Here is a 70,607-nt window from a genome sequence, read left to right on the forward strand (position 1 = left end):
CCTTTCGATTTCCAATCGAATGAGCCCTTTTGGAAACGACAACGCCTTCTATAAACACCTTATATGCCCCCAGGGCATAAATTACCCTTACCCTAAGGTCTGTTAGGGTGGTTGTCATCCTCCAAGACCGAATTTCCAGAACTTTCAACTACGTTAAACAAAATGACTATCTCAAAATTTTGATTGGATGTGTTTTGGGAATGGTGGGCGTGAGAGGGGCAGTAGTCGCTCTCCAATCACTTTCAACTATTAAAAATGGCCCTAGCCCTTTCAATTTCCAATCAAATGACCCCTTTTAAAGTTTCTACGACAAAACTTTCAATAAAAATCTTATATGCCCCCAGGCATAACTTGCAACCCTTGCCCTGAGTGCTGGGGGGGGGGGGTCATTCTCAAAGACCTAATTTCCAGAACTTTCTACTACGCTGAACAAAATGGCTATCTGAAAATTTTGATTGGATGTGTTTGGAGGAATGGTGGGCGTGAGAGGGGGGGGGGGTAGTTACCCTCCAATCACTTTCGACTATTAAAAAAGGCACTAGCCCTCTCAATTTTCAATTGAATGAGCCCCTTTTGAAGTTTTACGACAACTCTATCTATAAACCCTTATATACCCCCAGTGCATAACTTACAACCTTTGTTCTTGGGGCTCTGGGGGGTTTGTCATCCTTAAATACATAATTTCCAGAACTTTCAACTACGTTGAACAAAATGGCTATCTCTAAACTTTGATTGAATGTTTTTGGGGAAATGCTGGGCGTAAGAAGGGGTTTAATTACTCTCCACTCGCTTTCGGCTATTAAAAAGGGCAATTTCATTTTCCAATCAAATGAGCCCTTTTTGAAATTTCTATTACAACTTTCTATATAAACTTTATATGCTCCCCAGGGCATAACTTACAATCCTTGCACTGAGGGCTCTGGGGGGGTTATCATCCTAAAAGACCTAATTTAATGAACTTTCAACTACGTTGAACAAAATAGATATCTCAAAATTTTGACTGGATGTGTTTGGGAAAATAATGGGCGTCAGAGGGGCGTTAGTCGCTCTCTAATCACTTTCAACTATTAAACAAGGCACTATTCCTTTCAATTTCCAATTGAATGAGCTCTTTTGAAGTTTGTACGCTTTCAATAAAAACCTTATATGCCCCCAGGGAATAACAACCCTTGCCCTGAGGGCTGTGGGGTTGTCATCCTTAAAGACCTAATTTCCAAAACTTTCAACTACGTTGAATAAAATGACCATCTAAAATATTTATGGGATGTGTTTGGGGAAAAGATGGGCGTTAGAAGGGGGTTAGTTGCCCTCAAATCACTTTTGACTCTTAAAAAGGGCATTAGCCCTTTGAATTTCCACTTGAATGAACCTCTTTTCATGTTTATACTACAAAGATTTAAGTATGAACCTTATGTGCTCCCACGGCATAACTTGTATCTCTTGCCCCGGAGATAGTGGGGAGAGTGTCCTGCCCTGAAGGTATAATTTCTAGAGTTTTGAACTGGTTGGAACAAAATGCCAGTCGCAAATTTTTTTTTGGATGTGTCTGGGGAAAGAGTGGGCGTGGAAGGGATGTTAGTGGCTTTCCAATCACTTTCGACTATTTAAAAGGGCGCTAGCCATTTCAATTTCCAATCGAATTAGCCCTTTTTGAAGTTTCTACGACAACTCCTTCGATATGAAGTGCCCGGGTATGGAGAAAAAATAATACATTGTGCCCACATCGTTCTTTAGCCCTTTTCGAAGTTTCTACGACAACTTCTTCGATATGAAGTGCCCTGCTCTAAAGAAAAAAAAAATAATTCATACATTGTGCCAACATCGTTCTTATATGCCCTCAGGGCATAACTTAAAACCCTTGCCCCGAGGGTAATGGGGGAGTATCAGTAGAGATGCCTCATGAGCTCCTGTTGCTCACCCCTGCTGCCAACTACAACTTTTTTACATAGTTTAATGAGGACAGAGTCAATGACCTCTTTCTCCTTCTCCTCTTTCTCCAGGTGTGTTTTTGGGACGCCCTCAGTGAATGTTATGATCCGGAAATAGTATTTGTTATTGTTTCCGAGGCAAAATGCCAAGGTCAATGTTGTTGTTGTTCGAAGCAAAGTTAATGACACTTCCTTCCTGTTCGAGGCAGATGTCAAGGTTAATGTTGTTATTGTTTCCGAGCCAAATGTTACGAGTTCCCGGGAAACAGCTAGATCCCCCTTCTCAGCCAATCAGAGGGCTTTGTTTACATAACAATTTGACCTAGATATTTCGCATATATCGGGCATGCAATGCGATTCAATTATCAGAAACTATTGTGACACAATTGATATAACAATGGATAAATTTGATGAGCTTGAGGCCTTGGCAACCGCAATTTCCAATGTAAGTACATTTTTATTTTCAAAAGAATTTTCCTTGGTCACCCTCTAGTATATTCAGCTAAAACGTTAATACATTCCTCTACCCTCACCCCCCCCCCCCAAAAAAAAAACCATGCAATCTTTATAGTCAATGTAAATATATTCCTTTACCCTCAAACCCCCCCCCCCCAAAAAAAACCATGCAATCTTTATAGTCAATGTAAATATATTCCTTTACCCTCAAACCCCCCCCCAAAAACCATGCAATCTTTATAGTCAATGTAAATATATTCCTTTACCCTCAACCCCCCCCCCCCCACCAAAACCATGCAATCTTTATAGTCAATGTAAATATATTCCTTTACCCTCAACCCCCCCCCCAAAACCATGCAATCTTTATAGTCAATGTAAATATATTCCTTTACCCTCAGACCCCCCCCCCCCAAAACCATGCAATCTTTATAGTCAATGTAAATATATTCCTTTACCCTCAAACCCCCTCCCACACTGTTTTTACAAGTATAATTCCTGCCAATAGAAATACTTTTTCGTTAAATTCCACTTTTTATTTTCCTTGGTCACCCTCTAGTATATTCAGCTAAAACGTAAATATATTCCTTTACCCTCAACCCCCCCCCCCAAACCATGCAATCTTTATAGTCACTAGAAAACGTGAATATATTCCTTTACCCTCAAAACCTAACCCCCCCCCCCCATTGTCCTACAATCCCAAATTCTCGCAAAAAGAAATACCATTTCGATAAATTCCTTCCCTCTATATTTCCAGCTAAATCCCCCTCCCCCACCAAATTCTCGCAAAAAGAAATACCATTTCGTTAAATTCCTTCCCTCTATATTTCCAGCTCAACCCCCCCCCCCAAATTCTCACAAAAAGAAATAACATTTCAATAAATTTCTTCCTTATATATTTCCAGCTAAAGTGACCGCTGACTTCTGTCAATTTTTAGTGAAAATGCCATTCTGTTTTGACACAAGACTCCAGTGCGTGGTTAAAATTAGCAGTCACCCTCTTTCCGGTTTTGTTTACAAACACGGTCAAGTCAAAAGGAACTGTTCTTCCGTCAAAATTAAAACGGTTTTAAGCAATAATTAGAATTGTAGTTTCGTAACCTGTATGGAAGTAGAGAAAGAGATTATTTTCAAATTAAGTTTAACAATATATTTTGAACATTATATGAGAGGGGGGAGGGGGCCAATACATTGCTTCTAACAGCTTCGTTGTAAAGCGCCTTACGTAAAAGTAAGGGGGATCCTGTGTGTAGACATATACGCCCATTGACAAGAAAACTAATGTGTAAATATATAATTTTTTCAAGCTTTCGATAAAGTTTCTTTTATATTCCCGGGAGTGAATCCAGGATTTTTGTTGGGGTTTAGCTCTTTTATTATAAATAGAAAAGATTATTGCTTCTTCATAATTTAGTTATTTTAGATATAAAATTTGAATAAAAGATAGTAAGATATGCCTTTCGCTTGAATAAAACGAATGATTAACTCTATGAGAGGGGTGGGTTAATTTTCCTAAATTTAGGGGGAGAGAATATGGGTTTTGTGCTTTACTAAAATGAGATACTTTTCTAAACAAAATAATGTTTAATAACTTTCTTTCTTTAAAAAGGGGCAAATTATTTTGATTTGATTTTTCTTCTCTTCTTTAAGGCAAATTATGAAGAATTTGCGGGCACTACATTGATGAGACCTATGTCTGACGCAAATAGCGAAGAATGCGTGCCCCCTCCTTCCAAGAAAGCGAGGGCCAATAATGTGCCCCCTGTCATGCAATATGATCGCTGGCCAAAACCCTCTAGCTCCACGCTGCCTGCTCAAGTGCAGCCACCTACGCAAGCCACTCTTAATCGAGCCACAATGCTGTCTGACCAAACACTAAAAAGAGAGTGGGTGAATAGCTTCAATGCCGAAGCCCCACCTACACAAGCTTTTTCAAGGGGCTCAGAAGCTACCCCGGCCGCACAAGTCACAGCTCCTGTACAAGAAATTAACGTCACCAGTCCCTTCGCCCTCCAAAATGCACTACCTGGGCCTTCAAGAGCTGACCCAGCTGCAAAAAATCATGAGGTTACCATCCAACATGCACTACCTGGTCCTTCGGGCACACAAGCCCAGACGGATTATGCAAATGTGAGTATTATTTCCTCAACCTATCTTATAGATTCTATAAAAACAAAACATTGTTTTCAATCCCAATATAAACTTATCTCTGTGTGATATATCTAAATGTAATTTTTTGCTAAGAAACCACTCTTTTCTCTGTTGCTATCGCTTCACATATAGTTTAGATACCATTGAAACTCAAAATGCTATTATTTCTAATCTTTACTGTTTTCTCTGTTATTATCATATATATTTTAGATACCTTTGAAACTGAATGCTCTTTTTCACGTAATTTTAGAGAGAGATTATCCCATCTGTCACATATTGACGTTCTAATTTACACTGAATATTTCTATCGTGCCAAAGATTTTAGCGAGGGCAAACCGAGTTAACGGTTCTCGACATTTTGAAGTTCAAACTCGTTCATCTAACCTCCAATAATTGAGAACTCATGTAGTTTACTGAACCTGTAGTGGAATTAGAGAGAAATTTTGGACGGTGGGTCTGGGAAGAGTTCAGCTGGGAGGCGCTGCATGAAGCACCACGGGTCTGGGAAGCGCTAGGGGGAAAGGTTAGGGACGCGCGGGGGGAAGTACCACGGGTCCAAGAAGCGCCACGGGTCCAAGAAGCACCGAGGGTCCAAGAAGTACCGCGAGCCATAGAAGCACCACGGGTCAAGGAAATACCACAGGGGTCCGCTGTGGGCCAGGAAATTGACACAGGATGCGCTTCTATGTCGTATCTTAGATTATCTTCAGTTGAATTAACCATATGTCATTATGCAATAATAATCCAAAATTTTAACAGTAGGGGTGATTTGAATACTGAAAATAAGCTATTTTTTTTAACAAAATCAAATTGCAGCCTTCCATGTAAAGCGGCATTTTAGATTGTATTTATCTTATATTAAGTTGGATTTTCTTTCAGTTGAATTAACAAAATGCTACTATGCTCATTCTGCTACTACTACTAAGCGCTGACTTTAAATAATAATTCAAATTTTAAAAGCAGTAGGGGTGATTTGAACACTTTGAAATAAGCTATTTTTTCATTTATAGGTTGTCCTGGTCCCCTACTCGCCGTCTAGTGAAGAAGGGGAAGAACCACCAGCGGACTTTCAGAACAATGAGACATGGGACAACTCTATTGAAGTACCTGACAATATTTATGAGTTTTTAGATGATTTTTTTAATTTAGATAATAGCACAGTTGAGCTGGTAGACTTGAGCCAAAATACCTTGCAACTTTTAGATGATTTTACAGGGAACCCTCCTCCCACTGATTACCCACTTCAAACAACTGAAGTGGAACAGAGTCCAAATATTGTTGAACAAGTAGGGGGAGGGGATACATCTTTCCCCGATTTTCTTTTGTCCAATACAATATTGAATAATATAGTTGTTTTCACTGCAACATTTGGTGATCCATTTACTACACTTATGGAGGGAAATTTTGCTTTGGACCCTTTATAAATAGTGCATGCAGATGTTGACAAAATTCGGGCACGTCTGGAGCAACAGCTTCAGTTGTGGGGGGGGTAGGGATTCAATTAAGGGGTCTATTGTTTTAAAGGTTTTTTATTTGAATGAAGGGGAAAGCGAAGTTTACTATCATTTTGTACATTCCGAGATGCGCTTAATTTATCCAAATTTGGAAAATTTTGAGGGAGTTTTTAGTGAGTGGGTAGGGCAAATTATTGCGCCTCTCGAGAACTATAACGAAAATGGAAGTGAGTCTGTAGTTTTATTCTTTGAGAATTTAAGCGTTAATATATGTAAAATAAAGAAAGATTTTATTTTAAGAGGGGGGCATGGGGATGCGGGCGCAATTTTAAAATATAATCCAGATCTAGAGGGTTGTAAAGGTGTCCAGAAGATCTGTTTTGAAACAGATCAAAAGTGTTTCAAGTATGCTTTCATCATCTCAGCCTACGAGCCTCTAGCAGATGACGCTACCAAGAAGAATTTAGATCGCTGGGCTGTACATGGGAAGGAAGGGTCCGATTTCCCAGTTGTAGATTTCTCTTGCCTAGAAGGAAAATATCCCGTAACGCTTAGATCCATTAACGTGTACGAAAAGGCCAATGCCCATTTAAATATTGGCGTTACTGTGGCACAATACGAGACAGAATTTGAAGACGGAGTTCGCTCAAAAAGGAAGGGGGTGGTCTTCCCCGTACGGGGCCCGTCAGCTGAGTTGGTTAAACACTGGGTTTGGTTGCTATACACGCCACCTAATCAACCGAACACAATCGAGCATTCTAACCCAATCATTGACATTAGTAGAGTTCTGGGGGAGGGTAAGACTAGGGGGACACGTTTCTACTGTCCAACATGCCTCTCTACGATTCCGTAGTGATATGAAACTATGGGGTCATATGAAGCACTGTAGACGGCATGGATATCAGACAGTGGAAACGGTTTCAGGGGATAGGGCCATTCTACGTTTTAAAAATTTTCAAATACCCTTCTCCAATGCAACAAAATATCTTTAGACTGCGAGGATAAGCTGGTGGAGGTGAATGATCCCCATGATCCAAACCATATCAAAGAACACCAGGCCATTGCAGTCTCCTACGCCCCCGTGCACAGAGACAGTTCTAACACCATGCAGTTGTTAGAAGTAGTGGAAACATTGGAGGAGGGAGATGAGTTCATGGTCAAGGCATTGACTAAACTGATTGGCACGGCTAATGGTGCTATTTCTCGTTTGAGAAATACGCATTATCCAATGGTGCTGTCTGCAGAGGATCGTCTCGTGATTAAAAATCAAAAAATTTGTTGGGTATGTTAGGGAGAGTTTGTAGAGGAGGATAAGGGGAAAAGTGGGGGGAGAGGAAAAGTCAGAGACCATGACCATATGTGGCAAGAAATATCATCTGGGGGTAGTAATTTTAGAGGAGTAGCGCATCAATCGTGTAACTTAAACGTTAGCCAACATTTTTTTATCCCATTTTTTATCTATAATTCTAACTATGACTTAAAATTTATTTGACCGGCACTGGCACGGATGCACAGGGAGGGAGGGGGAGTAGATAGACAATGGGTGAATAGTTCTTTTATCTACAACATCAGTTCCAAATCAGCCAAGAAGCTATTGCTTCTCGAACTGAAATGGCAAGTAGTGGATAATGAGCGTACGTGCTGGAATAAAATTAGGTTTTTAGATTCTTTTTGTTTTTTCCCCAAATTCTTAAGTCAACTAATTCAAGTGCAGAAAAGCGACAATTTTGATAGCTTTCCCTTGGTTAAACAGCACTTTCCAGACAGTGAAATGTATGACTTATCAACCAACAAAGGTGTCCATGCATATGATTATTACTGTTCTGATGGTCGCTTAAGCGAGGAGAAACTACCTCCAATTGAAGCTTTTCACAATTCACTGACCAACAGTGAATGCACAGCCGAGGATTACGAGTTTGCCTAGAAGGGGTGGTCCAAGGGGGATTGTAAAAATGGGTGGGATTATTGTAGACTGTACTTGGCCAGTGACGTTCTAACTCTGTTGGATATAGTCTGTAAGAATACAGACCAGATCTATTCAGAGTTCGGGCTAGATATAGGCTATTATTTTTCCACACCACATTTAGTGATGGATTTAATTTTAAAAATTAGCAGGGAGGAAATAGGCCTAATCACCGATGTAGATCAACACCTTTTTGTAGAGCGTTCAATGAGGGGAGGGTATGTTTTTCACGGGGACCACGTCTTATCAACCGATTCGAGTGGACAAAGCACCGCTGTAAAGTCAAATGCAGTGTTCTTGGACATGAACTCGTTGTACCCCTCGGCAATGTCCCACTACTCTTTGCCGTGTGGGAACTATCAATGGCTTGAGAATCCTTGTAAGTTCCCTGACATTAATACCCTCTAGGAAACTGGGCCATAAGAATGGTTCTTTGAAATTGATGGTCACATTCTACTGGCGATTCATGACGCACTCAAAGATTTTGTTTTTCCCGGTATCAATCGAGCCGTGACCAGTGACTGACTGAGCCTATACACCTGATCTAAGGGTGAAGATATGGGGATAAATTGGACTCCCCCTCAACAAAATCTGATTGCTGATTTGAACCCTAAGGAGACTATCGTTGTTCACCATGGGCGTTTGCACTGGATGGTGAACAATGGTTTCAAAATCACCAAAATACATAGGGTCCTTCAGTTCAATCAGAAACCTTATTTGAAAACGTTTATCGATAATTTTGTCGATAAACGTTCTAGGGCAAATTCAAAGGTGGAGAAGGAATTGTACAAGATCATTCTAAATTCAGCGTTTGGCAAAATGTGTGAAAGTGTAAGTAATAGATCTCGCTGCGACGTCGTGACTGACCCTCCAGAGTGTTCATAATTCAGTGCCCACCCTAATTCTACATCATTCACGAGCTGGAGGCCGGCATGGTTCTTCTACACAGAAATAAGCGAAATGTAGTACTGAACAAGAATATTGCAGGCGGTAGTTCAGTACTAGAAATTTCAAAAAAACTCATGTTTTCCTTCTATTACAATGTTTCCAAGGTGCAATGGCCACGGGAGGGGGAGGTTCAAGTTTACTATGGGGACACAGATTCTCTGCTGCTAAAAGTAAAAACTGAAGATTTATTGGGTGATTTGCAAAATGGGGTGCACATCAGCTCGCGGATGGATTTCACCAACTGGAATCCATCCCTCTACCCCAAGCTGGTGAAACATAAAGCCCCAAACCAAATATTAAAATTAAAATCTGAAATGGGAAGTGACTTGATCTCCAGGGGGGTGTTCCCGGGCCCCAAACTTTAGTGTGTGGACACACAGAGTGGGGATGAAAAGAAGACATGTACGGTGTTGCCGACACATTTTGTAAAGAACAATTTTAACATGAGCGTGTACAGAGACTGTTTAGAAAGTAGCTTAGTGCCTAGAGCACAAGTGCTAGCAATTCGCTCTCTACAGTATAGAAATTATACTGTGAGAGTGGAGAAAAATGTAATGTCGTGTACATCCCACAAGGTCTATGTGCTAGAGAACGGCGTGACTGTCCTACCTCACGGCCACTACCGTATTTCAGATCGAGTTGAATGCATTGACTATCGCAATCAACTCGGTCTGGATAAACTAATCTTACTAACCACCACTCAACCTCATCTAGCCCAAGCACTAACCACCACCACTACCCTGTAGCAGTGACGACAACTATTGTTTTTCCATCGCGACTCCCGGGGGGGGGACCCGTCCCCAGGCCGGCCCCCGGGGGTGGGGGGCCACCAATCGCTCCACTGTTCAACTGTGCTAATTCCATGTGTATTTTTCAAGTTTTGTGCAGAAAAGTGTCGCACAAAAGTGTTGTACAAAAAGTGTTGATGTACAAAAAGTTTTGTAGATGGAGAAAGGTGTTGTACAAAAGTGTTATAATTTTTCATGTTGAACAAGTAGAGTTTTCATGTTGACCAAGTGTCATGTTGAACAATTGTTTTCATATTGCTGTAATAAATGTTGTCATGAAATATTATTTTTGTTGTTCTTGAATAGATAGGTCTACGGGAAAATTATATCTTATTCATTAGACACGTATGATTTACTGTTATTTATAGTCCGACTGTTGTCAAAAGCATGTATCAATTTAAAACGCCCTTTCAGATCGTGTCCGTGTGGACCCTCAATGTCAAGGAAAACAACACTGATAGCTAGATTAATTCAAAATTGCAATAAAATGTTTTTGGAAAAACCAAAAAAAATATACTATTGCTATAGTGTTTGGCAAGAATCCTATGATAAAATAAAAGCTAGTTCCACAACCATGCCAATACAATTCATAAGAGGACTTAATGTTTTCAATAGTATTGAACCGAACTAGTGGTTGATTATTGATGATTTGGCTGAATCTATTGAACAGTTCTCACAGGAAATGCTACAATTGTTCACTGTCCGATCTCATCATGAAAACATTTCCATAACCCTACTTCTACACAATCTGTTTCATCAGAACAAATGTATGCGAACCCTTGCGTTGAATTGCACAATCCATATTATCTATCGAGTTGTTAGTGATTCTATCTCACTAATAAATCACAAAAAACAGATAAAACCCCGCACTCCAAAAATTATGTTGTCAGCGTACACTAAGGCGACTAGCAAGCCAAACGGTTACATTTTATTGGATCTCGATCAGAGCACGCCCGAGGATCTTCGTGTAGGCACCGACATTTTCGACAATGAAATTACAGTATATCTTCCGGTGAACAGTAGAAAAGGCTATTAGTCGCTATCATGACACTGAAGAAACTACACGAAAAACGGCATCTGTTTTCTGTTTTAAGCACTTCAAAACCCTTGCATAGGAAGGCCATACTCAAACATGGTGTTGGCAATGATTTCATTAATCTAATATCTGAACTGTTTTTAAATTTGACCGAGGGCAATGTTCAACTACCAGATGTCATTAAACAACAGACAAAGCACCATCGATCCACTGTACGTGCGTTGGCTTTTAAAAACACTGTAAAAAATTTTAAAAGAACGCGACTCCTTCAAGCAGGCGGTAGCTTTTTCACACTTTTGCTACCGATAATTGCAGGACTTGTAAACAGTTTTCTCTAGAGAAGGGCAAAACCCTATACATTAACGCCATTTGAACTTGTTCTCTCGCCTGTCGAGCATTTTGAAGACAATCTAAGCAAATTCATTAATGATGAGAATATTGCCGATGATAAAAAACTGCTTTTACTTCAAGATGCATTGCGACGTATGGATAAACATAAACCATAACGCGAGAGACCCGTCGCCGGTCCCTCTAAACAAGAAACATCTCAAGATTCTGTACAATCAAAGGAGAAGGACTTGAATTCAATTGTATTGAAAATTGGAAACCAACTGCCACTGTCGTATCGAGAACAGAGTAAAAGAGCATTATCTTATCTCATGCTGGAGTCTGGTAATCAAGTTCAAGTCGAGAGCATAGGGAAACGAATTATAATTCGAGGAAAAAGTTATAATCTAGTTGATTTAATTTTTGATATGGTGACGAATCGTAAAGGACTCTTATCCTTTGACGATAATCTATACTCCTTTCTATGTGTATCAAACTTACCCAAAATCCTTATTGGCTATAAGAAAATTCTTAAGAAATTAAATGTATATGCATCAACACAAATTAAAAAAGAGGAAGATTCTGTGTTTGAAGATACTAGCACCACTAATTCTACAACACCTTTGGCTGCTAGTCAAAAGAAAAGACGAATTGGTGCGCCCTCCAGTGTGCAAAAGGTGAGTGGACATTACGCTATGTGTTTGCGTTCAAATTTGATGAAGTTCCCAAAGGTATTTATAAAAATGTTGGTAAAGTGGGTAGTTTAAGTTCTCCCAAAACGCTTTCCAGAGTTGTCTCCGGCACCACATTGAAAAAGCAAAAGAGTATATAGAAAATGAACCAAGTTACACACTACATCGGAATCATAGACTTCACAGTAAACAATATCGTCAAACTAAAGCCTTTTCCCCTCTGCATATAATGCGAATGGACCTTTTAACTTTAGACGCAGTTCAACGGCGTTAAAATACACCCTACAAATATATTCTAGTGGCAATCAGTATTTTTAGTTGCTATGCCTATGCCATACCGCTGCGATCAAAGAGAGGTGTTGAAGTTACTCGGGCCATTGAAAGTATTCTTGAACGGGATTCCTATAGAAAAATTCAATCGGATTGTGGCAGTGAATTTGCTAACCCTCATGTGCGAAAGTTTCTTTTGAAATATAATACAACACTCTATCACAGTCATAGTCCGATAAAGGCTGCATTGGCTGAACGATTAATAAGAACGATTCGTTTATTAATTTCAAGATATTGTACACTGAAAAATACATCAGCTTTTATTCACGATTTAGATAAAATCATGCAGATATACAACCACCGGCCACATCAATCTCTGTCCAACTCTAGCCCTCGGGATGTTCACCACAGTGAGAATACATTTGATGCTTTTCTAAAGTAATACTCCAATGACAATGAGAAGAAAAAGAAGAAGAAATTCAATGTTGGTGATACTGTTCGAATTAATAGAACCACCAATATTTTTGAAAAGGGGAATTATTTATGGAGCACCGAACTTTTTAAAGTGTCCAAAATCCTAGACACCATACCCATAGCTTATCGGCTGCGTGATACCAAAGATGATGAAATTCTCGGTGGTTTTTATGAATATGAACTGCAAAAAGTTAGAAACACTAGTGAAATTTATCTAATTGAAAAGATATTAGAGAGTCGTACTCGTAGGGACAAGAAAGAGTTACTTGTTCGTTGGCTAAGATACAACTCGAATTTTGATTCTTGGGTCAGTGCTGAAGACATTAACAATACCCAATGATTTCTATGTGACTTTCATGTCCAATGTTTCTGATCCTCTCTACAATGACTTGAATAAAACAAGTGATTTTTTGACAAAACTCTCCCCCACCCTTAAATTTGACGGAGAGTATGAAGTGGCTCTTGTCGACTGTATTCTCAAAAATACTTATGACATCCTGAGAAAGGATCGTAAATATGAAATAAAAATTAGGCCGTATGATTGGCCGCCCCCACCAGGTAATCAAGAACAAATTCAAAAAATCAATTGGATGGATTATCCATACATTGAATTACCCTATGAAGAACTCACCTGTATGAATGATTTATGTCGTTCTATCAATAAAAGAATTTCCGACCGTAAGAAATGAGCTTTTTATTTCAGTTATTCAAGGGAGGAGGGCAAGATCTACATTAGTTCACCCATTGCCAGTGAAAAGGTTATTCTCAATGATAACCTAAAGGACGATCTTGGCTTTAAGCTCAATATAATCAATGGCAAAAGTGCCGGAAACACAAATTTCATTTTCGCTGACTACCCGTCTACCTTCACCACAGATACTTGTATATTTCTCTACGCCTCATTTGTGGAAACATCTCGTGTTGGCAATTCAACTGTTCCCCTCCTACGAGTTCTTGAACGAAAAACCAATCGAGGACATATTCATCACTACAATATAAAGCATCTTCAGTATATCCCAGTAAACACGTCCTATTTGAAACTCTGTCAGTTAACATTAAGAACTGAGTTGAGAGATCCAATAGCAATTTCAAAGGGGTTGGCTCTGATTATATGTCATTTTCGACGCATCGTTCAATAGAAAGATGTCTAATAGAAAAGCGGTATTTACTTGTCCTGATATTGACTTTTATGTTAATACTCTTGGCCCAAGACAACAGGGCACTGGACTGGACTATTACAAAGGTCGCTCGTCAATATCCGGCTACGGTCTTGGCAGCTGGTTTGCTAAGCTGTTTCGCTCTTCACTACCATTGGATAGAAAATATCTTGTACCGGCTGCGACTGATTTTGCAGCCTCTACACTATATGATTGGGGTTCTGGCAAGGATTTTAGAAAAAGTGCTACGGAAAATCTTAGGTCTAGCGCGCAAACCCTTGGCGAGAGATTAAAAGAGAATGGTAAAGGCTTATAAGGGCCAAGAAACAACGCATCGCTCATCAGTCTCTACTCAGGTCGGAAACGAAAGACATCCCTCTTGTCCAAGAAAGGAAGGCCGACACGTAGTATAACTAGAAGGCCCAGGAAGAAAATTATTAGATCGAAACTTGATTTCTTCTCTTAAGATGTCCAACCTGCCGAATAGGGATTCCCAGCCTTCAATTACTACCTCATTGAATCTATTCGAAGTCGAAAATGTTGATGTCAGTGTCAAGCATGGACACTATGAAAATTTCTATCCGCTGCAGCCCCTCTCCAATAATATCCACTTTCAAATTTAGTCCAATGAAGACTACTTTGTGGATTTATCGTCGTTATTTATAGATTTGCAAATGAAGGTCCAGAAAATTGACAAGAACATGTCAATTCAGGCCGATGGAATATCTATTAAAAATTATATATTTCAAAATTTATTTTGTTAAATTACCGTCTACATCAACTGAAAATGAATGAGCACGAGTACTACTCTTTCAAATTAAACTCGTTATATGCAATTCATGTTGATGACGCCCAAGCCATACAAGGACTTGAGAGGCGCCTCCAATGGATATGAATATATTACTGATGCTGATAGTACAGATGCACTTAAAAATGCTACAACTAGTGAATTACATCTAGTTGGAAAAATATATCATGAAATATTTAATATACCCCAATGGCTGCCGCCCAATGTTAAAGTAGATATAAAATTGACGCTTGCACCATCCAATTTTATATTGAGAAAAGAACTTGCCGCAAATCCCGACGTAAGTCTCTCCCTCACCTCAACAATGCTAAATGTACGCAAACAGCAGGTTAAGAGTTCTGTTGCTTTGGCCGTGGAAAAACTGAGAGCCAATGGCAACAATATTTAACTACTTTTTCCTCATACAATCACCAATCCACGTCATATTGCCATGGGCTCACGCACCTTCACCGACTCATCCTTTATCAATGGCGAAATTCCCTCGAAATTGGCCTTGGCATTTGTAAAAAGCGCCAGTGCAATAGGATCATGGATTGAATGCCCAAATAAATCCGAGATTTTTGGACTTTCATCTCTTTTGTGTAAGGTAAATGGCATCCCACTCTACAATCTATCCTTTGATAAATCCTATAGAACTTTATACGAGTTGACCATGCAAACCCTAGATAATGATTCACAACTATTTAAAAATGATATAACCGAAGATATGTTTGCTAAAACACATGGTATCATTGAACTGGATTTGTCTGGCACACAGGATATGAGTACTGTACGTACGTGGAGTGTACGTTTAGAGTGTACATTTGCCAGACCATTGGCTGTGAGTATTGCCCTAATCTCACTAAATTAATATTAAACCTATTGGGAAATCACTCCCGAAGGCAGTGTTCTAATAGACTTGGTACCATGAACACCTGTCAAATAATCAGTGTATTTAAAATGGACCCCTACATGTCCCAGTACAAATCCTATTGTCTACCCTCGGACTGTCTTGAAAAAATTCAAAGTGCAAACAATACCTTGATTATTGTTAATAGCAGTCCATCGACTGTGCTGACGGGTCATTGGCTGTGCATCTATCAAACAGTGAAGAAATTTTTCAATGGTCTACCCTATACATTCTACACACCGCACGTCAGCAACTATATTGAGAGCAGTGGGAAAACTATTATTCAAAATCGAAAGAGGGTGCAGGATCTAACGACTAAGAGCTGTGGCTTCCATGCGCTACTATATTTTGTGTTCCGATCTCGTGGATATACTTACAAGCCGTTTCTCTATATTTATCCTGAAAACCCACGTCTGAATCACTTTCTAGTGGAAAATATACTTACAAATTTATTTAATATTGATTTCAGTGCCCTAAGAGTAAAGTGCCTAAAAAATGTTTGTGAATTTTTTTATTAATAAAACGTATATATATACAACATTGTCTTCAAATCTACAATTTTAGATTTCTTCATTGGTGTATAGGTAACTCTCGTGAACCACTAATGCTGGTAAATCATTTGGATTCACTGTATATTGATCTTGATTGAGTGCAAAGTCGGGGTCACATTTTCTGCAGTACAATGTAACTTCACTCTTGTCATATCTCTTTGTATAGTCAATGATACTATTTGCATTCATATTATGAAATTCACGAGTTTCAATTTGTCTATTTGAAGCAACATCACATACAGTGTTTTCAAGTGGTGCATCACATTTGGTAACAGCCGAATAAAAATCGCATGGCTTATATTCATAGTAGGCAGTGTCATCACAGCGATGACATAGAAAACAGATTGTCTTGCTACCCCAACAGTTAAATCATAGACCAGATTCTTCTTCCCAGACTAATTTAAATCCTCGACGATACTAATCTCGTAGAAATAAACTAAAATCACGTTTAAGATTCTTTCCAATCATAGCGGGGTAAGTATTCTCCCACTGATCACTTTTATCAGTGCGTCAATTGGATCATAGGTGCCCACTAGGGTGTGAGTCACACACCTCCTCAAGACATGAATTACATCCTTTAATTTGTATTGCATAGCCTCTACGCAATTTGCAAGGATTACATAATTTACACTTTTCGTTATAGTCATCAATAATTGTACAATTCTCACATTGAGTCCAACTGCCGAGAGTGTACATGCACAATGGGCATATATGGAACATTTTGGTTTCTGATGTCAACTCTCCCACAGCTAAAACAAAACTGATGCTCTTCGCGCCATAAATTTAAAGTGTAGGAAAGGAGGGAGTAGTAACTCTTTGAGGTTACCTTTTTTGAAGGAGGAGCCATCTACATTGGCAATGAATGTATATCCGTGATATCATTCCGTCGTGTCGTGAACAAGATAACACTGAATTTGCTATAAGCATTTGAGCCATATCTTAAAAGTTTCATACAATAGTCCAATGTGAATTATTCCAAATGGCGAGAAAATCATCATCCAAAATCAAATGTTTTTCTATAAACACTAGATTTGATCTACTTCTCTCTTTCTCAAATTTATTTAATTTTCAATCCTTTCACTCTGACTGCCAACTCTAGACTGGCCAGAAAAGAAAGTTGGCTCGGAAACAACAACAAAATTGACATTCACTGAGAGTGTGTCCAAAACAATAACAACAACATTGACCCAATTACCCATGTGTTCCTCTATGACTCTGTACAAAACAACAACAACATTGACCTTGACATTCGTTGAGAGCGTGCCAAAAACACACCTGGAGAAAGAGGTCATGGAGAAAGAGGTCATTGACCCTGTCCTCATTAAACTATGTAAAAAAGTTGTAGGTGGCAGCAGGGGTGAGCAACAGGAGCTCATGAGGCATCTCTACTAGTATCCTCCTCAAAAACATTTTTTCTATCGTGAAAATCAACTACGCTGAACAAAATGGCTATCTCAAAATTTTGATTGGATGTGTGGGGGAATGATGGGTGTGGGGGGGGGGCTAGTTGCCCTCGAACCACTTGAGCAACATCAATTGTTTTATTATCAACATTGTGTTGATGTACTTTTCTCTTAGTAAAATATGGTCAGGCCTCGAAACTTAAGATACAGTAGGCTTGAAAGACTTGTTTTTCAAAAGAGAAAACGATTTTGAATTAAGGCCTAAATAATTTCCGAAAATAGAACAAACCTTTTCATAGGAAAATACTATAATTTATAAAGTGGTGGGACAGGGTGGGTTTAGACTCATACAAGTTTCAAATTTCATACAAGTTTTATATAAAAATAGAAATATTTAGGACCTGTTATTGTATAACATTTTTATCTTTTAAGTTTTATATCAAACAGTTCGTGGTAACGAACTGTAAGTAAGGAGCGACCTGGCTCAATGGTAACCGAAACTCTAGAAAACGGGATTTTGATACCAGTAGATACATCAAAAGAATCAGATTTTAATGTTGATTTCAAATATATAAGTTTCATCAAGTTAAGTTTTACCCATCAAAAGTTACGCGCCTGAGAAAATTTGGCTGATTTTCGAAAAAAGGGGGAAAGACCCCCTAAAAGTTATAGAACCTTAATGAAAATCACACCATCATATTCAGCAATAAGTATCAGAGAACCCTACTGTAGAGGTTTCAAGCTCCTATCTACAAAAATATGGAATTTTGCATTTTTGCCAGAAGAAAGATCACGGATGCGTGTTTATTTCTTTTTTTTTGTTTGTTTTTTTCTTTTTCCCAGGGGTGATCATATCGACCCAGTAGTCCTAAAATATCGTGGGAGGACTCATTGGAACGGAAATTAAAAGTTCTAGTGCCCTTTTTAAGTGACAAAAAAAAATGGAGGGCAACTAGGCCCCCTCCCACGCTCACTTTTTTCCCAAATTCACCCGATCAAAATTTTGAGATAACCATTTTGTTCAGCATGGTCGAAAATACTATAACTATGTCTTTTACGATGACTTAATCTCTCGAAGCCCCCAGGAGGAGGGCTGAAAGTTATGAACTTTACCCAATGTTAACATATAGTATTGGTTATTGGGACCCGGCTCAATGGTAACCGAAACTCTAGAAAACGGTATTATGATACAAATAGATACATCAAAAGAATTGGATGTTAATGCTGATTTCAAATATATAAGTTTCATCAAGTTTAATCCTACCCATCAAAAGTTACGCGCCTGAGGAAATTTGGCTGATTTTCGAAAAAAGGGAGAAAGACCCCCTAAAAGTTATAGAACCTTAATGAAAATCACACCATCATATTCCGCGTATCAGAGAATCCTATTGTAGAGGTTTGAAGCTCCTATCTACAAAAATGTGGAATTTTCCATTTTTTGCCAGAAGAAAGATCACGGTTGCGTGTTTATTTTTATTTTTTTTTTCTCCAGGGGTGATCGTATCGACCCAGTGGTCCTAGAATATCGTGGGAGGGCTCATTGGAATGGAAATTAAAAGTTCTAGTGCCCTTTTTAAGTGACCAAAAAAATGGAGGGCAACTTGGCCCCATCCCACGCTCATTGTTTTCCCTAAGTCACCTGATCAAAATTTGTAGATAGCCATTTTGTTCAGCATGTTCGAAAATTTTATAAGTATGTCTTTTAGGATGACTTAATCCCCCGAAGTTCCCGGGAGGAGGGCTGAAAGTTATGAACTTTACCCATTGTTAACATATAGTATTGGTTATTGGGACGTATACAGTACAGACGTTTTCAGGTGAGATTTTTCCTGGTAGTGAAGAGGGGGTGGGGGTCGGGCAGGGACGTACGCAGGGAGGGGCCCTCCGGGCCCGCCCCCCTCCCCCGAAATCTCATGATTTTTCATTTTCCCATAATTTTCTGATTTTTCTCACAGAATAATGGGTTTGAAGGATTTGCCCCCCCCCCCCCGAAACAAATTCCTGCGTACGTGCCTGGGGTAGGGGGTTATGTAGGAGGATCTTTCCATGAAGGAAATTTTCATGGGGGAAGGGACATTGCTATGAAGGGGACGCCGGACTTCCCAGCATTATTTAAAAAAAGATCAGAAATTAAATATAAAAAAACAAGTTTTTCAACTGCAACAGCAGCAACATCAAAACTTTAAACGAACAGAAAATATTACATATATGATTGGGTTTACCCCCTGGTCAATACCTCACTCTTTAAGCCAGAGATTTTTTAGTACTTTCATAAGAGCTATTTATTCTAATCAACGGCCTTTGTGATTAAGCGGTCATTTTTAAAGAATTGGAACAAAATTCGAACTTTCGCTTAAAGAGCAAGGTATTGACTAGGGGGCGAACCCCCTTATATGCGCATTAAAAATATATGAATGTAGAAGTTCGTTACGTAAGTTAATTCGTAAGTTACGTGTATTTATTACTAATAAAAACGTTCCTTAATAAAATGAAACAAGTTTCTAGAAAGCCATTTAACCAAATAAAAGTAAATTAATATGAAAATTTTGTTTTAATTATTCATATACTGTGAGCCAAGATCAAAACCTGCATTTATTCAAAAACGTTAAAAAATTAAATAAAAAAAACAAGTTTTTTTTAACTGAAAGTAAGGAGCGACATTAGAACTTAAAACGAACAGAAATTATTCCGTATATGAAAGGGGCTTTCCCCTCCTCAACGCCTCGCTCTTTACGCTAAAGTTTTTATTGTTTTAAAAATTAAAGTTTTGAGACCGAGTCAAACTTTATCGTAAAGAGCGAGGCGTTGAGGAGGGGAAAGCCCCTTTCATATACGGAATAATCTATATAGAGGGGCAGAGAGACTCTTAGATAGTGTAAAATCAGTTATTCTACTCTAAATTTACGTTGCATTATTTACTGGAATTTTTGCAGGGAGTTACCAACTGGAGGAAGATGGCTGTGCTCATGCTTGTTGTTCTGGGACTTTTCATTGTTATGAATTTTACATCATTTGTGGTTAAGAAAGTAGGTACTTATTTTCCATGAATTACATGAAGGCTCAATGTTATATGTGGGAAACAGAAGAGTATAGTGCCTATAATAGCATAGACAATTTTTATTGCAGAGCAGAATATATTCTCTTTTGGAATCTTATTATTGACTGTTTTATAACCTGTTGATGTATTTTCAATCTCTGGGAATTACACTAAAAACCTGTATAAGCATCATCTTGATTTTGCATCAGCCAATCCGAAGTGTTCACCTCAACACAAGTGGCTAAGACCAGACTCGTTGCAAATATAATCAAGAGACAAAAAGATGGCCTGTGAAACCTGCAATCACCTCCCCTCCCATTCCAACGTTTTGAGTAAAAAAAAAAGCATGATTCAAGAACTGGAGTGGGGTTGTACCCTCCCCCCTGACACTCATCTCACTTGTAACATTTTAGTAGAAATATAGGCATGCTGCAGCTGATTGTGAAACGGAAAATTGTAAGGATTTTCAATCAATATGACTGGACGAAAGTAGGCCATGTTACTCACGAAAGGAGATATAACTAGCCAGCCAAAGTCAATGTTGTAGAGTCTAAATATGCTGAAAAGTCGGAAGTTGTATTCTTCAACCGGAAACATGCACCACCGGTAGATATTTCTTCCCGGGAAGCAGGATCAAGCCAGTTGATCACATTACTTACCTTAGTCTTCCTTTTGGTTCCTCAATAAAGCACATACGTGTTAAACACGTTAACTAATAGCTCACATCGAATGCCGAGTAGAGCTATCGTGTGCTTCTTTTGTGACAAATAAGCTACGTTTCAACATCCGTCTTCTTCCGAAACTGTTTTACTCAGTGGCTCGAACACATTATTTATAGGTAGCGTTGCTTTGGGAAGGGGTGGGCCCCCCCCCAACTTTTTGGCATTTTCAAGTAGGTCTACAATATCTTGGAAACGGCTTGAGGGATAGGTCCGAAAGTTTTTGAGTATTTAACCTTGGTTAAATTTAGTTAGGGTTCCTTCTACATGCAATTTTTCAAGTTGTATAAAAAAATTTCTTGAAATATAATTAAGTAGACTTTGCCAAAAGAGAGAAAAAATCTTTACTTTTGTTTTAATAAAAGAAATGTATGAGTCTGTATCATCAAATATTCCTTACAGATCATTTATTTCTTTTATATTGGCTTTCTTTTCACTATTAATGAGACAATCTCTCTTTTTCCCATATAGTATTCATATTTACAATCAATCAACAAAGCTCTACAGCTATTTATATACTTTCTGATTGAGAAAAAGAAAGATAGGCTGTATGGCTGGTGGCTACTGATAGAAAGGTTTCTGGCTGCTGAGCTGTGAAGCTCAGTATTGAAGTTAAATTTATTTCTAAAAATACATTTGTTGAAGTTCAGAATAAAGTGGTTCGCTTGTAGCGTGTATTGTAGTGTTCTTTTTAAAATTATATTCAAGGGAAATTAGAACTTCCTGGGAGGTTATAAAGAGGGATGCTTTGAATAGATGAGGATGGAGGAGGAGCGTGCGTGGCTGTGATAGCCTCAGTCGGCTTGGTGCTGCGGTGAGTTATAAGTTGTTGTAGTAGAGATAGTTGTGTTTTAAACTTCAATAAGAACTATTAAGTGCTCAAAAGTAATTGAAACTATAAGTTTTAAGCTGGAAATGATAAGTAATCAGTGGCTCTTATGAAAACCAGAACATACGCCCTGAGGCTTTACTATTTTTAGCTATTTTGTAGGCATCCTGAAGGTAGGCGTCTGAAGTTCCAGTAATTTTTAAAGCCAGACGCCTGTAACATCATAATTAACGTTTCTATTAACACTAAAATGTCTAAAAATGATATCAATTACAAATTGGCGTGTCTACAAAAAACGCAACTAATGCCAGATTATTTCGTCAATAAAGACTGGCACATACTATTGTTGTAATTCCTGATATTTCTAAATTTATTCCCTTTTCTAGAATATATTATTCAGTTTAAAGAATTGATCTCAGGGAATTTGTTGTCCTTTTTTTTTCTAGATTGCAAAGTTATATTATACTGACCACGAGACTGAAAAACGTCTAATTGAAGAGTTGAAAACAATTTTTGAGGAGCTTAAAACCACCTATATGGTAGATGAGTTTTCCAAGCATGCCAAGCTGAATAGAAGATGGACCAAACTTCATGAGGAATTAAGAAAATGTCGTAAGTGTGCCTAAAACTGTACCTCCTTTAATATACAGCTTATTTTCGACATACTTTTAGTGATGTTACTTAGCACAAACATTGTTTTGTGTCATTTGTTCTGAGAATTGCGAAGGTTGTACCCCTCTCGTTCATTGCTTCAAAGATTGCTTCTCTGATCTACTGAAATATTGGTAGTCTGGGAGGGAAGAAGCATGATTTGTGGAAATACATAGCCAATTTTTGGCTATGTATGAAATATTGATAGTCTGGGAGGGAAGCATGATCTATGTATATACATAGCCAATTTTTAGCCAAGTTTGCTTCTCTGTTGTGCTGAAATATTGGTAGTCTGGGAGGGAAGAAGAATGATTTGTGTAAATACATAGCCAACTTTTAGCTATGTATAAAATGTTGGTAGTTTGGGAGGGAAGAAGAAGCTTCATCTATGTAAATACATAGCCAATTTTTGGCTATGTATGAAATATTGATAATCTGGGAGGGAAAAAGCATGATCTATGTATATGCCTCGCCAATTTTTAGCCAAATTTGCTTCTCTGCTGTGCTGAAATATTGGTAGTCTGGGAGGGAAAAAGCATGATTTGTGTAAATACATAGCCAACTTTTGGCTATGTATAAAATGTTGGTAGTTTGGGAGGGAAGTAGCTTGATCTATGTAAATACATAGCCAATTTTTGGCTATGTATGAAATATTGATAGTCTGGGAGGGAAGCATGATCTATGTATATACATAGCCAATTTTTAGCCAAGTTTGCTTCTCTGTTGTGCTGAAATATTGGTAGTCTGGGAGGGAAGAAGCATGATTTGTGTAAATACATAGCCAACTTTTAGCTATGTATAAAATGTTGGTAGCTTGGGAGGGAAGAAGCTTGATCTATGTAAATACCTAGCCAATTTTTGGCTATGTATGAAATATTGATTGTCTGGGAGGGAAAAAGCATGATCTATGTGTATACCTCGCCAATTTTTAGCCAAGTTTGCTTCTCTGCTGTGCTGAAATATTGGTAGTCTGGGAAGGAAGAAGCATGATTTGTGTAAATACATAGCCAACTTTTGGCTATGTATGATATGTTGATAGTTTGGGAGGGAAGAAGCATGATCTATGTAAATACATAGCCACTTTTTGGCTATGTATGAAATATTGATAGTCTGGGAGGGAAGAAGCTTTATCTACGTATATACCTCGCCAATTTTTAGCCAAGTTTGCTTCTCTTTTGTGATGAAATATAGGTAGTCTGGGAGGGAAGAAGCATGATTTGTGTCAATACATAGCCAACTTTTAGCTAGGTATAAAATGTTGGTAGTTTGTGAGGGAAGAAGCATGATCTATGTAAATACATAGCCAGTTTTGGGCTATGTATGAAATATTGATAGTCTGGGAGGGAAGAAGCATGATCTATGTATATACATAGCCAATTTTGTTTGCCAAGTTTGCTTCTCTGTTGTGCTGAAATATTGGTAGTCTGGGAAGGAAGAAGCATGATTTTTGTAAATACATAGCCAACTTTTAGCTATGTATAAAATGTTGGTATTTTGGTAGGGAATAAGCACGATCTATGTAAATACATAGCCAATTTTAGGCTATGTATGAAATATTGATTGTCTGGGAGGGAAAAAGCATGATCTATGTATATACCTCGCCAATTTTTAGCCAAGTTTGCTTCTCTGCTGTGCTGAAATATTGGTAGTCTGGGAGCGAAGAAGCATGATTTGTGTAAATATATAGCCAACTTTTGGCTATGTATAAAATGTTGGTAGTTTGGGAGGGAAGAAGCATGATCTATGTAAATACATAGCCAATTTTTAGCCAAGTTTGCTTCTCTGCCGTGCTGAAATATTGGTAGTCTGGGAGGGAAGAAGCATGATTTTTGTCAATACATAGCCAACTTTTAGCTAGGCATAAAATGTTCGTAGTTTGTGAGGGAAGAAGCATGATCTATGTAAATACATAGCTAATTTTGGGCTATGTATGAAATATTGATAGTCTGGGAGGGAAGAAGCATGATCTATGTATATTCATAGCCAATGTTTTGCCAAGTTTGCTTCTCTGTTGTGCTGAAATATTGGTAGTCTGGGAAGGAAGAAGCATGATTTTTGTAAATATATAGCCAACTTTTATCTATATATAAAATGTTAGTAGTTTGGGAGGGAAGAAGCTTGATCTATGTAAATACTTAGCCAATTTTTGGCTATGTATGAAATATTGATAGTCTGGGAGGGAAGAAGCATGATCTATGTATATTCCTCGCCAATTTTTAGCCAAGTTTGCTTCTCTGTTGTGCTGAAATATTGGTAGTCTGGGAAGGAAGAAGCATGATTTTTATAAATACATAGCCAACTTTTAGCTATGCATAAAATGTTGTATTTTGGGAGAGAAGAAGCATGATCTGTGTAAATACATAGCCAATTTTTGACTATGAATGAAATATTTATAGTCTGGGAGGGAAGAAGCATGATCTATGTATATACATAGCCAATTTTTAGCCAAGTTTGCTTCTCTGCTGTGCTGAAATATTGGTAGTCTTGGAGGGAAGAAGCATGATTTGTGTAAATACATAGCCAACTTTTAGCTAGGTATAAAATGTTGGTAGTTTGGGAGGGAAGAAGCTTGATCTATGTAAATATATAGCCAATTTTTGCCTATGTATGTAATATTGATTGTCTGGGAGGGAAAAAGCATAATCTATGTATATACCTCGCCAATTTTTAGCCAAGTTTGCTTCTCTGCTGTGCTGAAATATTGGTAGTCCGGGAGGGAAGAAGCATGATTTGCGTAAATGCATAGCCAACTTTTGGCTATGTATAAAATGTTGGTAGTTTAGGAGGGAAGAAGCATGATCTATGGAAATACATAGCCAATTTTTAGCCAAGTTTGCTTCTCTGCTGTGCTGAAATATTGTTAGTCTGGGAGGGAAGAAGGATAATCTATGTAAATAAATAGTCAATTTTTGACTATGCATGAAATATTGATAGTCTGGGAGGGAAGAAGTATGATCTATGTATATACATAGCCTATTTTTAGCCAAGTTTGCTTCTCTGCTGTGCTGAAATATTGGTAGTCTGGGAGGGAAGAAGCATGATCTATGTAAATACATAGCCAATTTTTGGCTATGTATGAAATATTGATAGTCTGGGAGGGAAGAAGCATGATCTGTGTATATACATAGCCAAGTTTGCTTCTCTGTTGTGCTGAAATATTGGTAGTCTGGGAGTGAAGAAGCATGATTTGTGTAAATACATAGCCAACTTTTAGCTATATATAAAATGTTGGTAGTTTGGGAGGGAAGAAGCATGATCTATGTAAATACATAGCCAATTTTTGGCTATGTATGAAATATTGATAGTCTGGGAGGAAAGAAGCATGATCAATGTATACACATAGCCAATTTTTATCCAAGTTTGCTTCTCTGTTGTGCTGAAATATTGGTAGTCTGGGAGGGAAGAAGCATGATTTGTATAAATACATAGCCAACTTTTAGCCAAATATAAAATGTTGGTAGTTTGATTCAAATTTCAAATTCATTTAATTCAAAAACAAGACAGCTCTCGTGGGCAAAGCCCAAATATGATGTCTCTTATTCATAATTAGCAAAATAAAGTTGTCTGATAAAACTTCGTCAGGATAAATAAACTAAAGGATAAAAACCCTTGAGATTGAGAATAAAATTATCTGATAAAACTTCGTCAGGAAAAAATAAACCAAACAATAAAAACACTAGAGATCATTGTAATATTTTACAAAGCTTGGCACAAAGCTTTTACTGTAGCGCATGGTGTTACAGTGGACTGGTTTTAGTTTCGGAACCTTCTCAGCCACTTCCCTGGGGGGACGGGATCTTATAGGGACAAAAGGTGGGGGAAGGAATGATCAGCAGAGGGGATGTTGAAGGAGGAAGTAGTCAAATCTTTTGCGTAATTGCCCTCAGTAGGAAGAAAGGGATTCAAATTTAAATTTCTCGAGGTAAAAGGAGTACTCCAGAGGGGATCCGCCATAAATGATTCGCAGTGATATTTTCTGAACTCGTTCTATTTTATCAATTTTATCCTGGGTAAGGGCAAAGTGCCAAACCGGACAAGCATATTCAACTAAGGGGCGGATGAAAGTGTGAAATATTAGTTTCAGCTTGTCCTTAAGAAATCGAAATTTTTTCAGTGTTTTTAGCATTTGGATTGCGCCGTTAGCTTTTTTTTTACAATTGTCTTTGTATTCTCCCGCCATGAGAGGTCAGAAGAAATCACCACACCAATAAAAGTTATTTTATGGCTTATTAGCTCGGAAGCGATAGGAGGTTCGAAAGACGGTTGAGTATTCTGAAGAAAAGAAAATGTCGTGACCGAGCATTTGTCTTTATTCACGACCATGTTTAGTTCAGCCGCCTCTGAGGTCGATGAAACCAGCAGCATTGCTCTTCGAATCCTTAGATACGATTTCCGTTAACAAGTCGTCAACGTATTTCCATCTGTCCTCCAGCTCAGCAGCAATTTCATTTATCATGAGGAGGAAGCCCAGCGGCCCGATCACAGTTCCTTGTGGAATTCCACAAAAAAACTGGCAGAGAAGTGGAAAATTGGTCTTTATACTTCATACTTTTCTCTCTATTTGTTAAGAAGCTCTTAATGATTTTAATAATAAAGCTGGGTATATTTTTTCCGCCATTTTTTCTAAAAGGATTTTGTGATCAAAAATGTCAAATGCTTTTCTGAAATCAATTGCAATTAAATTTATCCATTTTCCAGGTTCATCCAGGTGTTTTAAAATAAAATAAATTAAATATTCGAGGTAATGAACTGTTGGACACTTAGGGATGTTACCAAATTGCTTTCGATCAGTTACTTTCAAAAGATATTTTTTCAGCCATGCGGCAACAAAGCTTTCGTATGTTCTGCTAAAAACTGACGTAACTGTGATCCACCGGACACCAGAGAAATCATTAGCTGCTCCTTTCTTTGGAATGGGAGTAATAAACCCTTTCTTCCATTTCTTTTTAAAATATCCTGTTTTTGTTATATTATTGAAACTTATCTGAAGGGGAAATGATAATTCTTTAGCAAATGCTTTAATGAGAGCAACTGGAATGTCAAAAGGGCCAACGGAAGTTCTTTTTAACGAAGAGAGTTTACGGATTATAATTGCCGATGAAATATCAGCAATTAAATTATCATCTGAAGGAGTAGTTAAACTTACTGGAGGATCCAACTGGTTGATCTACTGGTTGAAGTCAACTGGTTGAGAACTTTTGACAGTCAGACTTTTTACTTTACTGAAAAACTGCGACGGCTTGGACTCCAAAAGATGGTCAACTTCATTTTCATAGTAATTTGCTTGTCCCTTTTTGATTTTCCATTTTATTTGGTTTGCCAACTGTTTTGCTTGGTTCACTTGACCTTTTTGTAATAGGTGCAATTTATGTTTTATCAGTTGCTTTATTTTTAAATTTACGTATGGTTTATCAATAGAACAGAATTTAGTCTTACGTTCGGGAAAGCACTCGAGAAATTTTGAATTTACCTTATGGAATTCTTCTACTTGGGAATCCAAGTCTTTAGCTCAAGAGACCGCGACCCAGTTTTCTCCCGTTATCCAGTCACCGAATTGCAACAGACCATGGTCAGTGATCGGCCTTGAAGTAACTTCGGTTACTGAATATTTAATTTTTACTTTTTCCAAGGGGTTCCACTGTAACATATAACGATAACTTCCACCAAGTGGTGCTAGTTTACTTGGATTCAGGTAATATTCCGAAAGATTTGTCAGGATTACATCCAGAGAAGTATTTCCCTTAGTTGTTGGGAAATCGACTAGAGTTTTAAGGTTAAGTGACCTGGCCTGCGATTTGCTATCGAGTTCGTTAGCATCTCCTAGCATTACTACTCCAAAATATGGGTGAGTTCTCTGAACGTAATCTGTCGATTCCTGCAGCTTCTCCCAAAAATCTTTTCTTGCTGCAGCTGGCTGACCAGGTGAATAATAGAAAACGAACACTGCTACAGCAGAGAGCGGCCTAGGGAGTCGCTTAGGTTGGGCTTTGACCCAAAAAATAAAAAAACAAGTTTTTTTTAACTGAAAGTAAGGAACGACGTTAAAACTTAAAACGAACAGAAATTATTCCGCATATGAAAGGGGCTGTCCCCTCCTCAACGCCTCGCTCTTTACGCTAAAGTTTTTCATTGTTTAAAAAAAATAGAGTTGTGAGAAAGTCAAACTTTAGCGTAAAGAGCGAGGCGTTGAGGAGGGGACAGCCCCTTTCATATACGGAATAATTTCTGTTCGTTTTAAGTTTTAACGTCGTTCCTTACTTTCAGTTAAAAAAAACTTGTTTTTTTTATTTAATTTTTGAACATTTTTTAAATAATGCAGGTTTTGATTTTGGCTCACCGTACATGAATAATTAAAAAAAAATTTGAATATTAATTTTACTTTTATTTGGTTAAATGGCTTTCTCGAAACCTGTTTAATTTTATTTACGAACGTTTTTATTAGTAATAAATATACGTAACTTGCAAATTAACTTATGTAACGAACCTCTATATTCTTATAATTTTAATACGTATATTAGAGGGTTCGCCCCCTAGTCAATACCTTGTTCTTTAAGCTAAAGTTCGAATTTTGTTCCAATTCTTTAAAAATGACCCCTTAATCACAAATTGTTAATTAGAATAAATAGCTCTTATGAAAGTACTAAATAATCTTTGGCTTAAAGAGCGAGGTATTGACCAGGGGATGAACCTTATCTTATACGTAATGTTTCCTGTCGTTTTAAGTTTTGATGTTGCTCCTTACTTTCAGTTAAAAAACTTGTTTTTTTTTTAAATGTAATTTCTGATCTTTATTTAAATAATGCTGGGAAATCCGGCGCCCCCTTCATAGCAATGTCCCTTCTCTCATGAAAAATTCCTTCATGGTAAGATCCTCCCACATAACCCCCGACCCACTCCCTCCCCCCCATTACCAGAAAAAATCCACTCTGAAAACGTCTGTATACTTCCCAATAACCAATACTATATGTTAACATTGGGTAAATTTCATAACTTTCAGCCCTCCCCCCGGGGACTTCAGGGGATTAAGTCATCCTAAAAGACATAGTTATCATATTTTCGACCATGCTGAACAAAATGGCTATGTCAAAATTTTGATCGAGTGACTTTGGGAAATAATGAGCGTCGGAGGGGGTCTAGTCGTCTTCCTTTTTTTTGATGACTTAAAAAGGACACTAGAACTTTTAATTTCCGTTCGAATGAGCCCTCCCATGATATTCTAGGACCACTGGGTCGATACAATCACCCCTCGGAAAAAAAAACAAACAAATAAACACGCATCCGTGATCTTTCTTCTGGCAAGAAATGCAAAACTCCACATTTTTGTTGATAGGAGCTTGAAACCTCCGCAGTAGGGTTCTCTGATGCGCTGAATATTATGGTGTGATTTTCATTAAGGTTCTATAGCTTTTAGGGGGTCTTTCCCCCTTTTTTCGAAAATCAGCCAAATTTTCTCAGGCGCGTAACTTTTGATTGGTAGGACTAAACTTGATGAAACTTATATATTTGAAATCAGCATTAAAATCTGATTCTTTTGATGTATCTATTGGTATCAAAATCCTCTTTCCTAGAGTTTCGGTTACCATTGAGCCGGGCTCCTTACTTACATGTTCGTTACCACGAACTGTTTGAAAATTTCATCATTATTTTCAAGAAAAGGTATATTTAAAAGCTGAGGTTTAAAATATTCGTGCACGAGTGTCATAATTCCTCCTCCTTTTTTCCCAAGAGGATGGTCATCAGGCCTAAGTTTAATAAAAGAACAAAAGTTAGGAACCCTCAATAAATTAATATCTTGCCGGTGGACCTCGGAAACACAGATAACGGAAGAGCCAAGCATTTGAGCCGTAGTCTGAAGTTCAGTAAATTTCTCTAGATTTAAACTTTCGTTGTTGCTGTAAAGGAAAGAAGGAAATACGTAACGTTTGTCGTGAAACTCCCGGGAAAAAGGTTTATTTTGGAATCTCTTGCCCCCTATCGCGACTGGGGCAGCAACAGGATTATTTAAACTGAATTCACCAACAATTTTTTCCTTCTGCAGGGACTGGGGTAAAGGGGAGGGGGAATAGAATACGGTCAGGGCTGGTTGTTGATGGGCTGTTGATGAAATGAGATAGGGGGGGGCGGCGGCGGGAGGGGGCCTAAGCGGCTTCAGAGATGTGTCATAGGAGGGGTGGTGTACTGAAAATGGTTGCTGGATTCCCCAGGAAGGTGGACCTGCGTTTGAACCCAAGAGTGTCCCCTCTTTTCTAGACCCCAGGAGGGTTTGTTTTGAATTTTCTGCTGTTTGCGTCGTCGAAGGGGGGCATTTTTTGATGAGCTTGGGTCAGTACGGTTAAAATGCGCTAGTCTACAATTTTCATCTAAGCATCTAAAACGAGGGCACATCTTTATATGATCAAGGACACATTCAATACTACTACATGACTTGGCGAGGAAACTATAACATGGATTTAGGAACCGGCAGTGAATACCAAATTTACATGCTCCTTCTTCGAAAAATTTACACACCCCTTTTGACTTGGGCTGTTCAGGGCAAGGTCGAACTGTATTTTTGTTTATCAGGGTCACTTTATTTTCCTGAGCAAATTTGCAACTAGCTCCTCTCTTGCAAAAACCATTCCGAAAGAACCAACACTCTCTTTTACATGGTGGCTTGATTATTTTCTCGAAAATGATATGTAAGTCCTCTTCCTGTAACTTGTCAATCGGAATCACATTATTCTCATCACTTGCGGCTATGTCAGTATTATTATTCACCGCACTTGGAAGGGGCGTATCCGATGTAACTGACGTCACACTTACAGCATTCATTTCACGTTGGTTGTTTTGGGCGGCTGGCTGGGTACCAAGTTCATGGACGCTTGGGATTTGATCCAGCGGAAACCGGTTTTGAAACTGATTTATCTGCATCTTCAGAGAATCGATTGTTGTTTTTTTTTTCGTCGACTAAAATGTCTAGCTTACGGCATTATTGCATACAAATCGCAAGCTTTTCAGAAACAGACCTGACTTCATTGTCAAGCTTATCGATAACAGAATCACGGGCTGAAAGTTCATTCTCAAGGGTAGAGCATTTATTTCTTACCGCTGAAATTTCTCGTATTATATTCTCCACAATCGACATAGGGAGTTTTCTGTTTTATGCTGGGCCTAGTTATTGTCTTTGCTTGGGGATTGGAGGACCTGGGAGTAACTATAGGCGTGTTTTTTGCAACAGATCTAGGGCTTGCTTTTGGCGTAACTTTGCCAGAAAGTTTTTCATCACTTGTAATCAAAGGGGAAGTGGGAAAATCACAGTTTAAGCAAAGCCATTTCTTTAACTTCTCTCTTAAACCAAGAGTAATCTTTGCACATTTGGGGTGCCACCATTGGCTGCATTTAGTGCACTGAACTGTCCCACTGGTTGCTGGGTTTCTACATTCAGGACAATAATATTTAGGCATTGTTAAAGGGGAAAGTATTGATTCTGATTGACGGGAGGATCTGCCCCTCTCCTGCTCACCAATTAGGGTCACGTTAATGTCTTATTAAATCACTTTACGTCTACACTCTTTGAATGCTCAAAATCAATAATATTTCTTAATCTCTTACTGCACTCAGTTTCACTTGTTGCGCAATCCAATTAGATTCAAAGTTCAATCCAGTTTATGTCCTCACGGAATATGAAGAATCTAGGTCAAGTTTACCAAAAGTCCACTGTTATTTATTTATTCCTAACTTAATCCTTTAAATGATATCTTAATTAACTCCGGTCACTGAATTAATTCAAGAACATACCGGACTTCAAATTTAATATATCAACCTAGAAAGATGTTTTCATCTTGAGATCTGATACAATACTGAAATTTGGGAGGGACATAGCCCTCCTCCTTTGGGGGGATTGGACATAGCCAATTTTTAGCCAAGTTTGCTTCTCTGTTGTTCTGAAATATTGGTAGTCTGGGAAGGAAGAAGCATGATTTTTGTAAATACATAGCCAACTTTTAGCTATGTATAAAATGTTGGTAGTTTGGGAGGGAAGAAGCTTGATCTATGCAAATACATAGCCAATTTTTGGCTATGTATGAAATATTGATAGTCTGGGAGGGAAGAAGCATGATCTATGTATACACATAGCCAATTTTTAGCCAAGTTTGCTTCTATGTTGAGCTGAAATATTGGTAGTCTGGGAGGGAAGAAGCATGATTTGTGTAAATACATAGCCAACTTTTAGCTATGTATAAAATGTTGGTAGTTTGGGAGGAAAGAAGCATGATCTATGTAAATACATAGCCAATTTTTGGCTATGTATGAAATATTGATAGTCTGGGAGGGAAAAAGCATGATATATGTATATACCTCGCCAATTTTTAGCCAAGTTTGCTTCTCTGCTGTGCTGAAGTATTGGTAGTCTGGGAGGGAAGAAGCATGATTTGTGTAAATACATAGCCAACTTTTGGCTATGCATAAAATGTTGGTAGTTTGGGAGGGAAGAAGCATGATATGTGTAAATACATAGCCAACTTTTAGCTAGGTATAAAATGTTGGTAGTTTGGGAGGGAAGAAACATGATCTATGTAAATACATAGCCAATTTTTGACTATGTATGAAATATTGATAGTATGGGAGGGAAGAAGCATGATCTGTAGGTTAGGTTAGGTTCGGCTGTGCTGAAATATGGGTAGTCTGGCAGGGAAGAAGCATGATTTGTGTGAATACATAGCCAACTTTTAGCTATGTATAAAATGTTGGTAGTTTGGGAGGGAAGAAACATGATCTATGTAAATACATAGCCCATTTTTGGCTATGTATGAAATATTGATAGTCTGGGAGGGAAGAAGCATGATCTATGTATATACATAGCCAAGTTTGCTTCTCTGTTGTGCTGAAATATTGGTAGTCTGGGAAGGAAGAAGCATTATTTTTGTAAATACATAGCCATCTTTTAGCTATGTATAAAATGTTGGTAGTTTGGGAGGGAAGAAGCTTGATCTATGTAAATACATAGCCAATTATTGGCTATGTATTAACTATTGATGGTCTGGGAGGGAAGAAGCATGATCTATATATATACATAGCCAATTTTTAGCCAAGTTTGCTTCTCTGTTGTGCTGAAATATTGGTAGTTTGGGAGGGAAGAAGCATGATTTGTGTAAATACATAGCCAACTTTTAGCTATGTATATAAAATGTTGGTAGTTTGGGAGGGAAGAAGCATGATCTATGTAGATACATAGCCAATTTTTCAGGGTTGGTATATCGTTTCAAGAATACGGCTCTGGTGAATTTCAAAAAAATTCCCGAAGTGGTTCAGGTGGACCTCCACGTTTCCACATGAGACTCGACGGGGGTATACGTCGGCAGAAAAGAAAAATAGGGGTTTGCTATTCGTAAACGGGGTCCATTAAAATTTATCTGGTTTAGATATTGAAAAACTAAAAGGATAGTGACTTCACATATCAATGCAGGCAGATAGTATCTTAAGAAGCTCAACGATTGTTACGGAAAAAAGATAACCGCAATTCACTGTGTCATCCCACCGACAACACCTATTTGTGAAAGATTTGAGTGATGAATAGCACCAATCGGATCAATTTGCGACTAATGCAATCAACAAAATAAGAAGCAATGCGTTGAATAAGCCATTATTTACACAGTTGTACGATGAAAATAATGAAGACTTCCAACGATTACCCCTGCATACTGAAGTAAGGTGGTTTTCAAAAGGAACTTGTTTAAAAAGATTTGACCAAATTTTTAATGAATTTTAGAGTTTCTGGAAAGTAAAGATCCAGATTTAACAGAAAATTCTGATCAATTTCAAAGCAGGTATCGCGGGTTTGACGGATATGTTCAGAAAGAATGAACGGTATTAGGTTAAATTATAATTACAAGGGGGCTGCCTCATGAAAAAATAAACAACCAAACAAATGGTATAAAATTCAGCTTTTCTTATTGTAATTTATGAAGCAGAATATTAGTTGGTGTTAATTTTCCCATTTTTCAAACCTGTCAGAAGTAAAATCTACTTGATGAGGATATTCAGACATGTGTTCAACATTTAATTACCCTGCATGATAAATTCAAAATCAGATTAACAGATCTCCTGACGATGGAAACACTGCTATGCATCATAAATCTATTTAATGGAACAAAAGTGGAGAATTTAATACTACAAGAGGAGGTATTCGAGCCTAGCACTAATCAGGAGCTGCATATGGAATTTAAGTGAGGGTATCAAACAAGGCCGTATCGGGGGGGGGGGGGTGACCCCCCTTGAAATGTTTGTCCGGCTCGTAAAAACGTAACAAAAGCTAATATAAACAAATTTTTGACGCGTTTTTTAAGTTTTTTGTATCCCCCCCTCCCGGAAAAAAATTCTTTGGTAACCCCCTCCCCCCCCCAAAAAAAAAATAATCCTGGATGCAAACTTCGTATTAGATATTTTGGCTGCTGGAAAAAATACCCCAAAAATATCCTGGACTAGGATTTCGATAAAGTTTTTCATAGCGTTTCCTCGTCACAAAAATTGTCGAAAAAATTTTGTTTCGTCACAAACCATTTAACAAAAAAAAAAAATGAAGCAGATTGAATATCACAGAACAAGGAGGTTTGTGGTTTTTCCTAACTAAACTGAATCCACTAAAATTATGAGTATTCTGTTATTGTCATGTATAAGTTACGTTACGTTATGTTGTTGATGTTCAATTTGAATTATAATACGACTGTTCTTAAATTACAGTGTAATATGAAACAATAGTAATTGGTAGAGTAACAATTAAATTTAAAAACAAATGCAATACAAGAAAATATATTATTTTTCTTTTTATTTTTACCACTCCGAATGGGGATCAGTGAAAATTAGTGATTTCTAAATAAGATGAGTGAAAATTTATTGGTTGCTTTGGCTATGAGTAAATTTTGAAAAAGTAAACGTGAATGGAATCTAATGTTGAATGGAAGCCAACTTTACTTTTTTGCAGATATTGAAAAAGTAAAGTCACTTCAGACATCCATTCATATCCCAGTCAATAATTTTTTTTTTTTTTTTTTTTTTTTTTAGCTTCGGAAATATGGTAGAAAATTAGCCAAGAGGGTCAACCGCAACCAGAAAAATTTTGAAAAGAGTCAATGAGAAAAAAGGTTGGGGAATCCCTGTGTTAGATTATACTTAGCTAACCAGGATCATGGTCCTGCCTTCAGGCACCTAAACTGTGCAACCCGATTTTATCATAGGCAGCGCGAAAGCGCTGCCTAAGTAAAGAACGATGTGGGCACAATGTATTATTTTTTTTATTATTTTTTAGTTTCAAATATGGTAGAAACTTAGCCAAGAGGGTCAACCGCTACCAGAAAAATTTTGAAAAGAGTCAATGAGAAAAAAGGTTGGGGAATCCCTGTGTTAGATCATACTTAGCTAACCAGGATCATGGTCCTGCCTTCAGGCGCCTAAACTCTGCAACCCGATTTTATCATAGGCAGCGCGAAAGCGCTGCCTAAGTAAAGAACGATGTGGGCACAATGTATTATTTTTTTTATTATTTTTTAGTTTCAAATATGGTAGAAACTTAGCCAAGAGGGTCAACCGCTACCAGAAAAATTTTGAAAAGAGTCAATGAGAAAAAAGGTTGGGGAATCCCTGTGTTAGATCATACTTAGCTAACCAGGATCATGGTCCTGCCTTCAGGTGCCTAAACTCTGAAACACAATTTTATCATAGGCAGCGCGATAGTGCTGCCTAAGTAAAGAGCGATGTGGGCACAAAGTATTATTTTTTTATTTTTATTTTTTAGTTTCAAATATGGTAGAAACTTAGCCAAGAGGGTTAACCGCAGAAAATTTTTGAAAAGAGTCAATGAGAAAAAAAGTTGGAGAATCCCTGTGTTAGATCATACTTAGCTAACCAGGATCATGGTCCTGCCTTCAGGCGCCTAAACTCTGTAACACGATTTTATCATAGGCAGCGCGATAGTGCTGCCTAAGTAAAGAACGATGTGGGCACAAAGTATTATTTTTTTTTTTCTCCATACTCGGGCGCTTTGTATCGAAGGAGTTGTCGTAGAAACTTCGAAAAGGGCTAATTCGTTTGGAAATTGGAGTGGCTAGTGCCCTTTTTAATAGTCGAAAGTGATTTGTGGGCAACTAGCCCCCCCCCCCCCCTCAGCCATCATTCCCTCGAACACATCCAATCAAAATTTTGAGATAGCCATTTTGTTCTGCGTAGTTGATTCCCAGATAGAAAATATGTTTTTGAGAAGGACACTCCCCCACCACCCCCGGGGCAAGGGTTTTAAGTTATGCCCTGCGGGCATTTTTTTTTTCCCTTTAGAGCAGGGCACTTCGTATCGAAGAAGTTGTCGTAGAAACTTCGAAAAGGGCTCATTCAATTGAAAATTGGAGTGGCTTGTGCCCTTTTTAATAGTCGAAAGCGATTGGAAGGCAACTAACACGCCTTCCACGCCCACCATTTCCCGATATACATCCAATCAAAATTTTGAGATAACCATTTTATTCAGCGTAGTTGATTTTCAAATAGAAATTATGTTTTTGAGGAAGACACTCCCCCCCAGCCTTCAGGGCAAGGGTTGTAAGTTATGCCATTGGGACACATAAGGTTTTTATAGAAGGCCTTCTCGTAGAAATTTCAAAAAAGGCTCATTCGATCGGAAATTCAAAGGACTAGTGCCCTTTTTGATAGTCGTAAGTAATTGGAGGGCAACTAGCCCCCCCCCACCCCCATTATTCTCCCAAACACATCCAATCAAAATTTTGAGATAGCCATTTTGTTCAGCGTAGTTGATTTCCAGATAGAAAATATGTTTTTGAGGAGGACACTCCCCCACAACCCTTGGGGCGAGGGTTTTAAGTTATGCCCTTAGGGCATATAAGAATGATGTTGGCACAACGTATTATTTATTATTGTTTTCCTTTAGAGCAGGGCACTTTGTATCGAAGAAGCTGTCGTAGAAACTTCGAAAAGGGCTCTTTCAATTGGAAATTGGAGTGGCTTGTGCCCTTTTTAATAGTGGAAAGTGATTGGAACGCAACTAACACCCCTTCCAGGTCCACCATTTCCCGAAACACATCCAATCAAAATTTTGAGATAGCCATATTGTTAAGCATAGTTGATTTCCAGATAGAAATCATGTTTTTGAGGAGGACGTTCCCCCACAGCCTTAAGGGCAAGGATTGTAAGTTATGCCCTGGGGGCAAATAAGGTTTTTATAGAAGGAGTTGCCGTAGAAACTTTAAAAAAGGCTCATTCAATTGGAAGTTCTAAGAACTAGTGCCCTTTTTAATAGTCGAAAGTGATCAGACGGCAACTAACCCCCCTCTGACGTCCACCATTCACCCAAAACATATCCAATCAAGATTTTGAGATAGCTAATTTGTACCCCGTAGCTTCAATTTGTGTAAATTGGATCTTTGAGGATGACAACCCCTTAAAAGCTTTTAGGACAAGGGTTGTAAGTTATGCCCTGGGGACATATAAGGTTTTTATAGAAGGCGTTGTCTTAGAAACTTCAAAAAAGGTTCATTCGATTGGAAATTCAAAGGGATAGTGCCCTTTTTAATAGTGAAAAGTGATTGGAGGGCAACTAGCCCCCCTCCCCACGCCCATCATTCCCCAATACACATCCAATCATTCCCCAATACACATCCAATCAAAATTTTGAGATAGCCATTTTGTTCAGCGTAGTTGATTTCCAGATAGAAAAAATGTTTTTGGGAAGGAAACTCCCCCACAACCCTCGGGGCAAGGGTTTTAAGTTATGCCCTGAGGGCATATAAGAACGATGTTGGCGCAATGTATCATTTATTATTATTTTTTATCCTTTTGAGCAGGGTACTTAGTATCGAAGAAGTTGTCGTAGAAACTTCGAAAAGGGCTCATTCAATCGGAAATTGGAGTGGCTTTTGCCCTTTTTAATAGTCGAAAGTGATTGGAAGGCAACTAACACGCCCTCCATTTCCTGAAAAACATTCAATCAAAATTTTGAGATAGCCATTTTGTTAAGCAAAGTTAATTTCCAGATAGAAATTGTGTTTTAGAGGAGGACACTCCCCCACAGCCTTCAGGGCAAGGGTTTTAAGTTATGCCCTTGGGGCATAAAAAGTTTTTATAGAAGGCGTTGTCGTAGAAACTTCAAAAAATGCTCATTCGATTGGAAATTCAAAGGGCTAGTACCGTTTTTAACAGTCGAAAGTGATTGGAGGGCAAGTAGCCCCCCCCCCCACGCCCATCATTTCCCCAAACACATCTACTCAAAATTTTGAGATAGCCATTTTGTTCAGCGTAGTTGATTTCCAGATAGAAATTAGGTTTTTGAGGAGGACACTCCCCCACAATCCTCGCGGCAAGGGTTTTAAGTTTTGCCCTGAGGGCATATAAAAATAATGTTGGAACAATGCATTATTTATTATTTTTTTCCTTTAGAGCAGGGCACTTTGTATTGAAAAAGTTGTCGTAGAAACTTCGAAAAGGGCTCATTCAATTGGAAATTGGAGTAGCTTGTGCCCTTTTTAATAGTCGAAAGTGATTGGAAGGCAACTAACTCCCCTTCCAGGCCCATTATGTCCCGAATTATATCCAATCAATATTTTGAGTCGGTTATTTTGTTATCCGATGTGGATTTCCTGATATAATAGTTGATTATATTGCCGGCTCGTCCCAACAGCCTTCAGGTCACGAATTTTCAGTTGAGTTCTGGAGATATATAAAGTTTTTATAGAAGGCGGTATCGTAGAAACTTCAAAAAAGGCTCATTCGAATGGAAGTTCAAAGTGCTACTGCCCTTTTTAATAGTCAAAAGTGATTGAAGAGCAAATAACCCCCCACTCAGGCCAATCTTTTCCCATAACACATCCAATCAAAATTTTGGGATAGCCATTTGGTTCAACGTAGTTTTAAGCTCTGTAAATTAGGTCTTTGAGGATGACAACCCCCTAACAGCTCTCAGGGCAAGGGTTGTAAGTTATGCCCTGGGGGCATATAAGGTTTTCTCTCACGCCCACCTTTTCCCCTAACACATCCAATAAAAATTTTAAGATAGCCATTTATTCAAAGTGGTTTTAAGTTCTGTAAATTAGGTCTTTGAGGATGACAACCCCCTCACAGCCCTCAGGGCAAGGGTTGTAAGTTATGCCTGGGGGCATATAAGGTTTATATAGAACGTTTTGTCGTAGAAACTTCAAAAAGGACTCATTCGACTTGAAATTGAAATGGCTAGTGCCCTTTTTAATAGTGGAAAGTAATGGGAAGGCAACTAACAACCCTTCCACTCCCACCATTTCCCCAAACACATCCAATCAAAATTTTGAGATAGCCATTTTGTTCCACGCAGTTTAAATTTCAGAAAATTATACCTTTGAGCAGGACACTCCCCCCACAGTCTTCATGACAAGGGTTATAAGTTATGCCCTGGGGGCATATAAGTTTCTATTGAAATCTTTGTCGTAGAAACTTGAAAAAGGGCTCTTTCGATTGGAAATTCAAAGGTCTAATGCCTTTTTAATAGTCGAAAGTAATTTGGGGGTAACTGACCCCCCACTCTCGCCCACCTTTTCCCCGAACTCATCCAATCAAAATTTTGAGATAGCCATTTTGTTCAGTGTTGTTGATTTTCAGATAGAAATTATGTTTTTGAGGAGGACATTCCCCCAGAGCCTTCAGGGAAAGTGTTGTAAGTTATTCCCTGGGGGCATATAAGGTTTTTATAGAACGCGTTTTTATTGAAATCCATTAAGTTTTTATTGAAATCTTTGTCGTAGAAACTTCAAAAAGGGCTCATTCGATTGGAAATTGAAATGGCTAGGGCCCTTTTTAATAGTCGAAACTGATTAAAGGGCAACTAACCCCCTCTCACGCCCACCATTTCCCCAAACTCATCCGATCAAAATTTTCAGATATCTATTTTGTTCAACGTAGTCGAAAGTTCTGGAAATTAGGTCTTTTAGGATGATAACCCCATCAGAGCCCTCAGTGCAAGGGTTGTAAGTTATGCCCTGGGGATATATAAGGTTTATATAGAAAGTTGTTGTAGAAATTTCAAAAAGGGCTCACTTGATTGGAAACTGAAATTGCCCTTTTTATTAGTTGAAAGTGAGCGGAGAGTAATTAATCCCCCCCTCACGCCCACCATTTCCCCAAACACATTCAATCACAGTTTAAAGTTAGCCATTTTGTTCAACGTAGTTAAAAGTTCTGGAAATTATGTATTTAAGGATGACAAAGCCCCCAGAGCCCCCAGGGCAAAGGTTATAAGTTATGTCCTGGGGGCATATAAGGTTTTTATAGATAGAGTTGTTATAAAATCTTCAAAAGGGGCTCATTCAATTGGAAATTGAGAGGGCTAGGGCCCTTTTTAATAGTTGAAAGTGATTGGTGGGTAACTAACCCCCTTCTCGTGCCCACTATTCCCCCAAACACATCCAATCAAAATTTTCAGATAGCCATTTTCTTCAACGTAGCAGAAAGTTCTGGAAATTAGATCTTTGAGGATGACAGCCCCCCCCCCCAGCTCTCAGGGCAAGGGTTCTAAGTTATGCCCTGAGGGCATATAAGGTTTTTAGTGAAAGTGTTGTCGTAGAAACTTCAAAAGGGCTCATTTGATTGGAAATTGAAAGGGCCAGAACCCTTTTTAATAGTCGAAAGTGATTGGAGAGCACTAACGCCCCACTCACGTCCACCATTTTCCCAGACACATCCAATCAAAATTTTGAGATAAGTATTTTGTTTAACGTAGTTGAAAGTTCTGGAAATTAGGTCTTTTAGGTTGTCCCCCCCCCCCCCCACAGCCCTTGGCAAGGGTTGTAAGTTATGCCCTGGGGGCATATAGTTTTTTATAGAAAGCGTTGTCGTAGAAACTTCAAAAAGGGCTCATTCGATTAGAAATTGAAATGGCCATTGCCCTTTTTAATAGTCGAAAGTGATTGGAAGGCAACTAACACCCCTTCCACGTCCATCATTCCCCAAAACACATTCAATCAAAATTTTCAGATAGCCATTTTGTTCCGCGCAGTTGAAAGTTCTGGGAATTATACCTTTGAGCAGGACACTCCCCCTACAGTCTTCAGGGCAAGGGTTATAAGTTATGCCCTGGGAGCATATAAGGTTTTTGTTGAAATCTTTGTTGAAATCTATATATAGTTAAAACACATGATAATAACATATATAACAATAACTAAACATAGCCCATAGCAAATAAAAATAAAATAACATAACAATTGCAGCACAAAAGCACACATAATACTATAAAACTAACTCACATAATCACACACAATGTCACACACATAATAATAATAATAATAATAGTAAAAATAATAAAAATAAGGTTTTTAAGGTTTTTGTAATAAGGTATATAAGATTTTTGTAGAAAGCTTTGTCGTAGAAACTTCAAAAAAGGCTCAATCGATTGGAAATGAAAATGGATAGTGCCTTTTTAATAGTTGAAAGTGATTGAAAGGCAACTAAGACCCCTTCCACCCCCACCATTTCCCCAAACACATCCAATCAAAATTTTGAGATAGCCATCTCGTTCCACGCAGTTGAAAGTTCTGGAAACTATACCTTTGAGCAGGAAACTCCCCCTACAGTCTTCAGGGCAAGGGTTATAAGTTATGCCCTGGGAGCATATAAGGTTTTTGTTGAAATCTCTGCGTAAAAACTAGAAAAATGGTTCTTTCGATTGGAATTGAAAGGGCTTGTGCCCTTTTTAATTGTCAAAAGCGAATTGAGGGCAACAAACCGCCCTCTCACGCCCACCTTTTCCCCAAAAAACATCCAATCAAAATTTTTAGATAAACATTTTATTCAACATAGTTGAATTTCTGGAAATTAGGTCTATAAGGATGACAACTCCTCCCCCACACAGCCTTCGGGGCAAGGGTTTTAAGATATGCCCTGGGGACATGTAAGGTTTTTGTAGAAAGCGAAGTTGTAGGAACTTCAAAAAGGGCTAATTCAATTGGAAATTAAAAGGGCTAGTCCCCTTTTTAATAGTCGAAAGTGATTGAAGGGCAACTGACCCCACCCCCCCGCTCACGCCCCACATTTCCCCAAACACACCCAATCAAAACTTTGAGATATCCATTTTGTTCAATGTAGTTGAAAGTTCTTGAAATTAGGTCTTTTAGGATGATAAACCCATCAGAGCCCTCAGTGCAAGGGTTATAAGTTATGCCCTGGGGGAATATAAGGTTTATATAGAAAGTTGTTTTAGAAACTTTAAAAAGGGCTCATTTGATTGAAAATTGAAAGGGCTAGTGCCCTTTTTAATAGTCGAAAGTGAATGGAGAGTAATTAACCCCCCTCTCACGCCCACCATTTCCCCAAACACATTCAATCAAAGTTTAGAGATAGCCATTTTGTTCAACGTAGTTGAAAGTTATGGAAATTATGTATTGAGGATGACAAACCCCCCAGGGCAAAGGTTGTAAGTTATGCCCTTTTGGGCAAATAAGGTTTTTATAGATAGTGTTGTCGTAAAACTTCAAAAGGGGCTCGTTCATTGGGAAATTGAGAAGGTTCTTGCCCTTTTTAATAGTCGAAAGTGATTGAAGGGTAACTAATCCCCCTCTCACGCCAACCATTCCACCAAACAAATCCAATCAAAATTTTCAGATAGCCATTGTATTCAACGTAGTAGAAAGTTCTGGAAATTAGGTCTTTGAGGATTAAGCCCTCCCCTCCGGCCTTCAAGGCAAGGGTTGCAAGTAATGTCCTTGAGGCATATAAGGTTTTATTGAAAGTGTTGTCGTAGAAACTTCAAATGGGCTCATTTGATTGGAAATTGAAAGGGCTAGTGCCTTTTTTAATAGTTGAAAGTGATTGAAGAGCAACTAACACCCCTCTCACGCCCACTATTGCCCCAAACACATCCAATCAGAATTTTGAGATAGGCATTTTGTTTAACGTAGTTGAAAGTTCTGGAAATTAGATCTTTGAGGATGATAACCCCCTTCATAGTCCTTAGGGTAAGGGTTGTAATTTATGCCCTTGGGGCATATAAGGTATTTATAGAAAGTGTTGTCGTAGAAACGCAAAAAGCGCTCATTTGATTGGTAATCGAAAGGCCTAGTGCCCTTTTTAACCGTCGAAAGTGATTGGAAGGCTTGACGTTTTTATAGTAAAGATCAATGTGGGTATATTGTATTATTATTTTTTTTTTAGACCAGGTTACTTCGTATCGAAGGAGTTGTCGTAGGAACTTCGAAAAGGGCTCATTCGATTTAAAATAGAAAGGACTTATGCCCTTTTTAATAGTCGAAGTGATTGGAGGGCAAATAATCCCCCTCCCACGCCCACCCTCCCATTTGCCCATTATGTTTAAAAACTAAATGTTGCATTAAGATTAATCAAAATGCGCTGTGTTAATGCTAACTCCCAATAAGGCATCTCAGCAATATCCAATGAACGACTGAGGGTATTATGTTCAAACTTTTGTTTCTACTTCTGCTCTTAAAATTTAACCAAATCAAAATAGCGTAAGTGTATCCAAGCTATCAAAGAAAGTAAACAGATTTTTTTTGCGAATGGTATCAAGTTTTTCATTTCAAGGTCAACTAGAGGAGGGATGAAGCTAAATTAAACACTACTATTTGTGTCCAGATTTTTAAAAGGGTGTATGTTGTTCAAAATTGCGGGAAATTTTTCTCCAGCGTACAAATAGCAGGCCTAACTGTAAAGTCTCAAAAAGACGAAAAGATTTAAAGTATTATTTTCTTTTTCCCTGAAAAGACTATGTCAATATAAAACGAGCAGAAATTAGTTAAAAAACTTTTTCCACAAAAGTAAGTTTTTCAAAGAAAAGCAAAAAACTCCATTAAGCCAAAAATGAGCAAAAATGAAACCCAAAACGAACAGAAATTACAATAAATAGTTGAGTCAAACTCAAAACGAGCAGAAATTAACATGAGTTGGGCTCAAAGCTAGACAGTTTTTATGCAAGGATACCCCCTTTCCTTCCTGTACGTGGACGTATACTTTTATTTGGATGTGTCGAAATCTCCAAAAACTAGCTTTATATTTATGTATTTTTTACATGGTTGAAAATGGGTGTAAAGAAATTATTATTTTGCAGATATTTTTTGCACTACAAACACTTGACATCCTCGTGTCCTCTTGTCTCTTATTAATTTTTTTTTTCACCTGGAATTTTGGGAAAAAAGCTAGACAGTTTTTATGAAAGGAACCCTCCTTTCCTTCCTCTACGTGGACCTACCGAAATTTCCAAAAACTAGCTTTATATATATGATTTTTTTGCAGTTAAGAAAATGGGTTTAAAGATATTATTATTATGTAGATATTTTTTGTGCTACAAACACTTGACATTTTCGTGTCCTCTTGTCTCTTTCCGCCTGAAATTTGGGAGAAAAAAAGCTAGACAGTTTTTATGGAAGGAACCCCCCTTTCCTTCCTCTACGTTGACGTATACATCTATGTGGATGTGTCGTAATTCTAAAAACTAGCTTTATATATATGGGTTTTTTCTATATGGAAGAAAATGAGTTTAAAGAAATTATTATTTTGTAGATATTTTTTGTGCTACAAACACTTGACATTCTCGTGTCTTCTTGTCTCTTATTAATTTTTTTTTTCACCTGGAACTTCGGGGGAAAAGGCTAGACAGTTTTTATGGAAGGAATCCTCTTTCCTTTCTCCTCTACATGTATGTATCAAAACTGCCAAAAACCAGCTTTTTATATATTATATATATATATATATATATATATATATATATATATATATATATATATATATATATATATATATATATATATATATATATATATATATATATATATATATATATATATATATATATATATATATATTTATATTTTATGATGAAAGAAAGTGTGTTTAAAGAAACTATTATTTTCTAGAAATTTTTTAAGTACTACAAATACTTGACATCCTTGTGTCTTCTTGTCTCTCATTCATTTTTTTCATAATTATTAGTGTTCTTCACCAATTAACAAACCTAGATACCAAGAACATTTTCAGCTTTTAGAATTTTCTATGTTGTGAATGAAAATTGTATTGAAAGAGGCTTGAAGAATAACCCTTATTCGGGTTGAGTTCTTAAAAATTGCATCAGTGAAAAAAATTTGGAATCTTACGGTTGTAACATTCAAAAGAGCTTGTTTTATTTGAGGTTGTGAGTTGTGAAAAATTCAAGGATAAAAAAGTTCCAAAAATGTCAAACTTTATTTTTTACTTTTCAGAGAAAATTTCGTCTGGAAAGATATCAGCTTTAGCCCTTGGTTCGTCCCGGCTTGTGCGCATTATTGGAGTAAGTTTCAATTCAATCTTTTATTTAAAAATATACGAAAAAACAAACAAATTATATAACGTAAGAAGACAAGGCCCAGAAACCACAGCTTGTGTGGTGCTACATGACACACAACATGTATGCGTAAAATTCGTGTTAATTTTCGTAATTTTAAATATGTTTAATTCGTAAATGCACAATAATTACATTGCGAACACTCAACTATTGCAACGGAGAGAATACATCATTAGGTCAGATATTGGTAGTTATTCACTCTACCCTCTTTTGAGAAAAATCAAAGGAAACATCCTGGTGGCAAAATTTTATTCGCAAAAATTTAAGGGAGAGGGACCAAAATTCATTTTCAATAACTAGAGGGGCTAAACTTTTTTTTCAATGAAAATACCCCCAAAAAGGCATTTTTCAATGAAAATCCCCTCCCCCCTAATAAATGTACTTTTCAAAATATAAGAGGGGTGAAACATCTAGGAGATACATGCCCCCTGCACCCCCCCCCCCCCTCCCATTGGTGCAACTAATTTGTGAGTTATTTGACGCCTAATCCACTCTACAAAATATTCATAGGTGAGCTTGGGACAACATTGGCAAATTTTCAAAATTTTACTGGAGAGCTAGATTTGGCTTTTGTTTTCAGGAGAAAAATATTTTTTAAGGATTTAAATGAGAAAACATCTGTTGAAACAACAACTTCTTGCTGAATAATGGTAATTTTGTTTTTGTATACAACTTGGTTATATACAAGTACAATTCTGTTCTGTAGTATCTGTAGTTAGCAAATTACTTAATAATATAATACTTTTTAGACTGAACGATGCTGCAGACAAAGTTATAAGAGAAGAACAGTGCAATTTTAGAAAGAGTAGAGGATGTGTCGAGCAAATTTTCACTCCTAGGTTAAAAATTGAAAATTGAGAAGTGCCTGAGTTATCGAGCACTTATAGTCCTCAGTCTTATAGATTATGAGCAAGCTCATAATGAGCAAGCTCATTCTATCGATTTTGTTGATAGAAGAGTTTTAGCGAAGGTCTTATCCTTGTATGGTATACCAGATAAATATATTTAAGGGATTAGTACTATCCTCGAGAATAACAGTGCTGCGGTTAAGGTAGGAAATGAGGTTAGTAGCTGGTTTTATATTGAATCAGGAGTTAAGCAGGGTTGTGTTTTATCCCCCTTTATATGGATCATTTTGGTGGACTTTGTCACAAGGAGCACAGGAAAAGCAATGGGAAAACACGAAAACAAATGGGGAGGAAACACTTCCCTGGATTTAGATTATGCTGATGATTTAAGCATCCTAGACGAAACTGTGAGCAAAATGAATGAAATTTTGAGGTTTTGCTAGTTCAGGGTGCTAAAATAAGCTTGAAAATTAATGTTAAGAAGACTAAGTCACTAAGACTAGGAATAAGTGACGATGAAAAGGTGACGTCGGATAACGAAAAGATTGATCAGGTGGGCAGCTTCACTTACCTTGGTAGTATTATTAGTAAAGACGGTTGGAGCAGTGAAGACGTTAAAAGTAGAATAGCCAAGGTTCAGGGTGTTTTTTCACAGTTGAAAGACGTTTTAAAGATAAGTTTACAAGCCAAGATTAGAATATTGGAAGCTACAATGATGACAGTGCTTAAAAATGGTTTTGAAGCATGGGCACTCCGAAAACCGGATGAAGACTTGATAGGTGTTTTCCAGAGAAATTGCCTACGGATTGTTCTTGCTTCCCGTCTGACTGACTGTATTTCACACTGTAGGCTTTACAAAAAGTCTGGTTCGATCCTGCTTTCTAGAGCTATAATGAGGGAAAGTTTGAGATGGCTAGGGCACGTTCTGCGGAAGAAGGTTGACAGATTGCTAAAGATGTCCTTTTCGGCCAACCGCCTGGGGCTAAACGGAAAGCAGGTCGCCCGCGGTTGGGGTGAGAGGATGTCATAAAGAAATATTTAGATGAAATGGGAACTTCTTGGAAGGGTGCAAAGAGGGAGGCTTTGAATAGGTCGAGATGGAGGAGGAGCGTGCGTAGCTGTGTTGGCCTCAGGCGGCTTGGCGCGGTGAGTTGTTAGTAGTAGAAATAGTACTGTCTGAGCTAGAGATGCGGAAAGTTATTTTTTTCAGTTAGAGTCCACTTCCCCTACCACTCATGAAGCAAATATACCTGAGCAAGTGGGACCAGTGCACAAAGATCGATTAAAGAAAACTTTTTCCACCTTCAAACTCATATCCAAAAAGAGTGTAAGATAGGCCCTTTTTTTTGGGGTGCAACGGTTATTGAATACTCAATGAATCTTCTTAAGATTCAATTCGAAGATTCAAAATGTTTGTAAAGATTTTGATTTTGTCATCTGGATGGATAAAAATCTCAGAAATGTGTGACTTTGCGATTCCATTCCTTTTTATCAGAAATCGGGTAATTGTCGTCTGAAATCGGTGGATTTTGGTAAACTCAAAGAAAAAATTTCGGTTGATGAAATGTGTATAATTTTTCTGCTAGTATAGGTTGTTTTATAGAACGACTAATTTGTCTTTTTCATAACCGTGGAACGCAGCATTGTGTCTTATTTATGACATTAAACACAAAAAATAAGTCTTTTCAACTGGAAGAAGGGTTGCCCCCTTCTTTATTTATACCGGACAATTATCCTTAACTATTCCACGCGTAAAATTGAGACGGAAAAGAGAAAGTAAGACATTTGAAAAAAAAATTGTATAGGAACTCTGGCGAATTTCCCCAGTGTATAATTTCCCTTGACAATTTCATTCACTGGAAACTTCCCTCCCCATAGAAAATTCCCCGTGAAAAAGAAACCCAGCAGAAAATTCGTCCCCACCCCCTACTCCAAAATGTTTGCCTTCTTTCCAATAACAAATGCTATGCCTAAACAATGGGCAAATTTTATAACTTAAAGACATTTCCCCTGGGGCTGTGGGGGGTCATGCTATACCCAATGGTATAGTTATTGGGCCTTTTAAATATGATGAATAAAATGGTTATTTCGAAGTTTTTATCGGACGATTTTGGGAAAAAAGGAGCGGGGGAGGGGGCCTAGTTGCCCTCCAATCTTTTTGGTCACTTAAAAAGGGCACTGGAACTTTTAATTACCGTTCGAATGAGCCCTCTTATGATGTTCTAGGACCAGCGGGCCGATAGGATCACCCCTGAAAAAAAAAAAAAAAAAAAAAAAAAAAAAAAAAAAAACGCATCCGTGATAATTCTTCTGGCAAAAAATACAAAATTCCGTATTTTTGCAGAGGAGCTTGAAACCTGATTTTTATTTAGATTCTATGACTTATAGGGCGTGTTTCCACCTTTTTTTTTTAGATAATAATGCAAATTTTCTCAGGCTCGTAGCCTTTGAGGGGTGAAATTAAACTTAATTAAATTTATATATTTGAAATCAGCATAATAATCTGATTCTTTTGATATGTCTATGGGTATCTAAATTTCGTTTTTTAGAGTTTCGGTTACTATTGAGCTGGGTCGCTCATTACTTACAGTTCGTTACCACGAACTGTTTGATTCTCGCAACCCTATTGAAATTGGTCCCCAAGGTTTTTCAACGTATTATAATAAAAGTTATTAAACTCTCATAGTTCAATGTAACTAGGTCAGTTGTAAATTTTGCAGTTCTTTTTTCTAATTTTTGCAAGGACAAACAGAAACGACATCAGTTGGGGAATTTAACATTTTTATTGCTTGTATCCCTGACGTATGTATTCCTTATTCCTCTATGCAACCCAAACAAGGACCATCATTGCGTATAAACTATTATTCTAAATATAATATAATAATATGTATAATATAATAATTAGAATATAATGATATATATTATAATATATTATAATATATTTACTCAAGTGATCCCTGTTCAGCACAAACGGAGCAAAGTATGATTTGTGTAACTTGATTAAAAAAATATCAAATTTGAAAAATAAAAGTTGTTTTTGACAAGCAGCCATTTATTACTCGGTTGATTGAATAGAAGTATATATTCTAACGATAAATAAATCAAAGCTGCCATGTAATTACCGAATGGTTATGTTTGTTGCACGCAAAAAAGCTGTCAGTTAAGTATCTTATAAATCAAAACTATGCCTCCGATGCTAAGGCCCCTTGTAGTGTTGCAGAAATTGTGACCCATGCGCCAAAGTTGTGGAGCAACACATGCAGTTATATCTCATGGTTATACCTCATGGGTGTTCCCATATTATCTCTGCGATTTTGTGACCCATGCGCGATTGTTGTGAAGCAACACATTCAGTTATACCTCATGGGTAATAAATGTATGTGCTCCCATATTACCTTTGCGGTAATATGGTAATATATGGTAATTTGCATAATCATACCATACACGGTATGATTATAGTAAGTTATCATTTGTAAGTTCAACGTGTAACTATAGTGTTTCTATAGTTATAGTGTTTATATAATTATAGTGTATATATAATGTATATAGTGTATATATAATTAATTATAACTATAATTATAGTGTTTCTAAAAATAATTTTGTGTGTACAAAGTAATCGAATAACTGTACTCGCATCTTTTTGGTTTTACCTGTAATAGGATTGTTTACTATTTACTGTCTTTGTGGCTTACATGGTTTGATTGCTTAGTGTCTCACAAGCTAAAATCAGGCATAATTTTTCAATATTTGTGTATTTCGTCCCAACTTTCGACCCAGGAATTTTTCTAGTTTAACGCTTATTTTTAACGTTTTTTCGCTGATTTAAGTTTGAGACTTTGACTAAATAAAACTGAATATTTTTAATGCTCGACTTGTGGAAATACTTTCTATAAAAGTTTAAGTTCATCCAGTATTGCTGAATTTTCTTTATGATGGCTAAATTCAGAAAAAAAAACTCTTATTTGAACAACCATCTTTTGTAAATTTAGAAAGTTTGCCAACAAATGCTGTCTTTTCTGTGAAAAAGACGGCTCGTATCTTGAACGTTTACGCTCTTAAAATGTGTGAAGAAAAGGCTGGTACTGTTTTGTTCAAGCAATTCCAATTTAAAATAGTACTTTGGACAAGAGAAATATCCAAGATGAATAAATTACAGCTATTGCTAAAATAGTAAAATGAGTTTAAGTCAATCAACGAGTTGAACTAGCTGCCAGAAAAAGTTCAAGCTTGCTATTTTAATTGATGTCCAGCATTAACGGATTAAATGTCTCTTCTTCCTTTCAAGGTAGTAATAGTAATAAGAATTTTTTTTTTCCCGATGGAGCTTGAATTAAACACAAGCCATGGCTATTTGGAGATAAAGCCAAGAAAGATAGTCTGAGCGAGAGACAAAGCTGGCATAAGGTGGTCGTAAGGAAAGATTTAAGAAAGTTGGAACTTTTTGGCAGGTTGTAAAGAGGGAGGCTTTGGATAGATTGGGATGCAGTATCAGCGGGCTTAGCTGTGTTGGCCTCAGGTGGTTTGATGCTACAGTGAGTCTGTTAGTAGTAGTTCTAGTATTAAATCTCCTGATGCTGTTGCAAATGTAAGAGTTAACTAGGTTTTTACGGCCGCAGTTGGAACAAAATTGAAGTTGATCGAATAGGTTTCTGTACAGGTCACACATAGGCACGATCCCTGTAATAACTTCGTTGATAACCACTTCTTTTTGCAGGGAGTTATTTTGCCCCTCATCTTGTATTATTACCAAGATGAACCGATCATTTGTCTAAAACCAGATAGTCTTTGGCCACTTTCGTACTTTCTGAGTTGGCCATTAAATGAACCAGGAGCTGTCAGTGTCTGGGCTTGGTCAACGATCTGTGCTACTGCTACACAAGGACTGGCACGTAAATTGGCCGCCAAATATCCTTAGCACCACCTCTTTTTGTACGTGGAAAAATCAGTAAAAGAAAGACAATTCTTTGTTTGTGTTTTGTCTCATACATTCCTTCCAACTCACTTTATATAGGTAATTTTACGATAGGTACAATAGAGATGAAGGGCCATCCAAGATTTTAAATATTTCTCAACTATAATTTCCTCTTCTAGAGAGACAAAATGTTTAGCTTTGAGCAGCTAGGCAAGCGAAAAAAAGGAGCGAAACATGAACATACAAACAATACCGTTACCCTAAGAATGCTAATAATTAGGACATATAGTAGGATAGACATAGCCTATAACAAAATACCTTAGGAAAAGTCCATAGACGTAGATCTGAATTACCTACCATAGATTTATCACATGAACATAAATTAGTCACAGAACATCACAGACGTAAATTAGTCACATTTATCACAGAACATGAACATAATAATTAGAAACATTCTAATTATTAAAGTTTTAATTATAATAAAACATTTTAAATGGAAAATTAGCATAAAAATATCAAAAACAAAATCATTAATTTAAAGAGGACGTATTTTATTTTTCGGCATTTCCTCAAGGTCACCAGGAATTGTACAATTTCTAAAACAAAATTCTTGATATTTTGATATAAAGTTTTGATATTTTTATGCTAATTTTCCATTTAAAATGTTTTATTATAATTAAAACTTTACTAATTAGAATGTTTCTAACTATAAGTTGTAAGGTTAATTTAATAACTATAATATTTATTCTAGGCGCTGAAGATGCTAGTATTACATCATTCAGTTTAATAAAGAAAAAACTTATCCAAACAGAAAGACAAGGTGAATACTTTCTCCTTGCGCCCATACTACTTTCATTTGTCGTGCTATAACTTTTTAATTTCAAAATGTATTTGTTGTTTTTTTACCTTTATTTGTAGCTCTAGAGCTCTTGGTGTGTATATCTTATAATAAAGATCATAGCCGATTTGTATGTCTTCTAGTGACTATTAGAAATGGAAGATAAAGGTGCTGAAAGTAAAGATGATGCAAAATCACAATGTCACAAAATCACAATTTTGAAGGAAGGTGACTCTAAATTACAAAATGACAATTTTGAAGAAATGCAAGATTTTTACTCAAAGAAAGCCTCAGACTTCAAAAAACTACCAGAAATCGGACAACTTGTTGCCTGCCAAGAAGAAGAAGACGGAATATGATATAGAGGAGAAGTCCTTGACGTAGATAAAGACTTTGCGCAGGAAAGAAAAGGCGATTTTTAAGTTGAAGAATGAGATGAATATATGAATGACGATAATTTGAAGGAAATACAAAGGCTACCCTTGCTAAAACATGTCCTATATGTTTTATCATGCCTGTAATTACGGTATTTTGTGTTCGTTCTCTTTTTCCCCTCACTAAGCTGCTAAAAGTCACCAAGGATTCTCACCATTTTGTTGAATGCATGGTGACTGTTCACGTTGCAATATCTGTCCCATATTATCTAATTTATGTTCATGTGATAAATCTATGGTAGGTAATTCAGATCTACGTCTATGGACTTTTCCTAAGGTATTTTGTTATAGGCTATGTCTATCCTACTATATGTCCTAATTATTAGCATTCTTAGGGTAACGGTATTGTTTGTATGTTCATGTTTCGCTCCTTTTTTTCGCTTGCCTAGCTGCTCAAAGCTAAACATTTTGTCTCTCTAGAAGAGGAAATTATAGTTGAGAAATATTTAAAATCTTGGATGGCCCTTCAAAATCTTTTTCCTCTCTACTAGGGTACCGCTTTGACCATAGTTGTTTCAAAGCCTTTTAGTTGTCGAACTTCTATTTTGGCTGCCATTTAAATGGGCTGCTTAGTCAATTAAATGGCCTGCCCTGATTTTCGTTCTTCTTTTTGGGCTGTCGTTTAAATGGTTTATCTAGCCCATTAAATGGGCCCTAGCTACATTAAATGACCTACTATTTAAATTATCCAAGCAAATGTATATTTGAGTGATCAAATTTCTTTTGCTAATTTATGAGTAATAACAAGAAAGAATTGTTGTAAGCTAGAATAAACAACGTTTCGATAAGAAATTGAAAAATAATGTTCACTAAAACGTTTGGTTGCGTTAAATTAGGCTGAGGTTGTGTTTTTTTTTTTGGGGGGGGGGAGAATATTTATTGACAAAATGAGAAAGCACAAAGTGAAAATTTCTCAACAAGTGCTTGTGTGGCCATCTCCAAATAATAGAAAAAAATAACAGTATTGAAGTCTCCAATTTGATTTTGAAAAAAAAACTCCCTGAAACCCGCTTTCATAAAAAAAGATCACGAGTCATAGGTTTTATAAACTAAACAGTGGTTTTTCTGCAGCCTATCCGTCTCTGGGGAAGAAAACGGTCTTTTTAACGTCATTTTGAAATATTTTATCTATTTCCTCTGAAAAGAAAAACTTCAACGCACTTTCTTGTATGGTGATATGCTGTTTTCTGTAGTTATACGTTTGGTTTTTGGTCATTTTTTTAGAACTTAGCTACAGCTAACAAGTACATGAATCTTTATAAATTGTGGAATAAGAACGGGCTCTTTAGCTCTAAAGACTCAAAAGTTCGTGTGTGTTTTAACTATTTATGTATTTATTTAATTCGGCAATAGACTAACTTCTTTTCTTTTGGAGCTCCGAATCCTGTGCCGACTCGTTGGACAAAAATCTGGTATACAGCACTTTTTTACTGGCTATAAAACTCCTGAATTATAGTGTGGGTAATATCAGTTGGACTATGAAAGGAATCTACATTGAAGAATTGATATAATATTTTTCGTTCTGTACATCGAAGCCACATTTGGCGACTGAAAACACAAACATCCGAAATTCTAAGATTTGTTTACAATTTCTTCTTTGCAATAAAAAAAGCAAAGTATTCTGGGATTGGGAGAGGGATCAAGAGTCAGAAAGGTCCTATTTTTAACAAAAGTGAAGATGTATCTCCTTTTTTGCAAATATTTTATTAATATTTAAAGCAATAAGATAGTAAAGCACTTACCCTGACCAGGCGAAATAATAATTGAGAGCTCAGATAGAAAAGAAGTTACTACTAACATGTGTGCCTGACTTCGTATTATCCAAAGAATATAGGAAACTTAAGAGATTGAACTTTAAATCATTATTTATGGTTTTGTTGAATACCATCAGCACCATAAATGTTATGGCGGTGCTCAATTGAATTAATACACAAAAAAGATAGGTTTAATTGTTGTTTTTATCACTGGCACTCTGATTTTTTGTTAGCTTTCTGCTTATAAATATATAAATGTATAAAAGTCGCCCCGTAATCTAGTGTTTGAAAATCCAGTTGTTTGGCATAATTGAAAATAATTTGAGGTTGCCAATTACAAATATAATGACTGACCCAAATTGCTTACATAAATTAGGATACTCACATTGCTAATTATTTCCTATTATTTGCAAAAGGGAAATGTTCTTGAGGTGCAGAGGGGCTGCAGCTCAGTGCTCAGCTCCACTTACCTAATTATTATAATTTTTCGTGCCAGGCAAGTCCTTGATTTTTACAGTGAATGGGAATTTGGTAGAATTTTGGTTTTCCATTAAAACAAACTTTTGATTTAACCTTTGAATTTTACACAATTTAATTTAATGATCTTTTTTGTATTATTTTTGTCAATTGGAAGTTCTGATTAGCAGTCCCATTGCGCTGGTGTACGAAGTTTTTGTTCAAGAACGAAGATAGGTGATTCTAATAAATATTTTTACTTCCTGTCCTGACTTCGAGAATATTATCGGAATTTTTCCATAATGTTCATTTGTTTGAAAAAAAAATTCTATACCCAAATTTTTAACTTATCATTTTTACAAACATTTTACAAAGTTTTTTTATGTTAAATTATAAACGAAATATTTGAATTTTCACAACTCTTCTCTCCAAAAAAACTTTAAGAAGGGTCTGGATAGGATTTTCAATTTTGATAAAATTTTTGAATTGAGCATAAAAGTTCCAGCAGCAATTCCCCTAAACTATTAAACTTTGTTTTTCAGACTCTACTTGAAGAATCCAAAATTCAATAAAAGAAATAAGATAAACATACTGAAATACGCTCTGTGATTGAAAATGTTTGCTATTATTTCTGAATACAGCGCAGAACGCTATTTTAAGCTAATTATTTATAATGTAGTTCTTGGGTGAAAAAAGAGGATTTTTTTCTCTATGGGACAAAAATGTCAGTGAAGATCGAAAATTTTCAATCAGATTGTCAGTTTAGCTGTCGAAACGTCAATTGAAAAGAAACGCTTCGTATAAATGAATGGTGTTTTAATTCAATTTTGGTGCTGAATGAGTGGTGAACACCTGTCCTAATTTTCGTTGAAACTCGTAATAAGGAGAAGAAAATATATGGTGTGCATTTATTTTCCCGCTTTGGGTTTTAGGCAGCCTTTCTTACAGCGGTAATTTTGGTTAAGTTACAGAGGTTTTGGTTTGGATTAGTACAAGCGTTCACCTCTGGATTAGATTCGTAGTCACAATTGGGAAAGGGTTGAATCAAAAGGCCATTACAGCCAATTGAGGACCGTTAGATCGCGTCAGTAAAGGGTAAGCGTAAGGTTCAAGTCTTAGAAGTTTTCTAAATCATTTGGTATTGATACCTATCAAATTTTATGTGATATTTGTATGTAGCTGATTTTGATTAATTAGTATCACCTTGTCTTCTATAAATTTGCCTGAGAATGTTTAGTAGAATAAAAAAAAAAAAAATTTGAAAGGTTTTTTTCTTACCGTCATTGGTTACAGAGGAGTGAGATATTACGTATATACATATTTACCATAAAGTAAAGAATTTTGTTTTAGAAATTGTACAATTCCTGGTGACCTTGAGGAAATGCCGAAAAATAAAATACGTCCTCTTTAAATTAATGATTTTGTTTTTGATATTTTTATGCTAATTTTCCATTTAAAATGTTTTATTATAATTAAAACTTTAATAATTAGAATGTTTCTAACTATAAGTTGTAAGGTTAATTTAATAACTATAATATTTATTCTAGGCGCTGAAGATGCTAGTATTACATCATTCAGTTTAATAAAGAAAAAACTTATCCAAATAGAAAGACAAGGTGAATACTTTCTCCTTGCGCCCATACTACTTTCATTTGTCGTGCTATAACTTTTTAATTTCAAAATGTATTTGTTGTTTTTTTACCTTTATTTGTAGCTCTAGAGCTCTTGGTGTGTATATCTTATAATAAAGATCATAGCCGATTTGTATGTCTTCTAGTGACTATTGGAATTTAGTGTGAGATTTTTTTTTTTTTTTTTTTTTTTTTTTTTTTTTTTTTTTTTTTTTTTTTTTTTTTTTTTGATCAAGGAAACTTCGCCAGAGCACAGCTACACAAAACAAGACTCCCTGATTCGGTTTTTAAATTTAGATAGACAGGCCCAAATTGAAGATATTAGTTGGAACACTTTATGTGCTTAGGAATTCTAGAACATTTAATATCTCTCAAATTTGACCTGCTTCAGTTTAAATCAAAAAATACCACAAAGTTTCTTAAACAGCTTAGATTTATTAGCTGTAATAATTGTGAGTCGGATCAATTTATATGAACAAGCTAATTTTAAGAAAAGCTGCTGTAATTCAAAAAATCTAAAAGATAATTTAAATTTGCGATGCCTAGTCAGAAGCACACGCTAGCTGGGCTTTCAATAGTGTTAAAAAGTATAGTTTTGAAAATGAAATTAAACATTAATACCAAAAACACGACAAAATATATCTAAATAGGATTTGCAAATAATTTCAAAAAAAATTTATATTCAATTACTCTGAAAAATTACTGTACGACAAAGGTGAAGACAATATCTTGTCAGGGTCAACTGACTTAATTTTGAAAAAGACCAATCAATAAGATTCAACGATCTTTTGCTCTCCTGCCTTAAAACAAGACACAATGTGTATATTGCAAAAATTAGAAACTTACTGTGGTACTTTCCCATTATATGGGTATTTACAAGGAAACCAGTCACGAAAAACCCGTTTTTGACGGTTTAATTCAAGAGACGGCTTCAGAATATTGCAGTCCATAGCGTGGTTTTCATTGCGTATACAATATTTAAACTGTTCTTTTTGGGGTTTGGGGGGGGGGAGGTACCGAGGTTAGGTTACGTATTTAATATATGCTATGCTTTACCCTATCTCCATCCCCTAATGTGCAAATATATAGCCCAAATTTGTTTATTAACTATTATATATTCATTCTATTGTATTTCATTAGCATTAACCAAACTTGACTTTTTAGAAATGCCCGTATAATGGGAAAGTACCCTTACTTTATTTCATAGTCAGAAATGTCTCCCCCTCCCAGGAATTCAGAACTTCTAATGATTACCCTTGTATTTTTTTGTATTTTCCATATCATTTGCCGTAGCTGTGCCGTGGTTTTTATCGCAGCTGTGCCTCCATCCTCCAGAGATCTTCAGATCTTCCCCGAAATAAAATCCTGTCGATATGCCTGATACAGCGCTTTTCACTAGGGCCCAATGGTACATCTAGAACCATGGAGCCCTAGCGATTTTGGGCCCTGACCCATTTCTAAATTCTGATGCCCCCCTCGGGATCTTTAAATTTTGTTATTGAATATTTACGTCTATTCACCTCAAGGAAGCTTAAAAGGCCATTAACTTAGTATCTCTTTTGGGTAGTCCTCTAGGCATATTTTATGCTATAGTAATGAAAGACGTTTCTTTAGAACGAAATAGAAAGAAATTTCTATACTATAGAAATTTTAGACGATGTATAATGTCATTGCAATTCTATCATGCACCGTTTTCGCTCTTTAAATAAGATAAGATAAGATTTATTCATAATCAATTAACCATACAAGAAAATACATTGTGTTAATCCCCCAAAGGCTCCTAGGCCTGTAATAGAGGGGGAATACATACCGTTTTAATCAAACACTAAATCAAAATGGGGTCACTGATTTATATAGTTCTGTATATATCTTATATGTCTAGTCAGTCAGTGACACATATTTATAAGTAGTAGGCTAAATATGTCATTCAGTTATATATTTCTGTATATAAAATATATAGGCCTAGTCTGTGAGTTGAACATATTTATAAGTAGTAGGTTTAATGTGTCACTGAGTTATATATTTCTGTATAACTTATATAGGCCTAGTCAGTGAGTTATGTATATTTATAAGTAGTAGGTTAAATATGTCACTGAGTTATTGCCTTTGCAAAACAAAAGTGATCCGTTTATCTGGCCTCCCTCAGGCCATTCAGCATTTCCCCAGGTGGCGATAGGGGAAAACTCTACAGATATGTAGGGTACCTCCATAGGAGGCACGGACCAAGGGGGGACCTTGTCCCCGGGGGTCCACAATAGAATCTGGGGCACCCTTGCCCAGGGTCATAAATACAGGCGGAGGAGGAAGAAGGCCCCTCAAATCTACACTCACAAGGGCCCACTGGTTTGTCCACAAGTTCTATGAGTTGCAAACCTTCTCCAAGCAATGGGTTAAATTGCATGGTGATGCAGAACACCATCGCGGGAGGATCCTCTATAGGAGTACAACTGTGGCAGGGCGTAAGATCCAGATCTATGGACAACGGCCTCTACAAACGGCTGCCTCGACCTTTTCGGGGTACCTGCAAGACTGGGGACCTTGCGGTCAACTCTAGTCCCACTTGAGGAGTGGCGCCCCTCGAGGACATTAGAGCCTAGTAAGCGACACAGCATTCGCACGGGATTCTGACTAATGGACAATTCTTCTGGGATTGGTATGTTTTGATGGGCGTCTTTGGGCTGAAAAACCTCTTCCTAGCTAATTTATCTATTACGGGTTGCTTCCCCGTAGTAGCATAATATTTGTAGGCATGAATATATAATGAGTCGGAGGTAATAGGCTTGAGATTGTCTGTGCAGGATTTCGACTCTTGTTGATAGAAGAGCATCGCCAAGCGCTGAAAACCATGTTGTGACCAAAATGGGCCCAGGATTGCACAAAGCCTCCATTCATGGAGGTCCCAGGGACTTCTTGCTGTCCGGTTCTAAGCCGGCTTAAGCACTTCGGTGTAGACTTGAGAAGATATGTGATCCCCGTCCTGCACTGGTATCCGGGATCATTGCTTTTTCTGAGGTGAAAAAAATTTCAATGATTTAAAGAACATGATAATTGGAACTTGGAATGTTACGACATTAAAAAATGACTACCATATCGACATTTTGACTGACGAATTCAGACGATTCGAACTAGATCTATTAGGAGTTTCAGAAACTCATATCCCAGGGGTAGGAAGCATGAAAATAGGTGATATAGAATTTGTTTACTCAGGCAGGAAGGATGGGTTACATAGACAGGGAGTAGGGCTCATGATGAATAAGGAAGCTGCTAAGTCTTGTTTAGGCTGGGAAGGTATTAATAATAGAATACTAATTGCTCATTTTATGACTAGAAAGTTCAATGTATCAGTTATAGTAGTACATGCCCCTGTAGAACCGACTGATGGAGATACTAGTTACTCAGATGAATTCTACTTACAGTTACAGGAGCAAATAGACAAGGTCCCAGGTAGAAATATGATGTTATTGCTGGAGGATTTTAACGCCAAGGTTGGTAGAAATAAGGATAGATGGTATCCCAGCTTAGGTAAATTTGGTGTAGGAAAAGAAAACAGTAATGGATACAGAATTTTGCAATTTTGTAGGTATAACAATCTAGTTATAACCAATGCGGTGTTTGGTCATAAAATGGCTCATAAGCTAACATGGTATTCACGTGATGGAAAGACAGCAAACCTTACTGATTATGTTATACTAAACCAAAGACTGGCAGGATCAGTACAAGATACTAGGGTATATAGGGGTGTTGTTATTGATGTTAAAAGTAGAGACCAGCATCTAGTAGTGTCAAGGCTCAATTTAAAGCTGAAGTATCTGAAGGGTAACTACCTCCCTGGAAGTTATGATGTTAGTAGACTCCAGGATGAGAATTTGAGAGAAAATTTCCTGGAACAGTTGAATATTATACTTGAGAGTTTAAAATTTGATAATGTGGAAGATGGTTGGAATAATTTTAGAAAAATAATTTGTGAAGTTGCTGAAGGTGTATTAGGGAAGAAAGCGAGAACTGCAGCTAAGAATATTAGTGAAAAAGCTTTAAGTTTAATAGAAAGGAGAAAGGACTTGTACAAGAATTATCTGAGTGATAGGTCACATGAAAACAAAAGAAATGTAAAGAAAGTGGAGAAAGCATTGAAACATGAACTAAGGAGGTGTGAAGTGGAGGCCATGGATAAAATTGCCGAGGATTTAGAAGATGCAGCTAGACGGCATAATAGTAAAATATTGTACTGGCACGTTAACAAATTGAGAGGTAGTAGTCAATCCGGACTTGTCCCAGTTAAAGATAGGACTGGGGTGGCAATTAGCGATAAGACAAAAGCTAAAGCGAGATGTGCCGAACATTTTGAGAATTTGATTACACGAGATAGATTTGAATGAAAAAATATAGAGTAAAATGAAAAAGTTTCTGATACCTTGGATGTGAAGGAAGATTTGTTTTGTGAGGAGAAATTAGAAACAGTACTAAAAGGATTAAAGAATAATAAGGCTCCAGGTGCTGATAGGGTTGTAAATGAGTTTCTTAAATATGGTGGCTCTTAGGTTAGAAATAAGTTATTGGAGATTATGAATATGATTTTTGAAAAAGGGGAAGTACCTAACGATTTTAGGAAAACCTTAATTAAGCCACTTTATAAGAAAGGTGATAAAAGTGAGTGTAGTAGTTATCGAGGCACTAGTCTGGTCTTTGTAGGTAGCAAATTGCTTAGTAATATGATACTTTTAAGACTGAGAGATGCCGTAGACAAAGTTTTAAGAGAAGAGCAGTGCGGTTTTAGAAAAGGCAGAGGATGTGTTGACCAAATTTTCACTCTTAGGTTAATAATTGAGAAGTGCCTAAGTTTTCAAACACCTTTGGTCCTCAGTTTTATAGATTATGAGCAAGCGTTCGATTCTGTTGATAGAGGAGCTTTAGTAAAGGTTTTATCCTTGTATGGTATGCCAGACAAACAAGTTAAAGGGATCAGTGCTATGTACGACAGTAACACCGCTGTAGTTAAAGAAGGAAATAATGTTAACAGCTGATTTCGTAACAAATCAGGAATTAAGCAGGGTTGTGCTCTACCCCCCTCTGTATAGATCATTTTGCTGGACTTTGTTTTTAGGACCACAGGAAAGGCAATGGGAGACCACGGAATCAAATGGGGAGGAAAACGTCTCCTGGACTTAGATTATGCTGATGATTTAAGCATCCTAGATGAAAGTGTGAGCAAAATGAATAAAGTTTTAGAGGTTTTGCGAGTTCAGGGTGCTAAAATTGGTTTGAAAATTAATGTTAGGAAGACCAAGTCACTAAGGCTAGGAATAAGTGAAGATGAAAAGGTGACGTTGGGTAATGAAATGATTGATCAGGTGGGCAGTTTCACTTACCTTGGTAGTATTATTAGTAAAGATGGTGGGAGCAGTGAAGATGTTAAAAATAGAATGGCCAAGGCTCAGGGTGTTTTTTCACAGTTAAAAAAAGTCTGGAAGAATAGGAAGATAAGTCTGCAAACCAAGATTAAAATATTAGAAGGTACAGTGATGACAGTGGTAAAATATGGTTCTGAAGCATGGACGCTTCGAAAAGCGGATGAAGATTTGCTAGATGTTTTCCAGAGAAATTACTTAAGGATTGTTCTGGGTACCCAGCTGACTGACCGTATTTCAAACAATCGGCTATACGAAAAATGTGGTTCAATACCGCTTTCTAGGTCTATAATGAAAGAAAGGTTGAGGTGGTTAGGGCATGTTGTTCGGATGAAGGATGACAGATTACCGAAGATTGTTCTTTTCGGCCAACCATCTAGGGCTAAACGGAAAGCAGGTCGTCCCCGTCTGGGGTGGGAGGACGTCATAAAGAAAGATTTAAAGGAAATTGGAACTTCGTGGGCGGGTGCAAAAAGGGAGGTTTTGAATGGATTCGGATGGAGGAGGAGCGTGCGTAGCTGTATTGGCCTCAGGCGGCTTGGTGCTGCGATGAGTTGTTAGTAGTAGTAGTAGTACAATAGAGATGGCAGAAATTCTTCTACAACTGTGATATAGACTAGTTTTCTAAATAAAACATTGCTTACAAATTTGTGACATTAAGCCTGAGAATGTAAGATATTTTTAGTTTGAATAAAACCGATGAAATCACTGTAATAAGAAAATATATAAAATTTTATAGGTCGATATGAGCAAAATTTTTCATTATAATAGATATGTCAATGTTAATACGGTTATTGGATATATATTTTAATACATTTGTTTGGTATTGTTTCGTGAGATGTTATTTTGGAATTCCTCAAAAATCTTATTGTGTTGCATTTTATTTTTCTCTCATGTTCCTCATGTGTCTCGCCTACCTTAAGAACTTCTCATCGCATGTGCCTGTTTTCATGGTATATTGCCCAATCCATTTCTAAAGAGTTTCTTTATGAGTTTTTATTTTCTTTAAAAGTTTTCATTTTCTTAAAGACTTCTCATTTTCTAACTCATTTTTTGAGGTATTTTCCAATCTGAATTATTTCAGAGGATGCGGTACCGTAAAGAATCGCGCTATTTCGTCCATTTAAAGTCTTTTTGTTTTTGTTCGTGCGGTGATACTATACAAAATTGATCGGGTGGTGTTGCCATAACTTGTAGAGCTTGAAAAAGAGATCCGAATAAATGACAGACAACTAAAAACCGACACCTTTTTTCCCGGGGGGGGAGGTATTTTCTGGGGGGTATTCGCCGGGGCGGTATTCGCCTAGAACCAAATAACATATAACAATGGAAACAACTATAAAAAATCCTAACAACTATAACACATAACAATACAAACGACTATAACAAATAACAATACAACCAGTATAATTCATAAAAATGGCAACAACTGAAACATATAAAAAGATTGGTACATTTACTTTTAGGAATTTCTTTCCGAACTCTTTCTGGGTTCTGAACGACGTTCATGGGTTGTATCTACTGCCATATTTGAATATGGTCGTAGAAGGCTTATTAGAAAGGTTATAATAACCCAGTAGGGAGAATCGCCGAACAATTCAAGGGATCTCAAGGGAGAAGGGCTCTCAAGTGTTATAATGGAACATAGAAGCATATGAGGATGAAAAGCCAGAATGACCGACGAGAGTGTTGAGCTTTTGACCGCAGCGGGATTTTGAGAACCTTAAAGTCACTCATATTAAAGGTTACATCTATACTGACTAGACGGTTTTTGGACAACCGATTTAAATCCTGAAAGGATACCAGGGACGGAGGCTTCCGTTTGCTCATCTTCCAACCCGAAATATGGTAGAAGTTCTGTATAATTTGTAATATCATACAGAAATTGCATTTCGGTAAAACATTTTGTTTTCAAATTTTCCAAGGGGTCAGTTGTCCCTTCAAATACCATTATTTCTTTCTTTTCATTCTTTTTTTCTGATAATTTGCGTTTTATGTGCTTCGTACTGTTAACTGGACGGTACTCACTCATAGGCCTCAGAAAAGAGGCAAGAACATCAAAGACACCTCCAAGAACCCCTGTTCTCGAAGTGGTCAATATTTTTGATTGAAAATGAACTGATCCATCGCCATATTTTGAAAATTTATTTTCCACCTGAAAAAGTTTTGCAATACTAACTATTTTACTTTTGGAGGGGTCGTATTCAGGTAAAATTGTGGAGCCCCTGAGTAATTCAAGCTCTAGTCCATCAAGGGTGATTGTGGTCTTTATTGTAGTAAATTGGTATGGCTGTAACACTGCATATAAATTTATATAAATGTATATATAGTGGGTTGAATAATGCAAAAGGTAAATATAACATTGGTTTAAGAATGGAAAGAAAGACAAAGAATGATTTTACAACGATGATCAAGTTAAAAATAAGTTTTATTTGAACAATGCCATAAAGCGATGACATTTGATTATGATATTTGGTGCTTCGCATTGATATTTCAGTTTTAAAAGTTTTATCCATTTTCTCTCAAAGGGAAATTACGTGGTGGGCATGAATGTAGACTTGCAGCTAAATTAAATATAGTCACTTCCACTTTTCACATATGTTTATTGATATTGGTTTAATTTTTATTGTCTGTAGTACTGTGGCAACTTTTACCACAGCAACCAATAATTAGAACCCAAATCCTAAAATTGGTCTCAATCAGGAACCCTTATCGCTATCTAAATTCACAAAGTGTAAAGATTTTCAAACCGAGGCTTTAATTGTTTAAAGTTCAGGAAAGGTCTGCCAATTTCATACTAAAACATTGATTGAAAACGAAACTAGTCTTATCTAGAAAATAAATATCACGACGTGAAAAAAAAATGATAAACCATCCAGTGGCGGATCCAGAGGAGGGGGACGAGGGGTGCCCCCCTAAAGTAGTCTGAAGTAGTGTAATTTACCTAATTAACGCAAGTTTGCATTAATTAAACTTGCTCCTAACGTAAGTTTATCGGATCAACCTATTTTGCGCCCCCCCCCTAAAAAATCCCGGATGCGCCCCTGAAACCATCACACCTATTCCACCAGTTATTAGAAGAAAGAAAATTCCTTATTTTCACAAATTTCATCAACCCCCCGCCCCCTTTTTTATAAAATCCTACATAGGCCAATCAGTTGAGTCCACTATATATAAATAATAGATTAAGTCATCATTTGTATATAAAATAATTCATACCTGCGAGATGGGACACTTTCAAACCACTTGGCCGACTCACCAAGTTTTTTCTGCTTTCGCAATTACGAATAATGCACTTTTTAACCATTGCTCATTGATTGACGCATACACACTAACCCATAAGTGCAGAAATAAGTGGGAGGAGCTTTTTGTTTGCACCGAGAATGAAGAGCCAGAAATCATCTGCAGTAAACTTACTGCCTAATTATATAAACTGTCCTGGAAATCAACTACACTGAACAAAATGACAACCTCAAAATTTGTATTGGATGTGTTTGGGGAAATGATGGGCGTGGGGGGAGACTAGTTGCCCTCCAATCACTTTCGAATATTAAAAAGGGCACCAGCCCGTTGAATTTCCAATCGAATGAGCTTTTTTTGAAGTTTCTACGACAACGCCTTCTTTAAAAACCTTATATGCCCCCAGGGCATAACTTAAAACCCTTGCCCTTAGGATTGTGGGGGAGGGTCCTCCTCAAAAACATATTTTCTATCGGGAAATCAGCTACACTGAACAAAATGGCTATCTCAAAATTTTGATTGGATGTGTTTGGGGGAATGATGGGCGTGGGGGGGGGACTAGTTGCCCTCCAATCACTTTCGACTATTAAAAAGAGCACTAGCCCTTTGAATTTCCAATCGAATGAACCTGTTTTGAAGATTCTACGGCAACGTCTTCTATTAAAACCTTTTATGCTCCCATGGCATAACTTATAATGCTTGCCCTGAGGGCTGTAGGGGACTGTTCTCCTCAAAAACGTATTTTCTATGAGAAAATCAAGTGCGCTGAACAAAATTGCTACCACGAAATTCTGACCGGAGGTGTTTTGGGGAAACGATGGAGATGGGAGGGGGGGGGCTAGTTGCCCTCCAATCACTTTCGACTATTAAAAAGGGGACTAGCCACACCAATTCCCAATCGAATGAGCCCTTTTTGAAGTTTCTACGACAACTCCTTCCATACGAAGTGCCCGGGTATGGAGAAAAAACCAAAAAAAAAAAGAAGACACATTGTGCCCACATCGTTCTTTATTTAGGCAGCGCTACCGCGCTGCCAATGATATAAAGGTTTGTAGCAGATATTCGGCATTCGCATCCGTCTTTAATCACTGATAGTTTGTCAAAACTATCCGTTTTTTGGAAAACAGGGACGGAAAACTTGAAATAGGAATCTCTAGTCTCTTCTGTTCTAAACCACCTGTATATTTATTGATCTTTTTTTCCCGTCATTTTTTCAGGAAGAGCAGTAAACATTATCATTTTTCCGATTTTCTATTTTCTGGCTCTTTGATCTACCTATCTTGGAAACGAAAATGAAGGACCAGAATGTTTGTCTACACTCCCAGTTCTCCGTTCTATTTCCTGGAAAGTTGATAGTCTGGACGCACTTAAAACAAAAAAAAAATGTTAGATTGCCACCTCAGCAAATACGCAAAAAGACATTCCCCGATGCTCATTTTCTTTTGCCGTTTTGTTAGTTTTAGACCGTTCACACCACAATAGTAGCTATTGCTAGACCCCAACGTCGCCCCGGTTTTCTTTTGGGCGGCAAATGGCTGATTTTTAGAGGAAACGGTCATGCAGCGCTGTTTCTGGTGGACGCTGATTTTTCTTATTAGGGAGGCGTCTTAAATCGGTTCAAAACACCCCGAGTGACATATCGTTCAAATCCGAACAAACAGACAAGCCTGTTAAAGCCCTTTAGAACTCCCAAGCCAGCTACTACATAATGACACATTTAAATTTGAGGAAAATAAGACACAAGCAACAACACTCAAAAAACTGAAGGATAAAAAAATCTTTTTTCAGACTTTTTAATCTCTTGTTTTTCAATAAACGATAGTTTTTGCTTCCCTTCGTGTTCATGTTTTTGTGATACCACACTTTTCAACCCAGTATGTGTCACAACATTGAAGCAGCTTTGGTTATTCGTATGCAGCAGAACAAAGAAGAAGCTCGGATTTAGTTCATTTGGGAAAAGAGGAAGAAAAACAGCAGACAACCACTTCTTGTAAATACGTTATGGCATTTAGGTTAGACATAGTTTGGATGCTTTGAATAGAACAAGGTTTATACAATGGAAGCTACAATGCATGTAAAAGCAAGAGGATGCTGCTTTCTATCTCCATTGTAACAAGCTTAGTAACTTTTAGTAACAATTAGTAACTTTTAGTAACAATTGTAACTTAGGGGGGAGGGCAGCAACCAAAATTTTTGAGATTCGGTGAAATTTGGACCAAAGTCCAAAATTACCCTGAATTCGGGGAAAAACGGGGTGGTTACAACAGAATCTCAGAGAGATTCTAAGTTAAGAATATTTCTAAGACGCCCTGAATTAAAGTTATACTCTTGAACTTTTGCAACCAAGAGCTAAGGTTTACATCTTCGTTAAAGAAAAACGAACATAACGATTGACAGTATTTTCCCCCCGTATTTACTTTCCAAAATTTGAAACAAATTAAAATTGTCGCAGCTCTTTCAATGCTATCATACATTCAAGTAGTTCAGTTCTTTTTTTAATAAATAATGTTGTGAGGCAATTTTATGGAGGAAGAAAAATGTACAGAAAAGGACACTTTGTAATCCTCTAAATTCCAAGTATTTTGCCGTTTCGAGACATACTGAGTCACTTGAAAGACGAAAACTGATAAACCTCAGTCCAAGATAAAAATTCAAAAAAACAATAATTCTGCAATGAAATACGCAGAAACTAAAACACAGGGATGAGATGGCCGAGAAAATGACACATTACGGCTAAATCTTAAAAGTGAATAAATAAAATACAAGTTTTTTTTTTAAATGAATCTAAGGAGCAACAATGTAACTTAAAACAAACAAAAATTATTATGTACAAGAGCGGGACTACCCCTTCCTCGATACCTAACTCTTCACCCTAAAGTTTTTTTGTACTTTATAAAAGCTTCTTATTCTAATTAAACGGCTCATGAGTTTCAGGAGTCGTTCTTATAGAATTGAGACAAACAGTCGAACTTTGGCGTACAGAGAAAAGTATTGAGGGGGAGGCAGACCCCCTCATATACGGAATAATTTCTTTTTGTTTCAAGTTTTAAAGTTGCTCCTTACTTTCAGTTGAAAAATTTGTTTTTAATTTGATTCCTGATCGTTTTTCAAATAATGCTGGGAAATCTGCCTTCCCCTCCATGGATAATCCCCTCATCAAAAGAATTCTTGATGGATAGTTTCTCTCGTTCAAAATCCTCACTCAAAAATTCCTCCGGACAATTCGATCCTCGCTGAAAATTACCCCCGGGAAGTTTCCCCAGACAATGCGACTGGAAAATTCTCCCTAGCCTACTTTCATGTGAATTTTTCTTTTCATGTTTCGATGGTTTTTAAAATTATGCCAGAAATCCCCTTTTGTGGATATTACCCCCCAGAAATACCCCCTACCTCGATGGAAAAGTTATGACATCTAACATTAAATTTCTTTTGTTATATTTTTACACTCTTGTGTTATACCTTGCCCTCCTCCTCCCCCCCCCCAGTAGACTAGCCTGCTGTTAAATAGAAGAAGAAGGTAGCAAACTAATAAAAAACTTTAGCTGTGTTTTTCATCTCATGGAAGGTTCCTCTGAAATGGATACTGGAGCTCATTTGACCGTTTTTCATCGCCTGGCAAACCAGCGATTGCGAAAGACATCCAGGAGATAGAAAAACGGCTTTTTTGGATAAATTTGGTGGGAAATTCAAAAAGAAATAGGACATGGACCCAGTAAAAGCATTCATCCTTTTTGAAGCACTTACAAATGATGAAAAGGAATCTACTGAATCTCTTGGTAAGAAACTTTTGATCCACGTCATCATTTCTTTGTTTCTATATGACTGAGGTGCAGGAATAACCTTATTGGTAAAGGTTCAGATTAGCTACCCCTGAAGAATATGGTGCAGAGCTAATTGCCCAATAGAACCAGGATATATAGTAAGAAGTGAGTTGCTTATATCCTGTCTTCACTGGGCAGTATCTCTGAAACTTCACAGCCCAAATGACTGATTAATATATAGCAAGAAATGAGTTGTTTTTGGAATTTTAAGTGTTTCTTTTTAAGTAGGCCTAACTGTTGGCTAATATCAACCCATATAAGATACTTATTAATATAATCTTTTATGTCACCTCCCTATAAGTTAAATTTATGGCTGATATCACTGATTCTCCATGAATATTTTGATTTTGTGTTACATTGATGTCAATTGCCTTCTGTTGAAAAACATACATATTTGTTTTAATCAAACTTCATCTTTGATAAAAGAAAAATATGAATTGCTGTTCTTTTACATGTTGTATAAATTGTGAAGGAATACCTGGCCCTTTATTTCACACATTAGACTAAAATTCTTTGGAGTATCTAATATTAAAATATATCTGATACAATTTAGAGATTACATAGAATAGCATTAAAGCTGTGCACTTACTTTGCTGAAAAATTGTGTAAACAATGCCAAGTTTAGAGAGCTATGGTAATATTCTTCTTGCTGATCAGTATAATTCCTGGCCAAAGGACCAAAAAATGGAGCTCACTACTGCCAGTTTTGACCTAGAAAGTCTAGAGCCACCATATTTACTTACATATTGGTGTTAAGTTTGCAAACAACATTTTATCTTCAGTTATTTGTAAAAGCATTTAGGTTGCTATGTATCACAACATCTAATTCCCTTGATCTCTCTTTTTATTTCATTGGATAAGAAAATAATTTCAGCTAAAGTTTTGTTAGAAACCTCTAAGCTGCATAGGGGCTATTTTCTTTTATTATTCATAAGCTTATTACACTGACTATCCTTCCAGTGATTTCAAAACTAGAATAATATGAATTAGTTTTTTCAATAACAATCACTTTTAGTATCCAAAGAAAGGGGCGCTGAGTATGCTGATGTCTAGGTATACAGTTAAATGTAAATAAAAATAATAAATCGTTAATTACTGTTTATATTTTGTTTCTTCTGCTGTGAATTAGAAGAATAAGAAGCTAGACAGCAACAGCAACCTTATAAGAAAATCAAAATATATTTTCTTGTGATTATTATTGCTTCTAATCAGCAGTTGTACCTAACCAATCCTGCTCAAGTTATCTCAGGGCTATACTGTGGTGTTTATCCTCCCCATAGTATAGTGCAGACGGTTTGATATCATCTATTTTCCCTTCTTGTTTTAGTTTTATTTTGTGTTTAAAGACTTTTCCAATTGGCAATGTTTATATGTCCTCCAAAAAAAAAATGTCCCCCCAGATCCCAAATCA

General features: G+C 37.1%; 1 protein-coding gene across 1 annotated transcript; it reads left to right on the forward strand.

Annotated features, from left to right (window-relative positions):
• The first annotated feature begins 20,229 nt into the window (after positions 1 to 20,229).
• LOC148954846 (guided entry of tail-anchored proteins factor 1-like) lies at positions 20,230 to 51,672 on the forward strand. Its single transcript, XM_089098900.1, has 4 exons — positions 20,230 to 20,318; positions 22,324 to 22,489; positions 45,736 to 45,803; positions 51,420 to 51,672. The coding sequence occupies exons 1-4, from the start codon at positions 20,247 to 20,249 to the stop codon at positions 51,618 to 51,620; spliced, it is 507 nt and encodes a 168-aa protein (XP_088955026.1). The 5' UTR covers positions 20,230 to 20,246; the 3' UTR covers positions 51,621 to 51,672.
• Positions 51,673 to 70,607: the final 18,935 nt, after the last annotated feature.

This window comes from Artemia sp. Qi Xiang Cuo, chromosome 2, assembly GCF_049724085.1.
Source record: "Artemia sp. Qi Xiang Cuo chromosome 2, ASM4972408v1, whole genome shotgun sequence".
NCBI lineage: Eukaryota > Metazoa > Arthropoda > Branchiopoda > Anostraca > Artemiidae > Artemia > Artemia sp. Qi Xiang Cuo.

Coding starts and splice junctions, on each gene's coding strand:
- LOC148954846 (XM_089098900.1), top strand. CDS start 20,247: ATGGCTGTGCTCATGCTTGTTGTTCTGGGACTTTTCATTGTTATGAAT. Junction 20,319..22,323: donor CATCATTTGTGGTTAAGAAA/GTAGGTACTTAT, acceptor TTTTTTTTCTAG/ATTGCAAAGTTATATTATAC. Junction 22,490..45,735: donor TGAGGAATTAAGAAAATGTC/GTAAGTGTGCCT, acceptor TTTACTTTTCAG/AGAAAATTTCGTCTGGAAAG.